Raw genomic sequence first — 72089 nt, 5'->3', positions numbered from 1 at the left:
TACCAAACGACTGCTGTCGAAAAGCTTATCTTAGTTTCTTTTGTTAACGATCAAGCCTTAGCTGTCTGACTCCTGCATCTTTAGGACGTCTGTTAATGCATTTTCTTTTTGATTTCTTCTTTTCTAATGCTGCCCACCGCATTGCTCTTGCAGTCAAACTCCCAACATTGACAATGTTTCGGCATCCAATGACGCCTTCCTCAGGGGACACGACCTATTAATCAAATCATAGAACACTCCTTTTCATTTTACTCTATATTGCTGATAATATTCTACAAACAGCAGGATTTACTTTCTCTTCTCGGCCTTCTCGGCTCAACTTTGCAGCACTCCTTCAAAAATGGCACTTTACATTCAAACAGCTTACAATGGAAGTGTCAGTATTTAAGCTCCCTTTCTTACTCAAACCCTAACCAATCAAAATTACCTCTTCACATGTATACGGACCAATCAGCTTCCTTATTGAGTACCGTCTGCAATTTAAAGATCCACCTTTATTCCCTTTGCAATAACCTCTGGTTAACGTTGCCTCCCCATGCATCCTTTTTGATCACCTCCAATACTGTGCTTTCTAGACTGTCAAAAGTATGACCCTTATCCATACAATGCTGCACAATGGGTACCTCCATTTTCACACATTTTTAAGCGCTTTTATGTTCAATTAAGCAGATCTTCAATTTCCTACTAGGCTTCCCGACATACAATAATTCACATGGGCACTAGATCACATACACAAGTGTATCTGTGTCACAGGTAGTTCTAGAAATGGAATATAATACCTCAATTTTGCCAATGGTAAATTAATATTTGAGTGTGCATAATCACACATCGAACATGAATTACATGGGTAATGACCCACTTCTCCCATTATCGTATCTTCTACTTTCTTAAAGAAAGAATGTACCACATGATCCTTGATATTATTACCCCACTTAAAAGCTATTAGGGGTTGAGATATACCCATGCCAGAAATGATATTCAAAAGGGATGATTCTGAAGAACTGAAACAAATCTCAGTGAACCTGGAAGATCTACTAGGGCAAATTGAAAAAATAAAGAGTAGCAAATCACATAGACCAGATGGTATACATCCAAGAGTGCTGAAAGAACTGAGAACTGAAACTGCGGATTTGCTATTGGAAATTTGTAAACTAATAGTAACATCATCTATGGTATCTGAAGTCTGGAGATTTGTCAATGTAATACCAATTTTTTAAAAAAGGGATCAATAAGTGGTCCAGGAAACTATAGACCAGTAAATCTGACATCTGTGCTAGGGAAAATGGTAGAAGAATCTATAATAAAGAACAAAATTGCTGAACATAGAGATAAGCATAGTTTAATGGGACAAAGTCAACAAGAATTTAGCCAAGGGAAGTCTTGCCTCAAAAATTTACTACATTTTTTGAGAGCATAAATAAACATGTGGATAAAAGGGAACCAGTTGATATGGTGTATCTGGATTTCTAGAAAGCATTTAACAAACTCCCTCAAAGAGACTTCTTAGGAAATTAAAAAATCATAGGATAGGGGGCAGTGGGCAGTGTCCTATTGTGGACGCCAACTGGTTAAAAGATAGAAAACAGAGAGTAGAGCTAAATGGTAAATGTCCCCAATAGAAAAAAGTGAATAGTGGAGTGCCCCAGCACTGGGAACACTGCTTTTTAATATATTTATAAATGACCTGGAAATGAAAACAACAAATAAAGTAATCAAATTTGCAGATGACACAAAATTATTCAAAGTTGTTAAATTGCAAGAGCATTATGAGAAATTGCAAGAGGACATTGCAAAACTGGGAAACTCGGCATGCAAATGGTAAAATAAATTTAATGTAGACAGATGCTTTTTTGGACTTGAGCAGAGAGCGGGGAGATTTTTGGGATCCCCTTCCCCATTGGGATTGCAGAGCTGAGATCTAGCCTGATCCCACTGACTTTTCCTCAAGAGGAGTTCCCCAGAAATAGTCATGAATAAAGGATGAAAGAACCAGTAAGGAAGGAAGGAACAAGAGCAGGAGATCCCATTCAAATCTCCACACACCAAGGGACCAGAGCGGGCTAGGAGGCTGAGGAGATGATCAAAGGTAGGATTTTTGCAGTAAAGTTGGGGACCCCTTCAATAGGATTCCCTTGCAGCTGCTGGGTACACTGCATGCATTAAATATCACCATGGGGCTACCCAGATGCCTGAAAAAAGGACACCTACCTATCCAGAGCCACACATAAACCAGCATTCAGATGTAACTTCAATATTATGGATGAATGGACTTTAATAAATGTCTATTAATCAGTAAACTTTTATTTAACACCCAGACCTGGTCCTGTCTGAGTTATTACAGCCTCTCACATCTTGGAAAGCACAAATAGACTATACACATGTAACAGATACTCAGTTCTGTTACCAGTAAGCCCTGGGTTAGTGTCAGCCAGTTAGTGCAGGATGAAGTACGGGAAGGATCCCTTCAAATAAAGCCCCTCCTTCTGCATTACAAATGCATCCCATGGCCATCCCATTTGTAATACTATATAGCAGCTCCCCAGCTACATCTGGGAGACAGTTCTTTTTGTTTATTACGAAGTACAGAGGAAGAGAGAGATTTCCTTTTTTTTATTTTGCAGGCCCAGTCAGAGGAGCCAAACAAAAAACAACCCTGGTGGTCCTGACCAGGGTCGGGAGGGTCTATCTGTTCCAGTCCACATCCTGGCTGGTTTGGATTGTTCCCTCATGCATTATTATAGCATTTTGATGAATCTAGGGGTAAGTTTGGTTGGGTCAAAGATCTGACCTAAAGTTAGCCAGCTATATTTAATAGTGCACTAGCACTATTGAATAATATACCTCCAAAGTTAGCCAGATAAGTTTATCCAACTGACAGGGAGATTCATTAAACCACGATAGGGTTATAACGCACATTAAACAGTGCATATTGAGCGATATACTCTGTATATCACACAATATAGTCCTATTATGATGATATTGCATGATATTCGCAATATTTTGCATAAATTGGGCAAGATTCCCTTCCCTATACCAATGAGCTGCTTTGCATGGGATTTGCATGCAAGAAGTTTTCAATTCCATGCAAAGCAGCTCATGAATAGGTAATCTGATGTAAATAAAATAACACAGCTGACTTAGAAATTTGCCTGCCACATTATTTTAGCTGTGCCTTTTGGGGAAACATTCATCTAATGCAGGAGCATCGAGACCCTAATACAGATCCCAATGCTCCCGCATGTTTGACTCTGAGAGTCAAATATGAACCCCCCCTCCTCACCCTAGGGCCTCTACTTGAGGTGGCCCCAACAACAAAATTTAATAATAGCAGCAGATGATCGCGTGACAAAGGCCCCTCCAACCCAGTCAGCATATATTCAATAAATGGGATACATTTCCCCTCCACTCTCCATAAAAAAAATAGCTAGCCATTTCACTCCCCATACCTCTTCTCCCCCAAACAACCCCCAAGTTACAAAAAAAAATCATTGGGTATCAATCCCCTCCCCCATAGATCCCACAAATTCATAAAACAATTGTTGGAGGTCTAGTGGGGCATCCCCTCCTGCCCCCATTACCTAAAAATCTCAAAAATCATAATTCATAACATTTTCCTTCATTTGTATTACTAAATCAATAAAAGAAATATTTAAATCAAACATGAACATGGATATCTAATCAGGACATGTATACAGTAAACTCTTTCCTGAGTTGAGGTGACAAATAGACCATCAGTCACCCGTAATAGCACCTGGGGATTATTCTGTCTCACGAATGGTTGCTATATTTATCTAGGTAAATGTCAGTATCTGTCTGTACTACTCTGGTTTCCTCTGTAGGTAACTTTCACTAGGCTTGAAGAAAGAAGATGAATTCTGACAGGTTGTGTGTTACTTGCTTGAGCATTGGTAAGAATTTTCTGTCCTTCAGTTGCATTTTCTAGTTGTTTTTCTCTAGAAACATATTCCAGTGATTCTATTACTGGATTCCCATTTTGTTACAAGAAGTAGATGTCTTCTGTTCCTTTTAAATGCATGCACCATTGTCAGTTCTAACAATGTAAGACCAGTGAATGGCATTGATTTTGTACTATTGCCTGTTCTGAACATCCCACCTGGCCATCAAGTTTTATTCTTACAAACAGGATATAGTTTAGGTAATATCTTCACTCAATGATGTTTGTCAAAATGGAACTTGCTGGCTGCTTTTGCCTTTTTTGCCTGTGGTTTAATAAACTTCTCTTGGGTCAGGCCACTGGCATACTCATTTTCTTCCCAGGTCAGAATTTGTGTTCTTAGTAGAGATGTGCATTCGTTTGAAACAAATAAGGAATCTGAACTAAAAATGGTCATTTTTGCTTTGGTTCTTTTCAAATGAAACAAATTCCAAACAGATCCAAAAAACCCCAAAATTCTCAGGTGTTTTCATTTTGGCAAATAGGGCACACGATTAGCATGCACTGTTTTCCAAGAAATTTAAGCCATGGTCCCCACCACTTTCTGCCACATCCACCATTTCTCATCCTCCAACCCACTCCATCTTCTAACAATATTCCAGAGATGGGGCCAAGGCCTACCCAGTTGGGCTAAGCGTAGCCCAGCTGGGGCCTCCCTGGGCTCCTGTCTCTACTCCCACTTCCATTCCCTGACAATTGAAGTGTGACTGGAGAGCTCATCAGCCCACACCGCTTCCATGGAGGTCTAGCATGAAGAAAAGTGTAGAAGCAATCCCCAATTGCTACTTCCTCACAGGTGCCTTTAAAAATTATGCTGGCCAACCCTGAGATTGGTGCAGTTTTGATATCACTTTGGCATTGGTCTCAGGGCTTTTACTTAAAAACTACCCAGACTGACTGAATACCAATGTTGGCAACCCTAGTTTCTGATGGGTTAAACCTTGTCATTGCAATCTAAAGTACTTTGAAGGATTGCCTTCACTAAGTTAGGGTCCACCATGGTGTGCTTTTCTCTTCTGCATGTTATGTCATGCCATCGTGTTTCTATGTTTCTATAAGAGGATCTCTGAGGGAGTGGTAGGGACTGTAAAACTGAGTAGTTGATGTGGATGGGCAGACTACATAGGCTATAATGGTCTTTTTCTGGCATCATATTTCTATGTTTCTACAAAAGAGGCTTCAATGGTTAATAATTATCTTTGTAACATGATGTTAGAAGTGAAAAACACACCATAGTGGCCCCTGATTTGATTGAAATAATCATACAAAGTTTTTCAGATTAGCTCCAAATTATAAAGTTCCATCCTGGACAACATTTAGAGGAATATGAGTCCCACCTTGTCCATTCAAAGTCATTCCTGGATGTGACATAACTGTCTACGGCAGAGGGAAGTAGCATCCATTTTATGAGTGGCATCTGGATCAGCCAGAATTCTACCCGCACCTAACTCTCCCTGACAGCACACTAGTGACAGGTGATTGAGGTAGGGGCAGACAGAAACTCTAGTGGGAGTGCTCCAGCAAAGTACAGGGAGGCTCTTCTACACACAGAGGTGATGGATAAAAGTCATACATAAGCCCATATCTTAGCAGAAATAGAGAGGATGGTAGAGGACTGGTGGCTACTAGGCTGGAAACACATAACTATTGCTGGATTTTTTGTTATAGATAGTGGCCGCAACATGATCAAGGCAGGGGATTTGATGATTTTCACCCTTGCTTTTCCTGGCACTAAAGGAGGCCCTGGTGGGGGATTCGTTTTAAAGGGTCGGGGTGGGTTTAGGGGTTGTTTTGGTGTGCCGGTTTTCCCGCCCTCCCCCCTCCCCTGATTTACGATTTTTCACGATAAATTGGGGGAATTTCTATTGTATCGTGACTTTAACAATTTTTGACGATTTAAAAAATATAAATAATAATAAAATAAAGAAAAAATTAATCTAACAATCCATACTGCTAAAAAAATTGGGCTAACGCTGCAGCATCAAATATTTACAAAATTTGTAAAATAAAAATGCTTTCAACTGCTTCTGAAATTTTAAAATATCAATATTTTAGTGTTTCCGGAAGAGCATTCCCTAACAATGGTCTGATAATATAGAAAGCTCATTTCCAAGTTTCCATTAATTGGGTCTCTTTAATAGAGGGTACCTGCAGTAATAACTTTCCATGGGTCTATAAATTCCAAGCGGGTGTATATCTTTTGAGAATTGTTGCCAAATAGGATGGACCTTCAACCTTTAGTGCTTTAAAAATAAGCATCAACATTTTGCACTCAACTCGCTCGCTAACAGGTAGCCAGGGGACTTGAATCCACTGGGGTGTTTTGACCCCAAAAACCAAAAGCTTTTTTAAAGCCCTCAATGAAATAATCAGATGGTTTGCATAGAATTTCAGAAACTGAGGATTTGCTTTAAAACTATAAAACATAGTAAGGAAGTGGTCTTGAAATTACATTATTTCTTTTTTTTATTATTTATTTATTTAGTTGCAAGCCGTTAAGCCCGTTAAAACGGGCTACATCCCTCTGTCTCTCACCTCCCCCTCATTCTCTCTCCCCTCACTCTTCACCACCCCCTCTCTCCCTCACCCACTCCTCCCCACCCTCCCTCTCCTCTCACTCAGTCCCTCCCTCCCACTCAGTCTCACTCACTCCCTCCCCCCTCTCTCCCTCCCTCTCACTCACTGTCCCACTCCCTCCCTCTCTCTCCCTCAGTCCCACTCCCTCCCTCCCTCTCTCTCCCTCAGTCCCACTCCCTCCCTCAGTCCCACTCACTCCCTCTCACTCAGTCCCTCCCCCCAGTCCCTCCCCCTCACTCAATCCCTCCCTCTCACTCAGTCACTCCCTCTCACTCAGTCACTCCCTCCCCCCTCTCTCCCTCTCACTCACTCAGTCCCACTCACTCCCTCTCTCTCCCAGTCCCACTCCCTCCCTCAGTCCCACTCACTCCCTCTCACTCAGTCCCCCCTCTCCCTCTCACTCAGTCCCACTCCCTCCCTCTCACTCAGTCCCTCCCCCCCCAGTCCCTCCCCCTCACTCAATCCCTCCCTCCCACTCAGTCACTCCCTCCCACTCTCTCTCTCCGTCCCTCCCTCCCACTCAGTCCGTCCCTCCCTCTCTCTCTCTTCTCCCTCCCTCGCTACTGGCCGCTACCGCCGCCCGCTGCCGTCGCCGCTCGCTACCGCCGTCGCCGCCCGCTGCCAGTACCGCCGCCCGCTGCTGCCACTGGATGCCGCCATTTTTTTTCTTAGCGTCAGACCGACGTGCTCGCCCGCACATGCGCGGTCGAACTGGTCTCTACTGCGCATTTGCGGCACGTCGGTCAAGCTTCGTTTATAGGTATTGATTGAAGTTTTCACATTTACAGACAGCAAAAAGCATGTCCCAGAAAATATCAGGTACATCATGGAAGGAAGCCAATTACTAGGGATGTGCAATCGTTTTTCTCGAATTAGGCAATGTCAACTAAATTGCCTAATTCAGAATGGTTCGGGAGAACCGAAAAATGATTGAATGTTTTCCGAAATTTCAGAAAAATTTCATTTTTGAGTTAGTGCGAGCTAACAGGAGTTAACGCGCACTAACCCAAAAAACAGGGCCCCCGAAAAAAAAAATCTGAACCGCGGGAAAAATGAAATAAACATGGGGGAGCCCCCGAAACGAAGCCCGACACAAAATGTTTACCCGAAGTACATCTCTATCAATTACCATTTTTCATACAACAAATACACCAAATTTTCCCCATGACCTGAAATTACAATAAAGTAGGTGGGGGGAGAACCCTTCAATAGAGCAGTATAACATACAAATGTAAGAAGGAAAGAGGAGAGCATGCAGATCTCTATTTATTCACTGACGATGGAGACATGAGCTACTTCTTGGTTCCACTGATGAGAGTCCAAAAACATCTCTAACTGGGAAGGATCATAAAAAATATATCTTGCACCATTTATCTTCATAACACATTTACATGGGAAATGGATAATGTATTTCTATATATATAATTTAGCTTTGCTTTACTGGACTCTTTATCCCTGGCATAAGGATTTACAGTGTCAGCAGTGGGAGCCAAAATCATAGTATCTCTAGAGGAGGAAATATTGTCCACCTTTCTCTCCTGTCTTAGACTTACCAGATGCCCCCAAGGTTTGGCCTAAGGAGATATATATCATGGTAGCATTTTCTGCTTTGAAATCTTTCAGACAACCGTTTGAGTGGGAGATTTTTTGTTCTTCGCTGTATTTTCAAGAAATGTTTTGGCGTAGTTAAAATTGAGGCCTAATTCTTTATCTTCTATTGAACACCCTAATGTATCTAGGCCTGCTTCCAATCCAATTAAAGAAGATAATAGTTGGAAGTTAGACAGTGTGGAGAAGTAAGGGGAATATTTATAAATCCCTATTAGCTGATAATATTTTAGCTATGGTTAAGCATCAGGATATTGAGCTAATCATTTATATGGTGCTAAGAGGATTGGGAAAAAAATTCTTTCCATTCACTTTTCCATCTCAGCAAAGATTTGTAAGCAACAATTTAAAATTCTTCATAGAAGTTATTTGATCCCATCAAAGCTAAAAAATATTTCTCCTGAGAGTGATGATAGATGCTGCAGGGGATGTGGTGGTTTTGGATCCTTATCCCATACTTTATTTAATTGCCCTATAATTAGTGTTTTCTGGGAGGAAGTCATCATGCAATCCATGAAATTACTCAGTTTACAGTTCACTATTTCACTTGATATGCATCTTTACATTTCGGAGGTGATTCCATCTGATGCTATATGGCATCAAGCTATTTGGTTGATAGAGAATTTGTTGTGTGCCCGCAGATTTTCTTTTAAGGAAATAAAGGTAATGTTGGCTAGAATAAAGGAAGTCAGACTATACAAATCTTTTATTCATTAAGTAGATTCAATTTGAGATTTGTTGCTTCTAGTTTAGGAGGGAAGGTTTATTCTTTCCTTTTTAGTACGGGTATCCTGCCAAAATATTTTGGTTCAATTTGTTTTCATTTTGGCCAGTTTATGGGACTTTCATCCCAAAAATCCTATTTCTATTTTTTTCAGAGGTTATGCATGTAGATGCCATTTTATGTGCATACAATTGAATTTGTTCTACTTAAACTCAACAAACTGAATAAACTGCATAAACTCAACTTTTATGTGTTGTGCCCGCAGGTCGCAGACGGCTGCGACCTTTGCTGCTCACCTCTCTTTTCTCTGCTACAGCGATTCTCAAGGCCATGGCGGCCTCAGCCTGCAAACGCCATCTTCCTTGGCATCCCCGGGACGGCATTGGCGATCCCATCCGCCATCTTGAGTTAGGGATTACTTAGGGCACGCACGCTTGCGCCAGGCCCTCTCTTATTGACATCATGGCGGGAACCTCGGGGGCATTCCCTCTGTATGACGTCACCCGCTTGTTGTATTTAACCCAGCCAGACTAAGCTTCCTACGTGTTAGCAAAGACTTCCTTCCTGCTTACACTCCATTAGGATATGCATCACTTCACTACTTCCTGAACTGAATGCCTTTGGTACCCACTTCTCGGGGGCCTTGTTACGTTCTGGCTATCCACTCCTCAGAGAGCCTTCCTGCCTGGAGATTCCTATTTTCCTGATTCAGGACATCATGAGTTCAGCCTAGTGAATACTACTTCTGCTTCTACCTCCTAGCTGAAGGACCGCAGGCGTACCCCATATGCCTTGGGCCACTACCATGCTCATTCCAGCTACCCTTCCACACTCCGGAGGAAGTACCATCATCTACTTTGCTCTGATGACCTTCTGCACCCCTCTGGACTTCTACCTGCTGATCCTTGGCATATCCCATGCTGCGAGCCACTACCAAATCCCTCCAGAGAGTTACTATCAGGAGAAGACTTCCCTGGCGTACCCTGCTCTGCGAGCCACTACCGGGATATCTGCATTGAGCTGCTTTACTACTTTGGATAGTGTCTTCTCTCCATGCTGTGGGTATTTCCCACGATTAAAGTACAATAAAGTCTATCTCATCTGTGTCCATCTCTACTGAGGCCACACCTACCACAGTGAGTCCCCATAGGGCTCCTCCCTGTGGGTGGAATCAACTCTCACTACGGTCCATGGTCCACAACCGCACCAGATTATAACAGATTGCTAACTCCATGGACCCAGCTCCGGTCTCAGCCCTGCAGGCCATTCCTGGTCTGGCCCAAGGTATTGCTGAACAACAGAGGACCTTAGAGACATTGACAACTGCTTTCAATCAGTTGAGTACACAACTGAATACTTCTACCATGTCTGATAAAGATGCCTCGTCGCAAGTGGTTTCTGTTCGAACTGCTGTACCTCTACCAGCCCCCACTCACTTCTCAGGAGATTCCCTGTTGTGTAGGGGCTTCATCAACCAGTGCTGTATGCACTTCTCTCTACAACATCTTACTTCCTTATTGCATTAGCCAAGACCACATATATCCTGTCACTTCTAGATGGAAGAGCTCTGGCCTGGGTATCATCTACATGGGAACGCAATGATACAATCCTCAGTGACTTGCCAGGGATTTTTTGCTCTCTTCAAGTCAGTATTTGATGATCCAGCTCACAAGACAGTTGCTGGGTCCACTCTTTTGCACCTCCAACAAGGGGCTAAGCCACTTCCGGACTATGTTATTTAATTTAAGACCCCGTCTTCAGAGCTTCATTGGGACCTGGGGTGTCTATGTGCAATTTTCCTAGAGGGTCTTCACTCTCGTATCAAGGATGAATTGACCGCATGTGATTTGCCTGATACCTTGGACACACTCATTGACCTAGCTGGCAGAATTGATCATCGCCTGTATGTGCGTTCAGCTGAGGTAAAGAGTCCTAAGAAACATTCATTAGGGAGCATACGCTCATGACCGACACCTGCTCCGCAGACTCTGCCTCCGCCCATCACTGAAGAAGACGAACCCATGCAACTAGGTTGCAGCCACCTTACTGCCAAAGAGAGATGCTACCGTAAGTGCTTAGGTCTCTTTTGTACTGCGGACAATCTGGCCATGCGGTTCAATTATGCCCCATCTGTCTGGGAAACATGCAGACTTAGGATCCGCGGGAGGACTCTTCCTAGGTCTTACTTCACCATCTCCTCCACTGACTCTCCCAGTCTCAATTATCTCCAGAACTCTCAAATTTCAGACCCTAGCACTCATTGATTCTGGTGCAGGTGGCAATTTTATTCTAAAGAGACTGGTAGAATAATTTCGAATTCCTATCATCCCAACACCAACTCCACTGCTCCTTTCTTCTATACACGGCGAGCCTCTTCCAGGAGAAGTTTCTTACACCACACAACCTATAAACCTGCGCACAGGTTCTCTTCATACTGAGACCATCCCATTTCTGGTTCTTGACAAAGACATTCATCCCATAGTGCTTGGCCTATCCTGGTTGCAAGACCATACACCCCAGTTTGATTGGGGCACCCTGGAACTATCACAACGGGGAGCGGCCTGCCACTATCAATGCCTGAAGAGAGTAACACCTATACCCTGCATGTCTACCTCTACTTGTCTCCCTGGTCTGCCATCACAATACTCATCATTAGCTAGTGTGAAGCAAGATATAACCAGGAGTTGTGTGTGTTTGTTTTAAATAGCTAGTCAGAAGCAGTGCATTTTTTTCTCTCCCTCCCACCCCTAGCTCATACTTTGATTTATAGGCAGGAGACACCTTCAATTAAAATAAAATAATAATCAGCCTTTTAACTTAAATCCAGGATTGCTCCAAGCATTATCAAGAATTTAATTATCCAATTTTAAGTCACTACCAGATAAATAGTGAACTCTAATGCATTTAAAGGACTCTAATTGTACACATGCCAACTCCCATAACAATCTAAACTTAACTAGGAACAAAATTATCATGAAGGCAGCAGTCCAGCAGAAAGGGGGGGGGCCCTTCCATCTTTTGCATCGAGTGTCACAATGAGAGGTTGTATGTGTGCACCTGGTGCAAAGAGCTCCTGGCTCTCAGAGAACAAGTCCGATCTCTGGAGGCTAGAGTGGCAGACCTGGAGGAGCTGAGGCAGACAGAGACGTATATAAATGAGACTTTCCAGAACATAGTAGCCAAGTCCCAACTCCAGTCTGGAAGCCCTGGTGCTGCCTTGCAGGAGGAATGTTTCCTGGTCAGAAAGCTTCAACCTGGTACAGCAGGAAATGATCCTGTAGTAAGCACCTGCTCTCCAGGTGATGCATTGTCCTCTCAACCGAGGCTGTGTCTCCCAGGGCTACTGCCCAGGAGGGAAGGGTTAGGTCAGCAGTCATGGTTGGTGATTTAATTATTAGGAATGTAGATAGCTGGGTTTCTGGTGGACATGTCCCATTCCTGTATCACAACTTTAGCTGCTATTTCATCCAGCTTTAGGGCCCGATTGTCTAGTTTGGTCGACATCCTCGCCATAAGGTCCCAGATCGTATCAAGGGTTACTACCGTCGGTTTAGTAAATTGCAATGGAGGAGGTCTTCTTACCCCAATTTCGGTAGACAAACTACCTTCTCCCGCTGGTATGGGGACGCCAGTTGCTTCCTGCACTTCTCTCCTCTGCAAAGCAGCTGCTGGGGTTTTTGGCTCTCCTCCAGACAAACCGGCGTCTTCTGGGCCATCCAGCCAGGCGCTCCCGATGATGTCATCAGTATGAGCCTCAGCTCCTCCCTCGCCGGAATGTGGCAAGGCTCTCGACGGCATTTTCGAAGCAGGAGGGCTCAACGAAAGCTCCCCAGGGGAATAAGGCTCTCCTCTCGCCTGCTCTCCAGCGGGGATTGAAACCCTCAAAACAGGTACAGTAGAGGCAGATATTAAAAGTTGTCCTGTAGCAATGTCCAGGTCGGGTGGATAAACACGAACTTTGCCATTTCTCTTATGAGGCATCTCTTTGAAGAAAAAATGCTGAAGCTTTAATTCAGAAATCTCTGATAATGGAGCACACGGAGTTGCAACCTCTCAGGACTCCATCTTAGTTTCTCTCCGGGATGCCCTAATTCTAATGCATCATTAGTATCCTTTGAAAATACCTCTCTCCGAACCATGCACTGCTGAGCGACTGTCGGCTTTCCCCTTTGTTCTAGTTTAAAAGCTGCTCTATCTCCTTTTTAAAGGTTAGCGCCAGCAGTATGGTTCCACCCTGGTTAAGGTGGAGCCCATTCCTTCGGAAGAGACTCCCCCTTCCCCAAAAGGTTCCCCAGTTCCTAACAAAACTGACTCCCTCTTTCTTACACCATCGTCTCATTCACGCATTGAGACTCCGGAACTCTGCCTGCCTCTGGGGACCTGCGTGTGGAACAGGGAGAATTTCAGAGAATGCTACCCTGGAGGTTCTGGATTTAAGCTTTCTACCTAAGAGCCTAAATTTGGCTTCCAGAAACTCCCTTCCACATTCTCCTATGTTGTTGGTGCCCACATGTACCATGACAGCCGGCTCCTCCCCAGCACTGTCTAAAATCCTATCTAGGTGACGCGTGAGGTCTGCCACCTTTGCACCAGGTAGGCGTTTTACCAGGCGATACTCACGCCCACCAGCCACCCAGCTGTCTACATTCCTAATAATCGAATCACCAACTATGACGGCCGACTTAACCCTTCCCTCCTGGGCAGTAGGCCTTGGGGAGATATCCTCGGTGCAAAAGGACAATGCATCACTTGGAGAGCAGGTCCTTGCTACAGGATCCTTTCCTGCTGCACCAGGTTGATGCTCTCCAATCATGAGATCTTCTTCCTCCAAGGCAGCACCAGGGCTGCCAGTCTGAAGTTGGAACTTGGTACTATGTCCCTGAAGGTCTCATCTATATACCTCTCTGTCTGCCTCAGCTCTTCCAGGTCTGCCAATCTAGCCTCCAGAGATCGGACTTGTTCTCTGAGAGCCAAGAGCTCTTTGCATCGCATGCATATGTACAATTTCTCACCGGCTAGTAAAAAATCATACATGTGACACTTGATGCAAAAGACTGCTGGACTGCTGCCTTCATCTCAAATTTGTTCAGTTCCTACTTAAGTTTTAGGCTGCTTTGGGAGTAGGAATGTGTCTAATTAATGTCCTTTAAATGTATTAGTAAATTCTCTATGGGGCAGATTTTCAAAGCCTATGCGTGCCGAGCCTATTTTTCATAGGCCCGGCGACGCACGCAAGCTCTAGGACACATGTAAGGTGATCCTCTCCTCTCACTGCTCCCACTGATTGTGGGTTACTGAGCTCTTCCCTTGCAATATATATTGTTCTTCTAAGGTAAATTAGTGCAAAACAATCCCTTTGCAGATTTACACTACAGTTAGTTGTCCTGAGTGTCTCACTGCTGTTCCGATTAACAAATACCTAAACAAATACCTAATCAAATACCTAATCAAATCAAACACATAACCTTAACACTTTAGTTAGTCAGCCAGAGTGACTCACTGCTCTCTTCATTAACAAATGTTGGTACCTAATCAAACTAAATCACACTACCTCAACACCTTTCCAAGGTGAGTAACTGAACTGAACTTTTCAACCTCTTTACTTAGGTATACACTGCTCCTAGCTTATTTCTAGCTTCTGGCTACTTTTTTCTTTTTTTTTAATTTTACTATACACTCTAACTTCTGCTTACTAGCTGCCTTACAGACTATTAAAATAAACACACTAACTACTACTTTCAAGCTGCTTTACTGATTGACTATTTAAAAATACAGTCTAACTTCTGTTTAATCACTGCCTTACTGACTATTAAAAGCACAAAAACACAAACATACTAAATAAAATTCCCAAATAGTTAACTTTGCCCCAATACTTTTAAAAAAGAAAATGTCCCAAGCAAAAACGTACTGATTCTTTTCAGCCACCAACAAGGTAATCTTCTCCTCTCAGTGCTCCCACTGGATTGTGGGTTACTGAGCTCTTCCCTTGCAATATATATTGTGCTTCTAAAGGAAATTAGTACAAAACAATCCCTTTGGAAACACTGAGAGGAGAGGATCACCTTGCTGGTGGCTGAAAGGAATCAGTAAGTTTTTGCTTGGGACATTGACATTGACTTTTTTTAAAAGTATTGGGGCAAAGTTAACTATTTGGGAATATTATTTAGTGTGTTTGTGTGTTTGTGCCTTTAATAGTCAGTCAGTGAATAAAACAAGTTAGACTGTTTGCATTTTTAAATAGTCAGTCAATAAGGTAGCAGTAGGTAAGCAGTAAATACACAAGTTAGACTGTTTGTATTTTTAGTCAGTCAATAAGGTAGCAGTAGGTTGGCAGTGAATAAATAAACAAGTTAGACTGTTTGTATTTAGTCAGTCAATAAGGTAGCAGTAGGTAGTGTGTTTATTTTTTAAAAGTCTGCCTGACTATTAAAGTGTCCTCCAGACTTTTAAAGAGCTAAGTGTTTTATTTAATAAATAACTGAGTGCATTGTATTGAAAAACAAAAAAAAAAACACAAAAAAAAACCCCCCCCCCACAAAAAAGTAGCCAGAAGCTAGAAATAAGCTAGGAGCAGTATATACCAAAGTAAAAAAGTTGAATAGTTCAGCTCAGTTACTCACCTTGGAAAAGTGTTGAGGTAGTGTGATTAGGTTTGAATAGAGAACAACATTTGTTAATCAAGGGAGCTGTGAGTCACTCAGGCTGACTAACTAAAGTTAGACTGTTTGTAATTCCCAACCCTCCCACCCCTCGCCCACCCACCCCAAGCTCATCCCTTAATTTATAGGCAGGTGCCACTTGCACAAAAAAAAAAAACCAAAAAAAAAACCCCATCAACAAAACTTTATTGAGAATTCGATCAGACCCCAGTAGGCCACTACCAGACATATAGTGAATTCACTAATACATTTAAAGGAACTTAGACACATTCCTACTCCCATAGCAACCTAAAACTTAACTAGGAACTGATCAAAATTGAGATGAAGGCAGCAGTCCAGCAGCAAGAGGGGGGCTTCCCAGTCTTTTGCATCGAGTGTCACATGTATGATTTTTTACCCACCGGTGAGAAGTTGTACATGTGCATGCGATGCAAAGAGCTCCTGGCTCTCAGAGAACGAGTCCGATCTCTGGAGGCTAGAGTGGCAGACCGGGAGGAGCTGAGGGAGACAGAGAGGTATATAGATGAGACCTTCAGGGACATAGTAGTCCGGTCCCAACTTCAGACTGGCAGCCCTGGTGCTGCCTTGGAGGAAGAAGGTCTCATAATGGGAGAGCACCAACCAGATGTAGCAGGAAAGGATCCCGTAGCAAGGACCTGCTCTCTAGGTGATGCATTGTCCTTTCGCACTGAGGATATCTCCCCAAGGCCTACTGCCCAGGAGGGAAGGGTTAGGTCGGCCGACATAGTTGGTGATTCGATTATTAGGAATGTAGATAGCTGGGTGGCGGGTGGGCGTGAGGATCGCCTGGTAACATGCCTACCTGGTGCGAAGGTGGCGGACCTCACGCGTCACCTAGATAGGATTTTAGACAGTGTTGGGGAGGAGCCGGCTGTCGTGGTACACGTGGGCACCAACGACATAGGAAAATGTGGGAGGGAGGTTCTGGAAGCCAAATTTAGGCTCTTAGGTAGAAAGATTAAATCCAGAACCTCCAGGGTAGCATTCTCTGAAATGCTCCCTGTTCCACGCGCAGGTCACCAGAGGCAGGCAGAGCTCCGGAGTCTCAATGCGTGGATGAGACGATGGTGCAAGGAAGAGTAATTCAGTTTTGTTAGGAACTGGGGAACCTTTTGGGGAAGGGGGAGTCTCTTCCGAAGGGATGGGCTCCACCTTAACCAGGGTGGAACCAGACTGCTGGAGATAGAGCAGCTTTTAAACTAGAACAAAGGGGAAAGCCGACAGTCGCTCAGCAGCGCATGGTTCGGAGAGATGTATCTTTAAAGGATACTAATGATGCATTAGAATTAGGGCATCCCGACAGTGAGGTTCCAATAATTAGAAAAGTAGTCCAAGTGCCTGTAACTAAAAACTCACCTGAGCTAAAAAATTGTAACTTATCCCTATCAATTAAAAAGCAGAATAAAAATACAATCAAAAAACAAACTTTGAAATGTTTGTATGCTAATGCCAGAAGTCTAAGAAGTAAGATGGGAGAACTAGAATGTATAGCAGTAAATGATGACATAGACTTAATTGGCATCTCAGAGACATGGTGGAAAGAGGATAACCAATGGGACAGTGCTATACCGGGGTACAAATTATATCGCAATGACAGAGAGGAGCAGTCGGGAGGAGGTGTGGCGCTTTATGTCCGGGATGGCATAGAGTCCAACAGGATAAACATCCTGCATGAGACTAAATACAAAATTGAATCTTTATGGGTAGAAATCCCTTGTGTATCAGGGAAGACTACAGTGATAGGGGTATACTACCGTCCACCTGGTCAAGATGGTGAGATGGACAGTGAAATGCTAAGAGAAATTAGGGAAGCTAACCAAATTGGTAGTGCAGTAATAATGGGAGACTTCAATTACCCCAATATAGACTGGGTAAATGTATCATCGGGTCACGCTAGAGAGATAACGTTCCTGGATGGAATAAATGATAGCTTTATGGAGCAATTGGTTCAGAAACCGACGAGAGAGGGAGCAATTTTAGATCTAATTCTCAGTGGAGCACAGGACTTGGTGAGAGAGGTAACGGTGGTGGGGCCACTTGGCAATAGTGATCATAATATGATCAAATTTGATTTAATGACTGGAAAAGGAACAGTGTGCAAATCCAAGGCTCTCGTGCTAAACTTTCAAAAGGGAAACTTTGATAAAATGAGAAAAATTGTTAGAAAAAAACTGAAAGGAGCAGCTACAAAAGTAAAAAATGTCCAAGAGGCGTGGTCATTGTTAAAAAATACCATTCTAGAAGCACAGTCCAGATGTATTCCACACATTAAGAAAGGTGGAAAGAAGGCAAAACGATTACCGGCATGGTTAAAAGGGGAGGTGAAAGAAGCTATTTTAGCCAAAAGATCTTCATTCAAAAATTGGAAGAAGGATCCAACAGAAGAAAATAGGATAAAGCATAAACATTGGCAAGTTAAATGTAAGACATTGATAAGACAGGCTAAGAGAGAATTTGAAAAGAAGTTGGCTGTAGAGGCAAAAACTCACAGTAAAAACTTTTTTAAATATATCCGAAGCAGAAAGCCTGTGAGGGAGTCAGTTGGACCGTTAGATGATCAAGGGGTTAAAGGGGCACTTAGAGAAGATAAGGCCATCGCGGAAAGATTAAATGATTTCTTTGCTTCGGTGTTTACTGAAGAGGATGTTGGGGAGGTACCCGTAATGGAGAAGGTTTTCATGGGTAATGATTCAGATGGACTGAATCAAATCACGGTGAACCTAGAAGATGTGGTAGGCCTGATTGACAAACTGAAGAGTAGTAAATCACCTGGACCGGATGGTATACACCCCAGAGTTCTGAAGGAACTAAAAAATGAAATTTCAGACCTATTAGTAAAAATTTGTAACTTATCATTAAAATCATCCATTGTACCTGAAGACTGGAGGATAGCAAATGTAACCCCAATATTTAAAAAGGGCTCCAGGGGCGATCCGGGAAACTACAGACCGGTTAGCCTGACTTCAGTGCCAGGAAAAATAGTGGAAAGTGTTCTAAACATCAAAATCACAGAACATATAGAAAGACATGGTTTAATGGAACAAAGTCAGCATGGCTTTACCCAGGGCAAGTCTTGCCTCACAAATCTGCTTCACTTTTTTGAAGGAGTTAATAAACATGTGGATAAAGGTGAACCGGTAGATATAGTATACTTGGATTTTCAGAAGGCGTTTGACAAAGTTCCTCATGAGAGGCTTCTAGGAAAAGTAAAAAGTCATGGGATAGGTGGCGATGTCCTTTCGTGGATTGCAAACTGGCTAAAAGACAGGAAACAGAGAGTAGGATTAAATGGGCAATTTTCTCAGTGGAAGGGAGTGGACAGTGGAGTACCTCAGGGTTCTGTGTTGGGACCCTTACTGTTCAATATATTTATAAATGATCTGGAAAGAAATACGACGAGTGAGATAATCAAATTTGCAGATGACACAAAATTGTGCAGAGTAGTTAAATCACAAGCAGATTGTGATAAATTGCAGGAAGACCTTGTGAGACTGGAAAATTGGGCATCCAAATGGCAGATGAAATTTAATGTGGATAAGTGCAAGGTGATGCATATAGGGAAAAATAATCCATGCTATAATTACACGATGTTGGGTTCCATATTAGGTGCTACAACCCAAGAAAGAGATCTAGGTGTCATAGTGGATAACACATTGAAATCGTCGGTTCAGTGTGCTGCGGCAGTCAAAAAAGCAAACAGAATGTTGGGAATTATTAGAAAAGGAATGATGAATAAAACGGAAAATGTCATAATGCCTCTGTATCACTCCATGGTGAGACCGCACCTTGAATACTGTGTACAATTCTGGTCGCCGCATCTCAAAAAAGATATAATTGCGATGGAGAAGGTACAGAGAAGGGCTACCAAAATGATAAGGGGAATGGAACAACTCCCCTATGAGGAAAGACTAAAGAGGTTAGGACTTTTCAGCTTGGAGAAGAGACGACTGAGGGGGGATATGATAGAGGTGTTTAAAATCATGAGAGGTCTAGAACGGGTAGATGTGAATTGGTTATTTACTCTTTCGGATAGTAGAAGGACTAGGGGACACTCCATGAAGTTAGCATGGGGCACATTTAAAACTAATCGGAGAAAGTTCTTTTTTACTCAACGCACAATTAAACTCTGGAATTTGTTGCCAGAGAATGTGGTTCGTGCAGTTAGTATAGCTGTGTTTAAAAAAGGATTGGATAAGTTCTTGGAGGAGAAGTCCATTACCTGCTATTAAGTTCACTTAGAGAATAGCCACTGCCATTAGCAATGGTTACATGGAATAGACTTAGTTTTTGGGTACTTGCCAGGTTCTTATGGCCTGGATTGGCCACTGTTGGAAACAGGATGCTGGGCTTGATGGACCCTTGGTCTGACCCAGTATGGCATTTTCTTATGTTCTTATGTTCTTACACTACAGTTAGTTGTCCTGAGTGACTCACTGCTATTCCGATTAACAAATAATGGTACCTAATCAAATCAAACACACAACCTTAACACTTCAGTTAGTCAGCCAGAGTGACTCACTGCTCTATTAATTAACAAATGTTGGAACCTAATCAAACCAAATCACACTACCTCAACACCTTTCCAAGGTGAGCAACTGAACTGAACTTTTCAACCTTTTTACTTAGGTATACACTGCTCCTAGCTTATTTCTAGCTTCTGGCCACTTTGTTTTGTTTGTTTTTAATATACAAACACTCTAACTTCTGCTTACTAGCTGCCTTACAGACTAGATGAGATAGAGTTAAGCATGGGAGTTAAGTGCTGGCCAGAGGCATGCCCCAAAGGGAACAAATAAGTTTGTATGCCTTTGGGATCTAACCCTCCCCCCCCCCAACCCCAGTAAGGGATTGCACATGGATTAAAAAAAAAACCTCCCTTGTCAGAGTTCTCATTTTTCCCTTGATATGTCTTGAAAGTTTGGTGTAAATAGGACACCAAACAAGGATGCACATTTGTTCAATTTGGTTTTGCAAGTTTGCGAGTGTAAATGTTTCCCGGTATCAGGGTTAGGGCACTGTGTGCAGGAAGATCACAACACTCCCAGTATCAGGGATATGGCACTGCATGCAGGAAGATCACAACACTCCCGGTATCAGGGCTAGGGAACAAGTTCTAGTCACATTGACTGATCACATTACTTTTTTTGTCAAGCTACCAACTGTTTCCATTTCCCATCCCCCCAACCATCACCTCAGTGTGAACCTTGGTAACATCAATAAATAAGAGGGCAGCCAGCCAATAGGAATACATATTCATTCCTAAACTGACCTTAACTGACCTGAAAAGTGTCAATTTGTATCATTTTCTGTTAGTGCGCACTAACAATGGTTAGTGCGCACTAACTCCCGGTTAGTGCGCACTAAACCGATTAACGATTTTTTAACGATAAATCGTTTGAATTCCTATTGTATTGTGTTCTTTAACGATTTAAGACAATTTTAAAATTATCGGACGATAATTTTAATCGTTGAAAAACGATTCACATCCCTAGTATACAGAATTAAATGTTAAGTATTTGCCTTCTGAAATTAATAAGCAGTTTGCTGCACATTTCTCCATGCTTTAAAGAGTCCAACATATACCAGATGAAGTTGAGATTCTGGCTTTTCTGGAACCTTTGGGGCTGCCATGATTAACTGAGGAGGAAGTTGCTGAGATTACAGCCCCATTACGAGAAATGAGTTTCTCCTGGCTATGAAAGCATTGGTAGGCAGCACAAGTCAGGACCCGATGGCTTTCCAGTTGAGTTCTATAAGGCCTTCACAGATTTGGTTGTCCCCCATGTGAGTGCGTTATTTAATCACTTGTGTGGCCCTGGAGTGAAGGTGAGGACTTTGACAGAACATTGTTTTGATATATAAAAAAATCCTAAGGACCCCTTAGAAAGTTCCTCATATAGACCAAAATCATTGATAAATCCTGTTGTGAAATTATTAGCTAAAATTCTTCAGCTTAGGCTGGAAGCTATAATGCCAACTCTTATTCATCTGGATCAGACTAGTTATTTGAATAGGTGTCTGCCAACTAATAATACGCTCAAAGCAATGATCCAAATGTATAGCAAGTGTTAGAAACACAGAATATATAATACTTGCTAGGCAGGATATCTCTATAGAGGAATTAGTCAACCTTCATATGATACCAAATAAATTGGTTATCGGGCTGATAAGCCCTTATGATTAAAAGGCCTTGTAATCATTAGGTGACTTAGTATTGTGTAATTCTTCCAGGAAGGTTATCCTTAAGTAAGGTTATCCTTGCACTTATCTTTAAATCCACTTTTGTTGATTGATACCGCCGTCCGACATCGCGAAGTTTCGGAGCATGTAGCCCCTTCTTCAAGGACACAGCGTTGAGTGTGGTGGTCGGTAGGTGAAAGGTCTACACAATATAGAAGAAATAGGAGAGTCCTTTAAATGTTGTATGAAACATAGAGAGGTGGGGACAGAACTTCGATGTTAAATTACAAAGAACACGCATGGATCTACAAACTTCAATCGTTGGAACCAGCAGGGTTCAATGACAAGATTGAATGGTTTTCTTTAATATAAGAAATTCCCCCTGCATTATAAAGATATCTCAGTAATATCTTTTCACAAACTACAAAGAACACGCATGGATCTTTAAATTTTAATCGTTGGTATTTGTAGGGCTTAATAACAAGATCAAATGTTTTGTTTTTAATATGAGAATTTCTCTCGTATCATGAAGGCATCACAGCAGATTTTTTTACGAATGGCTTTTCCAGCTAGTGACATGCTTTTTACATCACTTCCGGTTGTCAGCCTTGACAGTCAGGGATTCCCTTAAAAGTGGTGCTTTTTTCAGCGTCTCATCGCCAGTACAGGGCTCTGTACCTTCTCTGCACCGCTAGCTGTCGGCACCTTAAATTGTAAGTACTGACAGTGTACTTTTCAAAACAAGTTTCCCTCCCGCTGATGTTAGATGCAAGTTTATACTGCTTTCATCTTGATTTCGTTTTACAGCAGAAGCGATAGCTCTTCGCACCGCTTCACATTGTTTGTCAGCAGACGGCACTCTGTCCCTGGCACCTCAATTCTCGCAAGTATGTGTCTCTCCCATGTCATAATAACCATATTTCTTTAGTTGTTTTATACAACATTTAAAGGACTCTCCTATTTCTTCTATATTGTGTAGTGACCTTTCACCTACCGACCACCACACTCAACGCCATGGGGCTACATGTTCCGAAACAGTGTTGAGTCACTGGAGGCATTTATGTCTTGGATACGAGCTCTATATTCGGGACTGAGAGCTCATGTGGTCTTTTGTGGGGTCTTGTCTGACTCATTCAATATTAACAGGGGAACAAGGCAGCGATGCCTCTTGTCCCCTTATCTATTTAATTTGGTACTGATAGAACCATTAGCTCAGGCTATTCGAGGTCCCAAGACTATTCAGGGAATAAAACTGGGAGGAGGTTATCATTAAGGTTTTTCTATATGTAGATGATGCACTTTTATATTTAACAGACATTCCAAATTCTATTATTACCTTGAGAGAATTGTTGGATTTTTACAGATCTCTTTCCAGATATACTATAAAGTATTCTAAGTCTGAAATAAAGATGGTGGGGGGGGGGGGGGGGTGTGTGAAGAAAAATATAAGCAAGGTGGACATATTCCAAAAAGCACAAAATGGGTTTAAGTACCTAGGATGGGTCATGCAGAAATAAGAGCATATCATCTGTAAATAAACAAACTTTATATTCACTTTTACCCAAAACAAAGCCAGGAATGGAGCTATCTGAACTTATCTTTTATTCCAGGATTTCAATAGTAAGGATATATAATAAGGGTGACAAGGGGCACCCTTGCATGTGCCCCTTGAAGAAAAAACTGGTCAGAAAACACATCATTAGTAAAAAGTTCTGCTGCAGGAGAGATATAAAGTAACCTAATCCACTGAATAAAAGAATCAGGTATCCCATACTTAGTCAAAAGCCAACACATATATTCCCATTGCACATGATCAAAGTTTTTCTCTGCATCTAAACTGATAAGATGTCCCCAGGGATTCCATTGTTCTCCTGATCCAATCGCTTCTAAATATTTGCGAACATTTGTGACTTCTTGTCTCCCCTGTACAAATCCAGTTTGATCATCAGCCACTGTATTAGGAACAGCCCTATTTAAATGGGCCATTAAAATCTTAAGGTCTACATTTATCAAAGATATCAGTCTGTATGAGCCCAGCAAAGTTAAATCTTTTCCTGCCTTAGGAAAGACCAGGGATTTGGGCTGTATTCATGACTTGTGGGAAAGATCCATGCTGCAAACAGTCTTGATACATATGTAATAGTGATTCTGATGTGTCATCCTGCAATAATTTATAAAACGCTGCACCAAACCCATCCATTTCCAGAGCTTTTGCTAAGGGCAAACGCTGTATGCCAGCTCATATTTCAGGGACAGTAATAGGCTTTTGTAGCATCTGTTCCTTCAACACCGATATTCAAGGTAAGGTGAGCTCCTCAAAATACTCCTCACATTGGGAGATAGTCGCCGGTTTCCAGGCATATAATTCCTTGTAATATTGTAGCATAATATTTGTTATACCCGCTGTGATAGTAGATATCTTCCCCTGGTCATCATACAGACCAGTAATATATTGCTTTGGTTTATTATTGTGTACCAAGCGTGCCATGAGCTTACTAGCTTTATTTCCTTGGCGGAACAAGACAGATTTATATCGCAAAATATGTTGCACTTCATGCTGAGAAAGCAAGGCATTTAGTGATCTTCGAATGTTATTTATGGCTGCATAGTGGCTATATGCTGCTTTTTGAGAGTTTGCAATTGTTCTCCCATATGTGCAAACGAGCCACAAACAATATGTGCAAACGAGCCGCAAACGAGCCACAAAACCCGCAAACGAGCCACAACAATAGCGGGCCCTACCCTTTGGAACTCCCTCCCCACCTGTCTCAGAAATGAACCTTCATTGCAAGTCTTCAAAAAACACCTCAAAACATGGCTGTTCTTAAAGGCCTTCCCACCTGACCCTTAACCTGCCCGAACGCAACACACCTCACCCCCTACACAGGCATCTCTCCCCCCTTTCATCCCTCCCTGACACTCCCTTCCTCCCACCCACCCCTCTCTTCCCTCCCTTCCTCCCTCCTCCCAACCCTCCCTGCTATCCTTAATCCTAAATTATTTTATCAACAAGTCATTTATGTACATTTGTTATATACTATAATCTATTGTTCCATGTATTTCTGTTATAATTCTGTATAATTGTTACCATGTTACAATGTAAAATAGGGCCGATCTAGCCCTATTCTTTTAGTTATCTGGAAACCGATGTGATATCTCGATTGAATGTCGGTATATAAAATAAATAAATAAAATAAAATAAATAAATGTAATATCTCTTTACCCCTCTGTTTATTTTTATGCAGTACATATGCTATAATTTGCGTCTAATTATTACTGCTTTCCCAGCATTCCAGAAGGTCTCAGCACTTACATCTGAAAAAGCATTCAACGCTACATATTCATCCCAGGGCTTTTTCAAGTAAGCTTTGAAATCAGGGTTATAATACAAAAATGGTTACATTCTTCAGGCAAAGGTGAAAGGTCATTTATTGGTAATATTCAGTCCCAAATGAATGGATGCATGATCCAATATTGTGAATGCACCAATGCTTGTAAAGCCAACCTTGGGGAACAACACCGAAGATATTAAAAAATAATCTATCCTGGAATAGGAGTCATGAACTGATGAATACAATGTATAGTCTTTCCCTAAAGGGTGTAAAGACCACCAAACATCCATCAGTTGAACATCCATCCTTCATCAAAAAGGGAACCCCTTCTGAGGACTTATGGAGCATTTTAGCTCGTATAGGTTGGTTATCGAGGATATTGACTCAAAAGAATCACTAATTTAGAGAAAAAGGATTGGTTAAACATGTTAGGCGCATAGACATTCCAAATGACCATAGCTCCATTCGCAATTTTGCCTACTAGAATAAGATATGTCCCCAAATTGTCTACAATCTTATGTTTCAAAACAAAGGGACAAGTTTTATGAAATAAAATGGCTACTACCCTTTGCCTCTTAGGAAATGAAGCATAATAGCAATGGCCCACCCAATCCTGTTTGAGTTTTCCGTGTTCTTTGTTATTTAAGTGAGTTTCCTGAAGGAATGCAATTTAAGTTTTCTCTTTTTTACAAAGATTAAGAATCTTTTTATGCCTAATAGAGGAATGAATGCCATCTACATTAAGGGAAATTATGTTTAAATCAGTCATTACACATTCTCCATAAGTCAAAGAATCTCAACACTTCATAACAGTTTTGTTGGGAGGCAATCACCCAGCCTTGATCACCCACCACATAGTCATCCTCATGCAAATATAGTAAAAAAAACAAAAAAACCCTCCTCCAGTCGAGGTCTTCTTTTACGAAGCCTATGGTATATTTAGGCATTCCAGCAGTTGCAAGGCTTGTTCCTTCATGGTAACAATGATAGCTGTACCCTCATGAAACACTTTAAGTTTTTCAGGATACTGTAGCACAAACTTGACTCCCTTCTGGAATAGCTCCAAGCAAACTGGTGTCAATGCCTTCCTACATTCAGTCACTTTAGAGGAATAATTATTGAACAAAAGAATCTTGAAGCTATCATATTGAATCTGGTGGTCCACACCTCACTTTTTAAATGCTGTAAAGATCTTCATTTTATCAGTAAAGTTCAAGATCCATGAGAGCACTGCTCTGGGTCTACCATTTTCATGAGGCGGCTTACCCACTTGGTAGGGCCTTTCTACCATAATGGGCTTTGTCTCCAAAGAAATGCCCAACTGCTCTGGACGCCAAACCTGCACCAAATGAGATAAAGCAGAATCTTGAACTTTTTATGATGTCCCAATTGGGACAGATTTTCAAAAGGTTACGCGTGCCGGGACTATTTTCAAAAGGCCCGGCAACGCGCGTAAAGCCCCAGGACGCGTGTAAGTCCCGGGGCTCGCAAAAAGGGGTGGGGAGGGGGCGGGTGGGGCAGTCCGGGGGTGCAGGACAGGGTCAGAGGCTCCCAGCACAACGGCCATTTTCTGCTGTGCCAGGGATCGCCTGCAAGCAGTTGGCTGGCTCGCGCAACTTACTTCAGCTCCAGGGCTGAAGTAAGTTTTAAAACAAAAGAAAAATGAAGAAAAAGGTAGGGGGGAAAGGGCGGGGGAGGTAGGGGAAGGGAAGGTGGGTGGGAGGGTAAGAAAGTTCCCTCCAAGGCCGCTCCGATTTCAGAGCAGCCTGGGAGGGAACGGTGGAAGGCAGCGCGGCCCTGCACGGGCTCGGCGTACGCAAGGTGCACAATTGTGCACCCCTTTGCGTGTGCCGACTCATGATTTTATAACATGCGTCCACACATGGACACACTTGCGCAAGTTTTAAAATCTACCCCATTATGCACAAATTATTGCATCTTCTTCTGTTTTCTCGATCTTCAATTCGCTCAGCCAAGGACGCATTCTCTTTCTGTAGTGCTACCACTGTGATTCCAATCTGTCCATCATAGTTTCCTGCGTCATAACCCTAGGTCCAATCCCATCCATCCAATTACGATGGAAATCAAGGCTATCTTTAACCTCATCAATAGAAGATTGTAATTTGTTAAGTTTATCATCAAGAGCAGCTGAGCCATTCCTGGCAATTTTTTATTAAATCTGCTTTCAGCTCCTGCATTGCTGCTTCCAGATCCACTGCCATTTTGTTATCCTCGCTCTTGGATTTGTCTCTCAGTGTTTGCAAAGTTTTTGTAGTCATTCCCAAGTGAAAGCTTTCCTCAAGGATTCCAAACTAAAGGGGACAGCATAATAATAGCCTGGTGAAAAAAAACGAGCTCAAAGTCACTGAATAAGCACCGTGTGTAATGTGTCTGGCAAGAACTCAACTTCTCAGTGACTTCCCATCTCCTCAACTGCACCAGAAGTCCTTCCTCTTTTGTCTTAAGGTCAGTTTTTAGAGTCACTTGATTATAGCCCACACTTTAAGAGTCTGGAGGGTACTTCAATGCCTCATGCCAATATCAGAGGGGTCCAGGTCTTACATGACCTCTTTAATGTGAAACCCTCAGATATCCCAATGTACATTCCCTCTTGATATGGAAAGGTGGGCAATGGCAGGGTTAAGATATTTGGGTCAACTGGTGGAGGATGGTAACCTAAAATCATTTATGGATCTGGGGAAGGAGTTCCAGGTCCCTCCCTCCACCAGATATTTACATTTGCAGCTGTGTAGAGATCTCATTAGAACACTACCATTAGATTATGTTCTGGATGAATGTGAGGCAGCAGAGGGGGCATTATGATGTAAGAAGAGAGTGCAGCATCTGATTTTGAAATTATATATATCAATCAAAGCAGGGTGGGGTCAGTTGGAGACTGCCAATGGTTTAATGCAACAATGGAATGTAGACTTACATACAGACGATGATGCTAAAGATTGGAAATCTATCTGGAGAAGGTTAAAATTATGATATGTTATAAAGGGCAAGAGTTGATGTATAAGTTGCTGAATTGACTGTACCGAACTCCTGGGCTTTATTGCTAAATTTGGTATGTCTAGGACAGAGTGTTGGACGGGTTATGGGAGGGAGGGAACACACAAGCACATGTCGTGGGATTGTCAGCTGGTTCAGTCCTTCTGGTCAGAGTTCACAGACTGCATCATGGAAATCTGCTCTGAAAGTGTCAAGCCAAATCCTCCTCTGTATCATTTGGGACAGTGGCTGGATCGGCTTAGTATGTGGGGACATTGCTGGTTGGTGGGCCACTTTCTGCATGCGGCATGGCTTACGGTGGCTCATATGTGGAATTGGTCTCCAGTGCTCACTTGTTGAAAGATCAAGGTGGCAGACATTGCTCAGATGAAGAAATATACACACCGGTTGAGAGATCAAATGGATACCTAGGATAAAGAATGGGGCTTGTATTGGTCATGGTGGGAAAAAGATGTTTTGTCTTGAGGACTGGTATATTCACAGTTTATAGAGGAATAGGGGAGGGAATTGATAGTGGTCAAGATGATACCTTTGTTTCTTCTTGCAATTTACATTGTCCGTATATATTGCTTTTGTTGAAAGTTAACCTATTGTGTTTGGCTGTGGTTTTCAAAAATAAAAATTTAAAAAGAAAAGGTGGCTTCATCAGTTGAGAGAGGACAACATTCAGGTACCATGGAACTGGAGCTTTCTTTATGGGAGTTTTAACATGCCATAAGCCTTTCATGAATCTTGACACCAGTGGATGAGCTAAGATGGGTTTATTGCCAAATGTAACATGGTAAGCTGCTGTGACGCTAAAATGTACTCTTATAGACGATGTAGCAAGGAAAGGAAGAACAAGTAGGTCAGTAATTGGGCTTGCAAGAAAATAGGTCCAACACATTTTGTTGACACCATATGGAAAATCTTTTTCATTTAAAACCATAGGCTTTCCTAGTTGAAATCTTCCTAGCCAAAAATATGATGTCCACTCTCTCTGGGCAAAGAAAAATCAGTGATTACTAAGCATCCAACATCCATGCCAGACAAAATGGTAGGAACTATCATAAAGAACAAAATTGCTGAACATATCTCACACAGAGATCAGCTTAGCTAAGAGGTGTTATCAATCTGCTACCTGATGGGAGGAGCAATCAGATAGGAGTTAGCAATCTGTTCAGGATCTGCTAGGGAATTAGCAATCTCTGTTATAGTTGTGGGTGGATCCTTGGGCCGGTGGCAGATGACCACGACCCCGGGGGAAGATCCTGAGAGGGACCACCGGTCAGGCTCAGAGTTTGGAGACAGACACACACTAGTTCTTTTATTAACAATAAATTGAACTACCAGAGATGGCAGTAGTGAGCTGGAAAGCCCAGCTGGGCTGTAGCCCCTCAGATACTGGAACAGCGATCCCTGGAGGCTGAGCTGTAGAGAAACTGAGATATAGTGAGTAGGCAGGGTATGCAGATGGTAACACTCACACAATGTCCCAATAGAAGCCCAGGAGCTGGAATGTATAGGCCCTCGAGGAGCGAGTACCTGGTTCCAGGGAAAGCTCAGAGAGAACAATGATGTAGCTGATATAGTTGGCAGTGATGACTTCCAAGCAGAAGAGTATATGAAGCAAGTCTGGGAACAAGGGTCCTCGAGGAGCGAGTACCAGTTCCAGACTGTCACCTGAAAAACAAAGGAGAGAGCGAGGCCCCCGAGGAGCGGGTACCTCTGCTATGTCTGAGGAGGCAGAGTTGCTTAGAAAGACAAAGCGAGTCCGTTGACAATCCTTGCTAACTCGATGTGTTAGCAAATATTGAGACCTTAAATATCCATCGTGGGTGACGTCATCTTCAGGGGACGCCCCCGAGGTTCAGTCGGGGCCGTGCCATGCGCACGCCCCTAGGCCTCCAGGAACATGGTGGATAGCAGCGTCGAGCTGGTCCGGGAACGCCCGAAGACTTGCGGCAGAAGGACGCCTCGGCAGCCAATCTTCCCGCGGACGGAGACGGAGGTGCCAGAGAGGTAAGGAGGGCGGAGAGAGGGCGACGGGCACCGACAGACACAACAAGAGGTATGAACAGATCACCAACCCAAGGCAGTGCAAGAGTGGGAGACAATCTCTTGAAGTCTGCCTGGTCCCAAGCAACTGCAGGCCTCATCACTGTCTGTTTTTGGGCAATGGGGAATCTCTATACTCCACACCTCCATGACTCATCTGCAGTTGTCACACAGCAGCCTCTATGAGCTTTTCATAGAGGCTACCTTCTGGGATAACATGGTCTTCTAGCAGGCATCAGGTAGACAGAGGTGCATAATCATTAGGCTGGGTAGTGGACATGTGATGTGGCTACAGTTAGCAGCATAACCTGTCCCCTATAATCAGCAGGATAAAAGTGCATCCTAATCTATGCACCCAAAATGTATGGAGCTTCATAAGGTGAAATCTCTGTAGGCCTAACCAGCCAGTGATAACATTATAGCACAGTAAGCCTCAAGTGATACAGCCTTGTATGGCACGCTCACTGTCTAGTTACCCACTTATCTGTAGAAGATATCTTGGTAAGTAGGCTTCTGTGTAGAAAAAGAGAACATCAAATAGGGGTCCTGGAAGGCCTCTTGCCAACTCCCACCCCAGGTATCATCAGCCCACTAGCCCGGACCCTCCTCCAATCCACTAATCTGGTGAACATGAAAGTACCTGGCCTAACAGCACCATTTGCCCTCCTCCTTCCTCCATCCCTGCATCCCCAAAACAGTTTACATAATCTAAATCTCCCCCCTCCCCCCAACATCTCAACCTCCCCACACAGCTGAAGTTCTTCCAACCAGGTACACTTCCCAATACCAATACCAAAACAAACAGACCTATTCCAGGTACTGGATGGGAGAGCCTCAGGTACTGGGGGGGGGGGGGGAGAGAGAGAGGTGTGCACTACAGGCAGATATCTACTCATCCGGCAAGTGGTACAGCATATCTGAGCTCTGATGCTGCCAAATTTCACCCCCCCCCCCCCGACTGAATGAATGGTGTTAGGCCAAGGTGGAATATTTGGTTACAATGTATGAGGCCATTTTCTCCTTCTACACATTAGCGTAGCTGGAGCATCCATCATAAAAGAGTGGAAGCACAGGATTGCTTGTGTCAAAAGCCAGTGCATGCTCTGGTATATACATTGGTGTGGTAAGGCAGATAACCACAAGCCCAACATCACCCCCAGGCACAGATAACCACAAGCCCAACATCACCCCCAGCACAGAGGCTAACACAGCACATCACTCACACAGACACACACATCAGTTAGGACATTGTTTACAGACTACCTCTAGTACTTAGGTTATAAACTGAGGCCCAATTTTGCTGTCCCTGTCTTGTTCATCATAAAACATCAATGATGTCTGTGCCAAGCTTGTCCCTACCTGCTAATGAAGTAGTCAAAGGCATTAGTCCTCACAGAAGATTGTCTATATCTGGCAGCCTGACAGTCATCTGTCAGAAGCATGTATGCACACCAATTTGTCCTTGTTACAGACATGGGCCCCTCCAGACCTCTGGTGCCCTAAAATGCTTGCCTTTCTACATAACAACACAGAAAGTACAGAAGACATCATGCCTACCACATGATACTCTGGAAGCAGTTGGCCTATATATTTGGCACAGTGCTAGGCATTAGATAAAGGCTTGTTGTTGGCTCATGAGGTAATCGACTGCAACACCTTCTTTAGCCTTATTGCTATGCACAGAGCTGATGAGTGAGAGTCTATCAGCATACTTGTCTTGATCTCCGTATCCACAAAGTAAAAAATGCTCTAACACCAAAGGACACCCATCCTATAGGATAGCAACTCTGCTATGTTGGCCCCAAGTCAGGGCAGCCATGTGGACAAGCAAGGGCCTCAAACCTGAAAAGACCTGAACGGTCATGATTCTGCTTGGAAAATAACAATTCTGCAAGCTCCCTAGAGTCCCCAGCCTATGTTCTTAAAGGGTGGTCACAGATATGATAAAGATTGCAACTGCTTCTAGAAATCAGAACAAACTACTCTTCAGATTTTCTAAGTACCTACATAGAGCAAGACTACATGACTAGCCCTGAGTTGGATAGATAAAGGGCCTTGCTGCACCCTGACATCTCAATATTTCCCAGTGACTACCTGTGACTTGTCAGGCTAGATTAATAGCTTCTAGCACAGTTTAACCTTGGGTTCAGTGAGGTGAACCTGTTGTTATGTGTCATATGGGTACTGTTATAGTCATCACTAAATAAAATCTGACCTATACATTTCAGAGGTGACTTTCAACAACATGTGAAGGCAAGCACCATCCTATTCCCAATCCAGCCTCCAGATAGTCAGACCAGAATCCTTGTCTAGCCTCCTCGAGCAGCTAAGATAACCAATATGACTGCCCAAGGGCCAAGGTCCTCACCATCTGTACATGAGAGATGACTGCTTATCTAAGTGTAGTAGGGCCCAGATGTGCATAGTCATGTGCAAGCCCATTGAGATCTGGTAGCTTGCAATGACCTGTGAAAAGTTTGGGGTTGCCACGATATTTGTCATGTGCTATCCAAAAGGCCTGCTATGTGAGTACTCCAATGTCAACACTGTCACAGAAACAGCTGAGGCATGCTGACATCTGTGTCTGCAGGCCATATGACAAGTGGATATATTCAGATGCACATGGATGTCAGCTAGAGAATCTTGCTGTAACATGTCGAGTGCGTGATTGAGGACTATAACTGTCAACTTGTAGCTTCAGGCTGTGCCTTTAAGCAGCTGAGCTACTTGTGATTTTTATAACTTTTAGAACACTTGGCTCCATGTCCTAGGCCTTGCTGGAATTCCATCATAGCTGTGCATAGCTTTGACCCTGTCCTAACCCTCACCAACATCTGAGGGCTAGGAAAGGGTCAAAGGTGGAGCCAAGGCAAGCAAGAAGGCACAAGCTATGGCAAGCTATGTACACTGTGTTGGCAGTCCTACATGAACGCTATGGTGAGACATGTCTGGTTTGGACTGACAATCAATCTGACTACATTAGGCTAGCCTCATCTCTTTGGTGTTAGGTTTATTTTGTGTCTACTTTGTCTACTACTGTCTATTGCACCTATTGCTCCATTATCACGATGTTGCCTAATTAGGCGTGAGTGGTTTCTGTTACACTGACCCAGACAAAAGACCTGTGAGTAAAAGAAAGATAGAGATGAGACGAGCTAGGCTCTCTTTCATGGAAGGGGAAGAAGTAACTGAGAACTAAAAGGCAAAGTGGCGTTGTATGATGCTTTTCCAAAGCTGGCTGCCAGTCCATGTGGTCTCCTCGGCTTCTGCAGGGAGACACAGTGGATCCTTGGGTAGATCTGAAATGACATCTACTGGGATACCATTCCATAGAACCAGATTAGGGAAATCACAGCAGAGTAGCACTATCTCAGCAATTCTGGGTGGGGCATACATTAAAGCTCTACCCGTTTTATCCAAACAGCAAAATCTACTTTTGAAAACTTTGAAGATATGTTCTGTGACACAGCAGGTAGAACATAAGTCCTCATTGTACTTTGTCACCACTGTCATGTTGGGAATAGCGATGGGCATGAGAAGGTCCTGCAACCATATCCCAAATCTCCTGCAGCAAAGAGAGAATGGCTGTATCACTCACACCACCTTGACTTTGTGATATAACTGCCAACCCACAGCATGTTATTACATACTAGAAACTAAGCTATAGCTTGACATGAGCCATAAAAGGCTATTTCCGAACTCAAAGTCCATGCCATCTTTTACTGTGTCACAATATGTATGCTATAGCACTTGCTTATTCTGTGTCAGATCTTCCTGAATGGAAAAGAGCATCTAAGGTTCCTACACAATGTGTCCATGTCACTCACAACCAAGCTATCGCTATCCATTACTAGCATGCCTCTAACACTGAAGCTGTACATCACAGCTGCCACACATTGATTGCAGAAAGACATTAACCTTGTGATATGATTGTGCATGTCCCTGGCTGTTCTGCAGTATTTCCTCCAGAGATGCACATTTGTCTGACATGACACAGTGACAAGGATTGGGCCAAAATGCACAGCCCCCAGCTTCAACTGAATCCATGTACCCCTGTGATTGTCAAGACAAATGGTGGCTGACATCCTGGCTGACAGAGCACTAACAGGGCAGACATGACCTGGGTGTCCCGGCACTGTGGAGGCAAAAAGGTCTTGGTTGACAAGTGATATTTTAACAGCTCCAAGAGGGAAGATTTGAACAGCCACTTGCTTAAAGCTAACAAGTTGAAAGAATGTAGTGCTTGGTCACATACAGAGCTTTGTGGCAAGTGCATTGTTTGGGCATACAACATTAGCAGGCCTCTACAGCATGGAGATCAAGAGCTGGGCCCTGGTACTCTGGCTTGTAGACCTAACTGTGCATGTCACTTGTCATGTAACCAATGCAGTCATATCCCCAACAGCCCCCCCCCCCCTTCCCCGTGTCAGTGGCATTTGCTGTAAATACATAGCCAGAGAGGGACTATAGAAAATTATCTTCTCAAAATTAACTAAATACCCTAGCCTGCAGACCCTGAACTGTATTTTGTAGTGAGAATTACATTACCTCTCAGGAACTGACTGTGACTAACCAATAGGGATGTGAATCATTTTTCTGACGGATGAAAATATCGTATGATATTTTCTCAACCGTCAGGTATCGGGGGGTCCCCAAAAGCGATATGAAAACCCCATGAAAGCTTTGTGTTGTTTTATTATCGTTTTGGGGGGGGGGGGGCGGGAAGAAAGGGCACACAGAAAAACAACCCCAAACCCACCCCGACCCTTTAAATCAAATTATTTAGAATCCCCCACCCTCCCGAACCCCCCCAAATTTTTCTAAAGTATCCAGTGGTCCAGCGGGGGTCCCGGGAGTGATCTCCTGCTCTTGGGCCGTCGGCTGCCACTAATCAAAATGGCACCGATGGCCCTTTGCCCTTACCATGTGATGGGGCTATCGGTGCCATTGGCCGGCCCCTATCACATGGTAGGAGCAATGGATGGCCCGCGCCATTTTTTAAGATCTCTTGTGAAGATTTGATGACCTTCGGAGTGAGGAAACTCACCAAAGATGAGATTTGTGCAATGTTCTCTCAACCTAGCGTGATATAGCTAGGTTGAGAGAACATTGCACAAATCTCACTTTGAATGTCAAAGTGGCCCCTAACCCCTACACTAATACCTAAATCTCACCTCAAGTGACTAGGTGGGCCTCCCATAGAGATATAAATACCTATCTAGTGTGAAGGTATTATGGCTAGTCTATCTCTCTCTCTCTCTCTCTCTCTCTCTTTCTTTCTCTCTCTCCACAGCATGTGCAAAAAAAGATCACAACCACAATAAAGCCCTACCACATGGCTTTAAACAAATGAAAAAGGTGTAGTTAAAGCCATGCAATACAGCTTCACAAAACTGTGAGCCCAGCCCACTTGGCCAAAATTCCCACCCCAGAATCCTCTCATTTGCATCACACCAAACATTATGATGCGTTAAAGGCGGTTTTTGCATGCGAAAACGCCATATACCACTTTGATAAATGACCCCCTTAGTTTGCTAAAATATAATCTGTTATTTGGCTGCTGAACAGCTGGCTGAAAATGTATCCCTATATTGCTATGACTTTGTTACCTTCCCTAGATCACTGGCAGCTTTGTCAATACCACTGAATAAAAAAAACAAAACAAAACAATGTTCCTTGACGCTAAGTAACATATGGCTGTCCTTACTATTAATAGTCATTCTTTTCTTTTCTATCTTAGCAACAAACACTGAATCTAGATCAGGATCAGATGAGCCAAATGCATTTTTTGCTGCCAGCTTTTGACACAATGAATTCTATTTCTGAAAATAAAAGTATGAGAAAGGGGACAGAAGCAAATCATTCCCAAAATAAAAAGTCTGTGCATAAAGAGTAAGAGTAAAAAAGAGCAATGTAGTTTAGTAGTATTGGGGTTTTTTCCTATAAATGTAGCACTTGCAGACTGGTATATATGATTGTATGGCCATTATCACATTTTAGGGTAACTTAGGGAGCCTGTGCACTAAAGGTTTAGCGTGTGCAGAAAAGAATTTGCCATGCACTATGAGGACTTAATAGGACAAACTGCAGTCTGACAGCCCTGAATCTATAATTAAATTTTCAAAGGGGTTACGTGTGGAAAAGGAGCATATATGCCCATAAGTAGCCTGTATTCATATATATGCTATCTTACAAACATCAAAATATGCGCGTCTTTCGGTTTAGCAGACACATTAACCGGAGCAAAAAAGGGATGGTCTAGGTATGTTCCAGGGCAGGGTCACGGGGTATATGCAAAAATTGCTATTTTATGAGATTTTTGTGAATACATTAGCCAATTTATTTGTGCAATAATATATCTGCTAATTGATTTGGGAAAGTGAAATTGGACTTATCTGTTGTCTGCTAATTTATGGGTGGAACATTTGGGTGAACTTGAGGGAGTTCAAGGTGAAGTACTAGGAGAGTCCTGGGGGAATCCCCCGGAATCCCCCCCCCCCCCCCGAACAGAATTGCCAAATTCTGCGCAGAAAATGGAAATAGTTTGTGGCAAAGATGAAGGCCCCGGCATGCTGTGAATGGAGCGCACACTGTTTGCAACAAAGAAGAAGGCCCTGGCATACTGCGAACGAAGCACACTCTATTCGCGGTGAAGATGAAGGCCCTGGTGAGAGTGAGTGTGTATAGAGAGGTGTATGTTTGTGAGAAGGGTGAGGGGGGTGTGAGTGAGGGGAGTGGGGAGGGAGTGTGAGAGGGGAGAGAGAGCAGGGGAGGGGGTGTGAGAGAGAGCAGGGGGAGGGGATGTGAGAGAGAGAGAGAGCGAGCAGGGGGAGGGGGTGAGATAGAGAGCAGGCAGGGTGAGCAGGAGGGTGTGAGAGAGAGCAGGGGAAGTTAGAGAGACTGGGAGGTAAGCAGGTGGGGTGAGAGAGAGCAGGGGAGATGAGAGTAGAGTGGAAGGGGTTGAGCCTAGAGGTGGAGGGGAGAGATACTGGCAGGTGGAGGAGTTGGGGCCTGAGAGAGCAAAATGGCCAGGGGAGTAGGGAGAGCGAGTGGAAGGGACACTCATACAATGAATTTCTAGGGAAATTCTGCTCAAAATGTTTAAAATTCTGCATCTTTAAGTAATAACTTTTTTCGGTATTACCATAATTTAAAATGTAATTTCTTAAAGACTGTAATGTAAATTGTGTTATTTTGACCAATATAAAATATACAGAATTTTGCAGAATTTTAGGTTTTTGTATGCAGAATTTTCCCAGGAGTAGATGGACTGGGTGAACTGGTGGATGTATCGGCAAAGTGGTGATTTCAGGTACACATGCATATTTTGAAATATACCTGCCTCCGCGTTTAAATCAGAGTTTTACACCTACATGTTTGGTTTTTTTTGCACATAAAATATATGCATGCATATTTAGAAAATAGAGAAACTAAGAGCTTTCATGGCATTTCAAATATTTGCATGTACTGAAACATATGCAAACCACTGCAATTCATGAAATACTAGGAAAAATCTATGCTTGTCCACTTACTCGTGCAAATCCAGTAACACATATAGGGGCGGATTTTCAGAGCCCTGCTCGCGTAAATCCGCCCAAAACCGGGCGGATTTACGCGAGCAGGGCCCTGCGCGCCGGGAAGCCTATTTTACATAGGCCTCCCGGCGCGCGCAGAGCCCCGGGACTCGCGTAAGTCCCGGGGTTCTCCGAGGGGGGGCGTGTCGGGGGCATGTCAGGGGGCGGGCCCGGTCGTCGCGGCGTTTCGGGGGCATGTCGGCAGCGTTTTGGGGGCGGGTACGGAGGGCGTGGCTACGGCCCGGGGCGGTCCGGGGGCGTGGCCGCGCCCTCCGTACCCGCCCCCAGGTCGCGGCCCGGCGCGCAGGAGGCCCGCTGGCGCGCGGGGATTTACGCCTCCCTCCGGGAGGCGTAAATCCCCCGACAAAGGTAAGGGGGGGGTTTAGACAGGGCCGGGCGGGTGGGTTAGGTAGGGGAAGGGAGGGGAAGGTGAGGGGAGGGCAAAGGAAAGTTCCCTCCGAGGCCGCTCCGATTTCGGAGCGGCCTCGGAGGGAACGGGGGTAGGCTGCGCGGCTCGGCGCGCGCCGGCTATACAAAATCCATAGCCTTGCCCGCGCCGATCCAGGTTTTTAGCAGATACGCGCGGCTCCGCGCGTATCTACTAAAATCCTCGGAGGCGAATAGCCTACTTTTGTTTGCGCCTGGAGCGCAAACAAAAGTAGGCTATTCGCGCGCCTTTTAAAATCCGCCCCATAGGTTTGAAAGTTATCCTCCCTACAAGCTAACTTATTATCCAGCTAAAAAGTTGTCTGGATGAGTCTAGGGCAGGGCAGGGGCATTTCGGGATAGGACCAGTTATCCAGCTAAGGGGGTTATTTTCTAACCCTATCGCACGTGAAAAGGGACTTTTTGCGTGCGATAGCTAGATCGGAGCTAGATCGGATCGGAGCGGCGCCGGCCATACAGCGTATGGCCGGCGCCATTTTGTACGGCAAAACGATTCGAGTGCAGGAGGTCGCTCCCGGACCCCCGCTGGACTTTTGGCAAGTCTTGTGGGGGTCAGGAGGCCCCCACAAGCTGGCCAAAAGTCCCTGGGGGTCCAGCGGGGGTCCGGGAGCGATCTCCTATGCTCCTGACTTCGGGGGACAAAAAACAAAATGGCGCCGGCGCTACCTTTGCCCTGACATATGACAGGGCAAAGGTAGCGCCGGCGCCATTTCTACAACGCACCGGAGGCCCGAGAGTAAAAGATCACACCGGGACCCCCCCTCTGGACCCCAGGTAATTTAAGGCATTTTGGGGGGGGGGTTCGGGAGGGTGGGGGATTTATTTTAAAGGGTCGGGGTGGGTTTTAGGGATGTTTTAGTGTGCCGGTTTTCCCGCCCTCCCCCGATTTACGATTTTCACGATATTTAAAAAAACAAAACCGCGACGATCCAATTCCCTCCCCCCCCCAGCCGAAATCGATCGTTAAGACGATCGATCACACGATTCACATCTCTACTGCATACTAATTTCGCCCTACTCTATCTGCAGTGGACTGAAAATAGTTTAATTCCTCTAAATGCAACACAGAGATCTCAGAATTTTCCATCTGCTTGTCCAGAGCATAATAAACCAGTGTAACTGTGCATCACACTGAATAGAACAGGCAGCAGACAGAGTATTTTTAATCACGCTGACAATGTGTGACAAGAGAAAACAGCAGAGCTAGAGCCCACTTCAGTTTTAACTTCTCTTAGTCCCTTTTGTCTCCATCTTTTTGCAACTTTTCGTCAGCTCTCAGAGCTAGAAAAACACAACCTGCCTGTCCTGCAGCCCAAAGACAAGTAAACCAAAACTGGTGCTTGCTCAAACTCTCACTTTCAGCTAAAAATAAAGAGGCAGTCAGTGTCAATCGATGCAGATGCCACCAAGGATAGGGTGGTTAAAAAAATGCTTGATCTCAACTGACCCTGCTTCCTGACTTCTACCCTTTCCCTTCCTGCTTAAACTCTAATCAGTCTAGAGTCAATGTAAGATTTTTAGCTCTTCCAGTATACTTTTCCAGCAAAAAGAAAGCATGTGTGAGTGAGCACAGTATATAGTTTTCCTTTGATAATTGGTGCAAAGCCCCAAGGTAAAACGCTATCTTTGTTCCAATGTGTACAGTTTGGGAAATTAAGAACATAAGAAATTGCCATGCTGGGTCAGACCAAGGGTCCATCAAGCCCAGCATCCTGTTTCCAACAGAGGCCAAACCAGGCCACAAGAACCTGGCAATTACCCAAACACCAAGAAGATCCCATGCTACTGATGCAATTAATAGCAGTGGCTCTAACTGTCCTCTAAATGCTTAAATGTGGACAGTTTGAAATACATTAAACTCCGACTGATACTTTCTCTCAACCAAACTATGCAACTATGTAACTAATGCTAAACTTTCATACTTCAAATAACACATGCATATTTAATATTAGCGCTACAGCTTCTCAGATGACTAGCTGGGAAGTGTTCTATGAACCAGCTTGAAACCAAAAATGATTTAAATTACATAGCTATCCAAAACAAAACAAGATAGTCTGATAAAGGTCATATAGCAGTGGGTGATTTTCAATAGCAAAACCCAACTCTACAATTTCCAGACATTCAAGATATTAGAAATGTACTTAATTATATAACTTGTAGATTAAGGTAGAAAGATGAATGTCAACAAATCCATGCTGTTTCCCCCTTAGAAGTCTTGTGGGAACACATTGTAAAGTCATTTACAGTAATAATACATGCACAACACTTCTCCCATATCATTCTAAAATAGTTCAGACCTGCTCTCTGCCAGTTCCACTGTAGGTCAAACTAGGTCAAACCCTTCCAATAACTGCATGTGTCAGATGATACCATACACTAGAATACATAAATAATCCCAAGATTAAAGAAATATGAGAACAGAATGTTATAACAATAAAGCTCTAGCTTAAAGACTTTGTACCAGTTTGTAGTTTTTAATCAGTACAGACATATCACAATTTTGTGTGGATTAAATATTACAAAATTAAAATACACCAATCTCTTTTCTTTTCATTATGCTCTAACATGGTTGCCATGTTACTTTTCCAACAGTGGACCCCTGAGCAGAGACGAGTGTGGTCCTTACCTGAGAGAGGATCCACCAGGCTCTCATCGTCGGGAGGTGGATCTAGATACCAGTTCGGGGTCAAGATCGGCATCAGACAGCAGAATCCAGTCCAAAGGTCAAGACAGGCAGCTAGTAGCTGAATCCAGTGAACAGTCCAAGGGTCGAGATGGGCAGCAGACAGCAGAATCCAGATACTGGTCCAAAGGTTGAGGACAAGAGTCAGTCCAGAGGGCAAGGAGCAGGACGAGTTCGGAGGAGAGAGTAGGACCAGGAGGCAGGGAACAAGGGCTAAAGGCATGATGAGGAGCAGAACCAAATGCAGCCAGCAGCTTCCAGGAAAACCTGTTGCAGAGGAAAGGCTGGTGAGCAGGGACCAGGTTGAAATAGTCCCTGCTTGATGATGAAAGCAGAGAACCATGGGAATTTTCCCACCGTGGTCCCTTTAAGACCTGACGGGAGGCATGCGCACGCGCTTATGCTGCAGTCAGGTTCGAGGTGCTGGCGGTATTCCTTGTCACCGTGAAGAGTCGCGGCAGCATTTTCTTGCCGTCACTGAAGAGGAAGGATCTGCTCCGGGGCCCTGGTGGGTGAGGGAAGCTGGCTGCATAACTCTGCTGCTGGCAAGCATAACAGTATCCCCTCCCTTACATCCCCTTCCAGGAGGTTTAGGTTTCTTGGGGTAGTGGCATGGAACTGCCTAAGCAATTTCTTATCCAATATGTTTGAGGGTGGTTCCCAAGTATTATCCTCTGGCCTGTATCCCCCCCAAGATTTCAGATATTCCCACCTTCGGTTCCGCCGACGGACATCCAGGACATTCTTGACTTGATAGAGTTGATCCTCGGCTCAAGAAACCCTTGAGGGTTCTGGAATTTTTTTGGTGGGCCAGGATAACACCAAGAGTTTTAGGAGGGAGACGTGAAAGACGTTGTGTGATGGGGGCAAGATGGCGGTGTGAGCAGGTCACGGAAATGCTGAGCTCCTATCGTCTAAGATATTTTGCTAAGTTTTCCCCTCAGTCTCGGAACCTACTGTAACTCAGCGGTTAATAACTTCTTTCGTACCTGCGAAGATGCTGGAAACGGGGGGAGAAGTCCCCACTACCAATCTCATTGGGGGAAATCACTCTCAGCCCCCCAGATCCTCATTTGCCTACAATTGAAGCCTTTCCCGACTACTCTCAGGTGGTTAGGTCGCAGAGCTATTTCATGGCTCAGGCGACATCGACGGGAGGGGGTCAGAGAGCAGGTGAAGCCGCATCGCCAATACAGCCTCTTGAATTCCTGGAGATGTCGGGAGCTGAAGGAGTGACCTCAGCGCCCCCCGTGTCAACACCGACACGGGAGAGGGAGCGGAGGCTTTACAAGGATCCGTGCCTGGAGTGAGGAAAGAGTCGCTGGCTGGAATTTCACCTGTGGTGAAAATGGGTGAGTTTTTCCAGCACCCCCATTTTCAAATGCCTTTAAAGCCAGCTATAGTCACACTGGACGCAATCTGGGACCTAGTGGCAACATTAGGGAACTCAATGGGAGAATTTAAAAATAAATTGGATTCTTTAGATCAAAAAATGGACTCCCATGATGCTCAGATAAGAGAGATAAAACCGCGTTTGGAGACAATGGAAACAGACTTGCAGAGGTCCCAGGACTGTAATGCAAATATGATAAAAGATCTTAATTCTGTCTCGCGCAGGCTGGAACATTTGGAGAACCATTTGAGACATCTGAACTTACGTTTCTTAAATTTCTCCAAGATTGTGGCCGAACTCCCTATGTTACGTTAAAAAAATATTTTTTGGAAATCTTGAAATTTGAGGAGGGAGAAATACCTTGTGTAAATAAGCTTTTTTTATTTACTTGTAACAGCAAAGAATAGAAATATCCTTCAAAATAGTGCAGATAAAGGGAATTTGACCCAATTCTTGGAGGACTCAACTTCTGAGTTCTACGAATGTGCTACTTTAATGGTTTCATTTATTACGGAGAGGGATGTAAGTGAAATAATGAAAAGATATTTTAGGAATATGGAAATGCCATTTCATAGCATACAGATACGTATATATCCTGATTTTGCTCATGTCACGCAGGACAGGAAATGAGATTTCGTAGCACTAAGAGCTCAGATAGTAGCTTTGGGATTCTCATTTGTTTTGAAATATCCTTGCAAGTGCGTTGTGAAATCTGCAACAGAATGTTTTATCTTTTTCTATACCTAACAATTAAAATCTTTCCTTAATGCTAGGAGGGTAGTTATTACCCCCATAAATAATGCTAATGTAGAGGATCATTAAATGTATATGACTGCCTTATTAGTCATGTTAATTGATTTTTACTTGCAATGTTGAGATTACTTACCTGATAATCTCGTTTTCCTTAGTGTAGACAGATGGACTCAGAACAAGTGGGTATAGTGTGCTCGTGCTAGCAGTTGGAGACGGATCTGACGTCAGCACGGGTACATATACCCCCACAGGAAGTGAAGCACTTCAGTAATCTTCCTTGCAAAAGCTGTTATGGATATATGTGTACTGACGATCAATGAAATAGTGAAACAGGATTCCCCTGACCGATTGATATTAGCTGGAGACTGCCAGCATTCCCAACCGGAAGGCGTCGACACCTGGCAAAGTGGACGCTCTTATATAAGCAAATGATATGGCCTACCTTGAATCGGTGAAACCCATGTATACCGGCAGCCGGGCGGGATGCTGAGTCCATCTGTCTACACTAAGGAAAAAGAGATTATCAGGTAAGTAATCTCAACATTTCCTAGCGTATACCCAGATGGACTCAGAACAAGTGGGATGTACAAAAGCTTTAATCCCGGACTGGGCGGGAGGCTGCCTGAGGACCGTGTAAGACTGCCCTCGCAAATGCTGTGTCCTCCCTGACTTGGACATCCAGACAGTAAAACCTGGAGAAGGTATGGAGGGAGGACCACGTCACCGCTTTACATATTTCTGCGGGCGACAGCATCCTAGATTCTGCCCAAGATGCTGCTTGGGCTCTGGTAGAATGAGCCCTGACTTGTAGAGGTGGTGACTTCCCGGCCTCTACGTAAGCCGCTCTGATAACTTCTTTAATCCAGCGGGCGATGGTGGGCCGAGAGGCCGCTTCTCCTTGTTTCTTCCCGCTGTGAAGGATGAACAGATGGTCAGTCTTCCGTACTTCTGCTCTCATGACCATATATCTGGGCAGCAACCTGCCGATGTCGAGATGGCGTAGTGAACGCCCTTCTTCTGATTTCTTCAAACCCGCCGTGGTTGGCAAGGATATGGTTTGATTGAGGTGAAATTTAGATTTAGGTAAGAAGGATGGGACCGTGCGAAGATGGATAGCCTCTGGAGTGATCCTGAGAAAGGGGTCACGGCAGGACAGCGCTTGTAGCTCCGAGATGCGGCGTGCTGAACATACGGCCAGCAAGAACACCATCTTCAAAGTGAGAGAACGAAGAGATAGGCCCCGAAGGGGTCTGAAGGTGGATCCCGCGAGGAAATCCAAAACTATGTTGAGGTTCCACAGAGGCACTGGCCACTTCAGTGGCGGACGAATATGCTTGACTCCTTTCAGGAAGCGAGAAACATCTGGGTGCGTGGCAATGGTCTTGCCGTCCCTCCTGGGACCGTAGCAAGACAGTGCAGCCACCTGAACCTTGATGGAGCTGAGGGAGAGACCCTTCTGAAGTCCATCCTGCAGGAAATCCAAAACGATAGGGATTGTGGTCGCATGTGGATTGGTGCCATGAGTATCGCACCAGGCTTCAAATACTCTCCAGATCCTTACGTAGGTGAGGGAAGTGGAAAACTTGCGAGCTCGGAGGAGGGTATCTATCACCGGCTCCGAGTAACCTCTTTTCTTCAGCCTAGCCTTCTCAATGGCCAGACCGTAAGAGAGAACTGAGCCGGATCCTCGTGGAGGATGCGACCCTGACGCAGCAGGTCCCTGAGAGGAGGCAGGGGAAGGGGCTCCCCTGCCAGTAGTCTTCTCATGTCCGCGTACCAGGGTCTTCTTGGCCAGTCTGGTACCACTAGAAGAACTAGGCCCCGGTGCTTCTGAATCTTGTGGATAAGGGTGCCCAGCAGGGGCCATGGAGGAAAAGCGTATAGCAGGGTCCCTGGAGGCCATGGCTGAACCAGGGCGTCAATCCCGTGAGAGAACGGATCTCGCTTGCGGCTGAAGTATCTGGGTACTTGAGCATTGGACCTGTCCGCTAGTAAGTCCATGTCCGGAATCCCCCAGTGATCCACAACCATCTGGAAGGCTGTGGGCGACAGCTGCCATTCCCCCGGATTTAGGCTTTCTCTGCTGAGGAAGTCTGCCGCGGTGTTGTCCCTTCCGGCAATGTGGACGGCGGAGATGTCCTGGAGATTCGCCTCTGCCCAAGCCATCAGCGGGGCTATCTCTAGGGACCCCTGTCGGCTTCTGGTTCCGCCCTGACGGTTGATATATGCCACCGTGGTGGCGTTGTCGGACATCACTCTGACTGCCCGGTTCCGCAGTCTGTGAGCAAATCGCAGGCAGGCTAACCGGACTGCCCGTGCCTCTAGGCGGTTGATGTTCCACCCCGACTCTTCTCTGTTCCACCGCCCTTGTGCGGTGAGTTTTTCGCAGTGTGCTCCCCATCCGCTCAGGCTGGCATCTGTGGTGAGCAGAATCCACGTGGGGAAGGACATCTTCGACCCCCTGCTCGTGTGGTTGGACTGCAACCACCACCGTAACTGAGTCCGCACTCTGGCTGGCAGAGGTAGATGCACGGAATAATTCCGGAAGCGGGGGCTCCAGTGAGAGAGCAGGGAGCGTTGTAGAGGTCTCATATGGGCCCTTGCCCAGGGTACCACTTCCAGGGTGGATGCCATGAGGCCGAGAACCTGCAGATAATCCCAAGCTATGGGCCGGCTGGCTCCCATCAAGGACCGGAGACGCGTCTGAAGTTTTAACCTTCTCTTGGTAGTGAGACTGACTGTCTGCGTGGGTGTCGAACTGGACTCCCAGGTATTCCAATGATTGGGAAGGCTGTAGGCAACTCTTGTTGAGGTTGACTACCCATCCCAGGCTTTCCAGAAGGGCGATCACTCTGTTGGTTGCCCGATGGCTCTCCTCTCGTGATTTCACCCTGATCAGCCAATCGTCTAGGTAGGGATGTGCAAGGATTCCTTCCCGTCTGAGCGCCGCTGCTACCACTACGATCACCTTGGTGAAGGTCCGCGGCGCCGTGGCTAATCCGAAGGCCAAAGCCCGGAACTGGAAGTGGCGTCCCAGAACCTTGAAGCGTAGGTAGTGCTGATGATCCGGATGGATCAGGATATGCAGGTAGGCTTCTGACAAGTCTAAGGCCATGAGGAATTCTCCTGGCTGTACTGTGGTCTTGACTGAGCGCAGAGTTTCCATGCGAAACCTCGGGACCCTTAAGTATCGATTGACTGACTTGAGGTCCAGTACGGGCCGGAAAGTGCCCTCTTTCTTGGGTACCATGAAATAAATGGAATAATGCCCAGAATCCATTTCCCATGCAGGTACTGGGATTATGGCTTTCAAGGACAGGAGCCTCTCCAGGGTAGCTTCCAATGCTGCCTTCCTGTGGACTGGACACGGAGATTCCACAAACCTGTCCGGAGGGAGATGATGAAAGTCCAGAAAATACCCCTCTCGGATGATGGCGAGGACCCACTGATCCGACGTAATCTCGACCCATCTGGGGTAGAAGAGGATTAACCTGCCCCCTATGGCCCCGTCCCCTGGATGGATCGGCTGATTCTCATTGGGAGGCAAGGCCGGGCCCTGAACCCGAGCCGGCTCCCCTCTTGTGCTGCTTGGTCCAAAACAGTGGCGTAGCCACGGGTGGGCCTGGGTGGGCAGCTGCCCACCCAATTTAGACCCAGGCCCACCCAACTGACACCGGAACTGCAAGGCTGTCGCGGGATCCATCCCCGCGACAGTGAAGAGGAGAACCCACGCCTCGCGCGCCATCACGGCACACGTGGGGAAGCAGTCCTACAACCATATGGCTGACCGATCTTCCTGTTTGGGGGGGGGGGAGGAGAGCGGAAGCACCGCGCACAGCTTCCGCTTCCTCCCCCCAGAGCAGGAAGATCAGCTGCCTCTCCTGCAGCCACTGGCCTCCTGCTATCTTCGGGCCGTATGGCCGACCGATCTTCCTGTTGTGGGGGGGGGGGGGGGTGAAGAAGAGCGGAAGCGCCGCGCACAGCTTCCGCTTCCCCCCCCCCAGCAGGAAGATCGGTCGGCCGTATGGCTCGAAGATAGCAGGAGGCCAGCTGATCTTCCTGCTCTGGGGGGAGGAAGCGGAAGCTGTGCGCGGCGCTTCCGCTCTTCTTCCCCCCCCAACAGGAAGATCGGTCGGCCATACGGCCCGAAGATAGCAGGAGGCCAGTGGCTGCAGGAGAGGCAGCTGATCTTCCTGCTCTGGGGGGAGGAAGCGGAAGCTGTGCGCGGCGCTTCTGCTCTCCTCCCCCCCCCCCCCAAACAGGAAGATCGGTCGGCCATACGGCCCGAAGATAGCAGGAGGCCAGCTGATCTTCCTGCTCTGGGGGGAGGAAGCGGAAACTGTGCACAGGCTTGAATGTGTATGTGAGGATGAGAATGGGAGCCTTGTGTGTGTGTGGGTGAAAATCGGACCCTGGGTGTGTATGGGAGTGAGAATGGAGTCTTGAATGTGTGTGGGCGATAATGGAAGCTTGAATATGTGGGTGAGGATGGAAGCTTGAATATGTGGGTGAGGTTGGAAGCTTGAATGTGTGTATATATGGGTGAGGATGGAAGCTTGAATGTGTGTATATATGGGTGAGAATGGGAGCCTGGGTTTGTGTGTGTGTGTGGGTGAGAATGGAAGCTTGAATATGTGGGTGAGGATGGAAGCTTGAATGTGTATATATATATATGGGTGAGAATGGGAGCCTGGGTTTGTGTGTGTGGGTGAGAATGGAAGCTTGAATATGTGGGTAAGAATGGGTGCTTGAAAGTGTGTATGTGTGGGTGAGAATGGGACCTTAAATGTGTGGGTGAGAATGGGAGAATGGGTTTGTGTGTGTGGATGAGAATGGGTGCCTGGATGTGCGTCTGTGTGTGCATAAGAATATAAGCCTGGGGAGGGGTGAGAAAGTGAGAGCTTGTATGTCTGCAGAGAATGTGAGCTGTGGGGGGGGGGGGGGGAGAGCATTTGAGAGTTAGAGCCTGAGTGTGTGAGGGAGTCTGTGAGAGAAAGCATTTATGTATATATGTGTGTGTGTGTGTGGAAGGGAAGAAGACAGTAGTAGAAAAGACACTGAAGAGGAATTAGGAAATGAGCGACAAGGGAAAAAATGGGAAAGAGAGACCAGGACCAACTGATTAGAAAAATACAAAGATTAGACAACAAAGGTAAAAAAAATATATGTATATATATAGAGAGAGAGAGAGAGAGAGAGATGTTAGCAATTTAAATATGTCATCTTTGGGAATGTGCATTCTTATATTTTTGTATTTTGCTCTTTCTTAAGTATTCCACTGTTCAGACATTTTTAGTTTCTCAGGCTTTCTATTTTGGCTTTATCTATATGTTTCTGTTTCTAATTTATAGTCTCTTATTTCTATATTAGGTAAGGGTCGGTCTCAGTTTTGCCTGTTTGTGACAGAAATGAGTATTTCTAGCATATAGTTTCTCTGTAGTAGTAGTCCAGCCTGTTCTGTTATTCCCGTAGGTGATGTATTAATGTTCTAGGGCCTGGTGTAGTATTTGCATTGCTGCTTTTTTCATAAGGTTGCTGTTTGAATCCTGAGAGTCAGTGCTGTGATTGTTTGGCAAGGTTCCAGATGCCTCTTTCTTTGCAAGAGTTTGTTACTTCACAAAATAGCAGTGGAGGGTTATTTTTTGCTGAGATTACACCAGAATTTGAATTTTTTTTTTCATGTTACTTGTAATGTGAATTGCCGCAGCTTTGCGCTGCACCTGTTCTGATGATTAATTATATTTTATTGTATTTATGAAGATTTCTGGGTTTCGCAAAGATGGTTCATGAAAGAATACATTAATTTTTGTTTTATTATATGATTGAATTTGATTGTTTTCTATACTTGAAATAATTGAAGTAAATTATTTTAAAGTTTCATACATGACACATAATGGCTGTTGCAAACTACTTAGAAAGCCATTCTAGGGTGCAGTATATGGCATTATTTATCAGTAAGAAAACAACTAGTAGACCTGCATGCCTTGTGCCCACCTATGTTAACCTTGTGCCCACCCAAAAAATCAATTCTGGCTACGCCACTGGTCCAAAAGGACTGGTTCCTGGCCTGAGGACGGGGTGCCTGGTAGCGACTCCTATAGGGAGTGAAGCGTTGGGAGCTTCTGCCTCTGGCGCTGGTTCCTCTTGAACCTATCTTCCGGCAGGCGAGTTATTGGAGAGGCACCCATTTGCTGGCCAGTTTATCAAGGTCGCTGCCGAACAGGAGAGAACCCCTAAAGGGCATCCTGGTGAGGCGTGTCTTCGAAGCAGCATCGGCTGACCAATTCCGTATCCAGAGCTGCCTCCTGGCAGCAACAGAGGATGAGACCCCCTTGGCTGTTGTACGGACTAGGTCGGATGCGGCATCCGTGAGGAACAAGAGAGTGGACTCCATGTCCGCTGCTGGAGCATTGTTCCTAACCTGTGACAAACAGGAGTGCGTCACCACTGTGCAGCAGGGTGCGATCCGCAAAGCTAGAGCAGCCACCTCAAAAGTCTGTTTCAGGATGGCATCCAGTCGCCGGTCATGAGGCTCCTTGAGGGCCGCCCCCCCATCAACTGGAATGGTAGTGCGCTTGACCACCGCGCTCACCAAGGCGTCCACCTGAGGGCACGCCAGCATCTCCTTGATTGCCAGGTCCAGGGGGTACATGCCCGTCAGGGCCCGACCCCCTTTGAATGAGGCCGCTGGTGCAGCCCATTCCAAATCAATCAGTTGCTGTGCTGCTTGCAAGAAAGGAAAATGGCAGGCTGTAGGACGAAGACCTTCCAGCAGAGGGTTCTGCGTAGATGGCACCGTAGCACTGGGGCCTGTAATAGCCAACTCCGCCAGGCACTGAGATACCAGGTCGGAGAGATCTTCCTTGGGAAAGAACCACCTCATGGTATGATATGGCTCAATCCCCGAGGGAAGTTCCCCCTCCTCGGGGGGTTCGGACTCGTCCTCCAAGACATTAGGGTCCGTCTGAGCCGGACTGCCCAGAGGCGGGTGCCCACGATAAGGGCGCGAAGGTCCAGGGGCAGGATCCGCTGGAGCAGCAACAGCAGCAGCAGCAGGGCCTGGACGGGAAGCTGATTGCATCTGTACAAAGGCATGGATCCCCTTAAAGAGATCCACCCAGGAAATGGAAGCGGTCTCTAGCCGTCGGGGTACCAGGTCCCCCGGGATCCCAGGTTGTTCGAGACTGCCCGCTAGATCCGGGGTGGCCCCTGGGGAACTGTCAGCAAACCTCGGTTGAGACTGGTCCTGGCCTGAGGCTCCCACTGCCTCCTCACATTGGGCACAAAGGGAGTATGGCTCCTCACTGTGCGTGGCTCTAAGCTGGCATGCTGAGCAGAGGCCGAGAGCTTTCACGCCGGAATCAGAAGGCGCCGCCGCAGGAGACGCCGGGGCATTCGAATGTTCCATCGCGGCTTGCAAAGAATATACGCTTAATATAATATGCGCTCAATAATATGCGGCAGCAATATACGCTTAATACAATACGCGCTCAATAATATGCGCTCAATAATATGCGGCAGCAATATACGCTTAATACAATATGCGCTCAATAATATGCGCTCAATGATATGCGGCAGCAATATACGCTGAATACAATATGCGCTCAATAATATGCGGCAGCAATAAACGCTTAATACAATATGCGCTCAATAATAAGCGGCTGCAATATAAGCTTAATACAATATGTGCTCAATAATAAGCGGCAGCAATATACGCTTAATACAATATGCGCTCAATAATATGCGGTCAGTAATATACGCTGAAAGGATATACAATATACGCACAATAATATGCGGTCAGTAATATACGCTCAAAGGATATACAATATACGCACAATAATATGCGGCCAGCAATATACGCTCAATAGTATACAGGCGCCTATCATGGGCGCTCAATACCTGAACAAGGCCGACAAAATGGCGACCTCCACGGCGTGCCGCATACAGGCAACGCCGCCGATCCTCGGACCTCGGAGACCAAATATAAGAGATGTACGCCTTACCTGATCCTCGGTGCTTCCCGGCTGGAACCCGAGCGGTCTCCGGCTGCGGGGGGAGAGGGGAAATACCTTCACCGCCGCTTCTGAGGAAATGCACCCGCTGCCTCTAGGTCCACGCCGGGACTGAGGCACCTCTTAGCCCGACCCAAGCCCTTCACGCTCGGGGGCTAGATCCCTGCCGCGATTCAGCCACCGGACCAAGGCCTAGACCTCCGAGGGATCACGGAAATCACCCCGGGAAAACTCAACTGGGGGAGGGACCCGAGGGTATCACCGCAGGAGTGCGGGGCTCGATGTTCCTGTAGAAATTTAGTAAGTAGAATATAGAAAGTAGAAAATAGAAAAGTAGTATTGGAAAACACGCTCAGCGAGCGTGCAGGCTCTCCAAACTGCTTTGGAGACGGAAATTACTGAAGTGCTTCACTTCCTGTGGGGGTATATGTACCCGTGCTGACGTCAGATCCGTCTTCAACTGCTAGCACGAGCTCACTATACCCACTTGTTCTGAGTCCATCTGGCTACACGCTAGGAAATGCTGTTTTTTCTTTAATGTCTTCCCTTGATTTCGCCCCCTGCTATTGCTTTCTTTAATGGGAATAGCATGGTTCTGGAGAAAAAAGTATGTCATAATGTAATTATGTGATTTTCAATGTATTGAACTGCTTTTGTGTTTTCATTAAGTGAGATGTATCTTGCTGTATATTGTTAAAGTGATAAAAATAAAATAAAAAAAAAAACCAAAAGAAAGACATTATGGTATGTGACGGGTCCTATCTGACGGATAATGAGAAATGGCCCAATATAACAAGGGGCTAGTTTCATAGAAGGTACCCCCTGAGTCTGATGTATTGGGTACTTAGCCAAACTTTGTCCCCACACTTGAGCTGCAGACCTGATCAATGATGCTTATCCATATTTTTCTTAGCTCTATGGGCAGCTTTTTGTATCATGGACTCAGTGCGGGCCCATAGATTCTGAAGTTCCTGAGTCATCAGCTGGGCTGCAGGAAAGGCTACTGATAAAGGCAGGGGTAGCGGAGGGTTAGGCTGTCATCCGTAGACTATTTGGAATCGGAAGGTCCCAGTGGCAGTATTGAAGTGGAAATTATGGGAGAATTCAGCCCAGGGTAACAAAGCAGCTCAATTGTTCTGACGTTCATTGACAAACATTCACAGAAATGTCTTTAGAGTTCAATTCGTGTGTTCTGTTTGACCGTTGGCCTGAGGGTGGTAAGCCATAGTAAAATCCAATGTAATGTTATATTTTTAGCAGAGTGATCGCCAATATTTTGCAGTAAATTGAGTACCTCTGTCTGAGATGATGTGTTGTGGTAGTCCATGTAAATGGAAAATGTGTGATTTAAACAGCTTGGCTAGTTCTAGGGAAGTATGAAGTCCAGGAAGGGCCACAAAATGGGTCATCTTGGAGAAGCAATCGACAGCCTCCCAGATGACCCAACAACCTTCAGAAGGGGGAAGATCGACCATGAAATCTGTGCATAAATGAGTCCATGGCTCCTGGGGCACAGGTAGAGGCTGTAACAGACTATAGGGTCAACCCACCAGGGGTTTTTGTTGAGCACAAATGGGGCAGGAGTCCACGTAATTCCTGATGTCCTTCTTCACTTGGGTCAAGAAAATCTCCGCTAAAGGTGAGATAAAAATCCAATAAATAATCCCCAAAATTACCCCACTCTCCAATAATAATTTTTTTCTTAGTTTACTTGGTTGTTTTTCTTAAAATAATTTTTTATGTGAGATGAGGTAAGTTTCATACTTATTCTGTTGCATGCCTCCACAGCCTGGCTACAGTATTGAAGTTGTAATCATAAACTTACCTCCCTCCCACTCTCAATTTGAAGTTTTTATTAAATTTTTTTTTGTGTATATTATTTTATTGTTTTAATAATAAATGTATTATAAAACTCATTATGTTTTCCACATGTTAGCATAAAATTAACTTAGCGCTCAATGCTGATATATCCTATTATATAAAGCGTATATGTGAATTTGCTCGCAAACAAAATAGAAAATCTTTCAAACCCGGTCTCCCTCTAGACTCTGTTATAAATTGTTCATTCCGTGTTCAGTGTTCACCACATGCTGTCAAAATGTCTCTATCTTTATCTTGGTGTTACAACTGAGAGTTGACTATTCAATATTAGAGACTTTATTTAAATCAACTGAGCACATCAAGAGAATGTTTAGCTTTTTCAGCTTTTTAATCTTTTGCTGGCAATTTATTTAAATCACTGTTCTACTTATGCTTTACGGGAAACATGAGTGATTTCTTGTTAATGTTTACAGGAAGGGGGGGTGGAATTTGGAAGGGGGGGGGATTTGAGGGTTAATCTCTAGAGTTATGTTGTGGCTGGCCTGGGAAGGGTGAAGTGACCAACCCTCCCGGGATGTTTTGTAACAAGTTTTTTTTTTTAAACGTATTAATAAAAAATTGTTTATAACTAAATCACTACAATCAGCTGGAGGCACTGTTCAAAATTTTTCAAAATGACATTCTCTTGATATGCTCAGTTGATTTAAATAAAGTCTCTAATATTGAATAGTCAACTCTCATTTGTAACACCAAGACAAAAAATAGAGACATTTTGACAGCATGTGGTGAACACTGAACACGGAATGAACAATTTATAACAGAGTCTAGAGGGAGACCGGGTTTGAAAGATTTTCTATTTTGTTTGCGAGCAAATTCACATATACGATTTATATAATAGGATATATCAGCATTGAGCGCTAAGTTAATTTTATGCTAACGTGGAAAACATAATGAGTTTTATAATACATTTATTATTAAAGCAATAAAATAATATACACAAAAAAAAATTAATAAAAACTTCAAATTGAGAGTGGGAGGGAGGTAAGTTTATGATTACAACTTCAATACTGTAGCCAGGTCGTGGAGGCATGCAACAGAATAAGTATGAAACTTACCTCATCTCACATCAAAAATTATTTTAAGAAAAACAACCAAGTAAACTAAGAAAAAAATTATTATTGGAGGGTGGGGTAATTTTGGGGATTACTTCTTTACTTGGAGCCAACAATAAAGGTGCTGAAATAGGTTTAAGGTCTGTACTCGGCTGGGATGACCTGCAATGTGAGAGTCGTGTGCCCAGTCAAGTACTTTCTGATGGAGACAACGTGGGACTACTGTCTTTCCAGGTGGGATGGGCATGGAAGCAGACAGGAAAATTTGGGCAGGATCAAAAATGTGGCTTAGGGGTTCCAGAGTATCTTCCACTCCAAACGATTGGGAGAGGGCATCTGCCCGGATGTTTTTATGAGCTGGTCTATATTTCACTTCAAAGTCAAAGTGGGTGAAAAATAATGACCATCGAGTCTGACGGGTATTTAAGCGCTTCGCATTATGGAGATGTTTTAGATTTTTATGGTCCGTATATACAGTAATTCAGTGTTGCACCCCTTCTATCCAATGCCACCATTCTTCTAAAGCCAGTTTTATGGCTAACAGTTCTTTGTCCCCAATTCCGTAATTTTGTTCCGCTGGAGAGAATTTTTTGAGAAAAATGAACAGGGTCGGAGACTCCCCCTGTCTAAGAGTTGATTTAAAACAGCTCCTACTCCTTCCGAGGAAGCTTCAACCTGGATGATAGAGGGGCACATTAGGTCTGGGTGACAAAGACATGGTTCTTCAAGGAAGACTTGTTTTAGATTAGAGAAGGTCATGACTACTTCCGGAGGCCAGTTCTTGGTATTGGCCCCCTTCTGGGTAAGTGCCGTGAGGCGGGCTACTATCTGCAAGTAGTTGGGAATAAAATGGCAAATCCTAGAAATCTTTGCAACCGGCGAAGACCAGAGGGTTGAGGCCAATTTAAAATACATTTCATCTTCTCGGGGTCCATGCAGAAACCCTTGCTGGAGATTATATATCCTAGGAAGGGCAGGTTTTCTCTTTCAGATAGGCAGTTTTCCAATTTAGCCTCTACGATGAGAAGATAAATCTTTAATTAAAAAAGACGAGAATGTCGCCAGGTAGACCACCACACAGGTGCTCAGGAGGTCTCTGAAGATTTCGTTCATCATGACTTGAAAAACTGCTGGAGCATTACAAAGGCTAAAAGGCATAACCAGGTATTCATAGTGTCCATCTCACGTATTTAATGTGGAGATTACTTACCTGATAATCTCGTTTTCCTTAGTGTAGACAGATGGACTCAGAACAAGTGGGTATAGTGTGCTCGTGCTAGCAGTTGGAGACGGATCTGACGTCAGCACGGGTACATATACCCCCACAGGAAGTGAAGCACTTTAGTAATCTTCCTTGCAAAAGCTGTTATGGATATATGTGTACTGACGATCAATGAAATAGTGAAACAGGATTCCCCTGACCGATTGATAGTAGCTGGAGACCGCCAGCATTCCCAACCGGAAGGCGTCGACACCTGGCAAAGCGGACGCTCTCACGTAAACAAAGGACATGGCCTACCTTGAATCGGTGAAACCCATGTATACTGGCAGCTGGGCGGGATGCTGAGTCCATCTGTCTACACTAAGGAAAACGAGATTATCAGGTAAGTAATCTCCACATTTCCTGTCGTGTAGCCAGATGGACTCAGAACAAGTGGGATGTACAAAAGCTTTACTCCCGGACTGGGCGGGAGGCTGCCTGAGGACCGTGTAAGACCGCCCTCGCAAATGCTGTGTCCTCCCTGGCCTGGACATCCAGACGGTAAAACCTGGAGAAGGTATGGAGGGAGGACCACGTCACAGCTTTACATATTTCTGCAGGCGACAGCATCATAGATTCCGCCCAAGACGCTGCTTGGGCTCTGGTAGAATGAGCCTTGACTTGTAGAGGTGGTGACTTCCCGGCCTCTACGTAAGCCGCTCTGATAACTTCTTTAATCCAGCGGGCGATGGTGGGCCGAGAGGCCGCTTCTCCTTGTCCTTTCCCGCTGTGAAGGACGAACAGATGGTCCGTCTTTCGTATGGCTTCTGTCATTTCCAGATATCTGGGCAGTAATCTGCCGATGTCGAGATGGCGTAGTAAACGCCCTTCTTCTGATTTCTTCAAACCTGCCGTGGTTGGCAAGGATATGGTTTGGTTGAGGTGAAATTGTGAGATGACTTTAGGTAAGAAGGATGGAACCGTGCGAAGATGGATAGCCTCCGGAGTGATTATTAAAGCAATAAAATCTGTGAAACCTTTTGAGGCTGAAAAGGAGCCTGTGATCCCTGAAAGGGTGGGAACCTCCTGTTCATCCAACTGGATTCCAGCTTCCTTTAATTCTGCCATGACCTTTTCATGCACTCTCAAATTTCTTACCCATTAAATATAAAGGGCCAGATTTTATAACATGCGCGCGGGCATAGATTTGTTCGCGCAACCCGGCGCAAACAAATCTATGCCCGATTTTATAACATGCGCGCGTGCAGGGGGGTGCACAATTGTGCAACCTGTGCGCGCCGAACCAAGCAGCCTTCCTCCCTTCCCTCCGCCCCCCCCCCCCCCGCACCTTCCCCTATCTAATCCACCCCCCCAGCCCTAACTAACCCCCCACCCGACCTTTATTGATGAAGTTACGCCTGACTCCGGGCAGGCGTAACTTGCACAAGCCGGCTCTCTATCCCCCGGCCCGGTGACTGTTCCAGTGGCCTCGGTCCCGCCCCTGGAACGCCCCCAGGCCAGCATCCCGCCCATGGCGCCGCCCCCGGAACGCCCATTTTTTCAAGCCCGGGACTTACGCGCATCCTGGGGCTTGCGAGCGCCACCGAACCTATGCAAGATGGGCTCAGCATGCGCAGGGGGAGGCAGGAGTAGGTTTTCAGGGGTTTCTTGTGTATCTTATGCGCGCAGCCCTTTGAAAATCTACCCCAATGTGAACTCTTCAAAAACCATCCACTTGCAGGTGTCTACTTTACAGATATTTTTGTAATATTTGTCTTTGTCCACACATAGGAAGAAAACCAGTGCTGCCATTTTTTTTCCAGGTCTTCAGCGTTCACTTGAAATTCAGGTAGATCATGGCTGAAACTGATGGGACTATTGGGCATCACAAAGAGGGAGGCTCTTCTTCAACCCGGTCACACTGGGAGGTGGTGCCGGCTCTCCCTAGTGTGGGTCTGGCCATGGTGTCCTTCAGGCAGTGGCAACTATGGACACATGGCCACATTAGCCATAGGCTAGTTATGCCTCTGTCTCTCATAGTGAAATGGAGGAGGACCCATCAGGGGTAGAGTCTCCTCCTCCCAGTATTGGTCTCAGAGGACGAATTGCTGGTGGTGAATGGAGGTAATGACAAATGTAGTGGACCTGTCTACCATTTCACTTTCTCGGTCAGCCACTGATCATGTGTATGTGATGCCTTCATGTTTATATTGCATCCAGTAGGGGAGTGCATATAAAAAAAAAAAATACTCATGTCATTATGTCATTTAATTTTGGTTTTATTTCACTGACACTCTTTTGTTTTCTCAAGTATAGTGTTTGTTTTGTTTTAGCATGTGCTATATTTTTACATTATGTGCACCTTACTAAGGTTTGCAAATAGTGCGAACTAAAATGAGCACCCTGAAAAGCTTTAACACTATGAAATGACATTTCGTCAGATTTTTGTGACATTTGGATGGGAAACAACACAAAACAATATAAGTAAATTTGCTGATATTGTCCTGTTGTTTCAAAATTACAGCATATATGTAATATCCAGTGCTACCACATTACTAGCATTTAAAGGGCTGCCAAGGCACAGCTGAGAGGCATCCTGTGCTTTTTGGTAATTCTAAACAGCAGGATGAGCATGAACAGTGAGTGGCAACAGTTACTGTTTGCTCTTGATATGTGTACATTTGTTTATACATGTCATGACTACGCTTCTATGTGTACTATATGCATCCCTGTTCAGAGAAGTAACAGTAGAATATATGCAGGAAATCCTAGTCTAGAAGGCTCAGTGTTGGTGAATATGAATAATGGCTGTGTTTTAGAAGGTGACATGGTGCTTGCAGGGGTAGGATGTATGAAAGTAGAACCCATCTAATATGGCATAGTTTTTGGGGATACACCGTATGATATGCAGTGACGGAGTCTTTGAATGTGGTAGATGAGGTACTTATGGCCAGTGCCTCTGGCCTTGCTAGCCTGTGCACTAGATTATAGGACACCATGGCCAGACCCACACTAGGGGGAGCCGGTACAACCTCCCAGTGTGACCGGATTGAAGAAGAGCCTCCCTCCTTGTGATGCCCAATAGTCCCATCAGTTTCAGCCATCAGCTACCTGAATTTCAAGTGAGCGCTGAAGACCTGGAAAAAAAATGGCAGCACTGGTTTTCTTCCTATGTGTGGACAAAAATAAATATTAGAAAAATATCTGTGAAGTAGAGTAGCCACCTGCAAGTTGATGGTTTTTGAAGAGTTCACAACGAAATTGTCTAATTCGTCCTGGTTCGTGGGCACCGAAAAACGAATGGAATTTTTCCTAAATTTCGGAAAAATTTGTAGTTTGTGTTAGTGCACGCTAACGGGAATTAGCTTGCATTAACTTTAAAATGTTAGTGTGCGCTAACTATGGTTAGCACTCACTAATACAAAAATCGGGACCCGCAAAAAAAAAAAATGAACTGAGGGAAAAATGAAATTTTCCGCGGGGGCCTGAAAACGAAGTCCGAACCAATAGAGGTAAACAATGCACATCTCTACTAGATTATGAGACAATGGCAGGGGTTTAGGACTGCAGGATCTGTGTAATGGAAAAGTATGTGGCTAGTGCCCTGTGAAGGCTTGTTCTTCATGGAGAGGACAGACGTGAGAGAAGGATGCATAATATTTTCTATGTGAGCATAAGTTTAGGGATTTCATTAGGATACATGCTGGTTTTGCATGCTTGCAATTCCTCATGCTCTGCAGCTTGCTAAGACATTGGTGGTTTATTTCCTTTCTGTAATAAGTATTTTATCCATGCAAGTACTAGCCTTTCCCCATTTCTTCCTATGGGACAAAGGCTTGAAAATATCTTTCAGAGTTTATAAATGAGGCAGTATGGAGACAGAAATGTGGGCAGATTTTTTTGACTGGTCTCCCTTAGATTGTGCTGACATCATAGCACAAGAATGCTTGGTTTGCTCTCCCCACTGATTTCTTTAGGGGACTGACATCACCAGAGTAACTTTATGAGGTTCATACTGAAAGGGGTTTCAAAAATCTCGCAGGCTTCACTGGCCCTATATTACCTGGCTACTTGGTTGGATGACATGGGGGCATTTCAGGGCGGAGAAGAATTATCCAATTGATTTTTGATAAATGGGTATGTTCAGTAATGCAGTTGTGCCATTGAATATCCGATATAAGTTAGCCAGATAAGTTTATATCTGGCTAACTTAGCCAAACCCCCTGTGGTTTATATCTACTTCTTAACGTCCAAAAAAGGATAATCAGGCTCATACATTACTAAATTTAGCAAGTAACATGTTTTGTGGCTCTGAGCAAGGAAGTCCCAAAATGCTTCATACTATGCCCATTTTCTGCCTTTCTCCATCCTCTTTCTCCCTTGCAGTTATGCTTCCTGTACAGTCTTCTGCTTCTGCTTTGAATAGCAAATATTTTTATTCATTGGCCTTCCAAAATAACTATTCACCTCTGACTCCTTTGTATTTATTGCAACAACCAGTTCCTCCAAAATATACACTTGCTTGCATATACCACAAAATATGAACAAGCACTCCCAAAATGTTAGAAAAACTTTGAAATATTTTACAAAGAAATCCTTGGCCATTCGTAGGAACAAAATAATCTTTCTTATTCAAAGAGCTCATTGTGTACTGCAAGAGCCCTATTATGTCAGGCTTAGAATACTTTTGAACGTTTTCAAATCTACCTCACTGAGAGCTAAATCAGCCAATGTAAACATGATGGATTGAAAATGAGGAGCAGATTCTCCTATCTGCCTACAGCAAAGAACATTAATGACCTCGTAAATGCTTACTACTATAAACAAACTTTAATAGTCACATCAACACATGCATTAATGGCATTCGACACTTCATCACACACTACCACATTTCCAGCTTGAGCAGATGCTTAAGAATTTGTATTCCATCCCCAAGTCTGCAGGAATATGTCTTGCCACCCAAGGTACCCACCCATGGAATATAATCATTTTGATTTTTATAGTAAAAGAGGATGCCAATGTAAGTAACAACTCTACTGTGTTCAGAATCGTACATTTATCTAAGCTCTGCAATGGAATGACCTGGCAGCACATTTATGACACGTGTATGGACATATTTCAAAAAGGAGAAAAAAAAAGGAGGGTGAACAGCACATGCCAGTCATACTCATTTTCTGTGGTGGTAAATTAATGTAATCACAACCAATGGAAATGATAATGCATTATTTTGAATCCATCAACTTACAGGATTCAAGGCAAAATGGTTATGTCAGAAGAAGATGATGTCAAACAAATCTGAAAAATCTCTATGACTAGATGATCAATGAATTAGATCAGGGGCTAGAGCTGGTGCTATATTTATAATCCCTATGAAATGTATCTATTTATTTATTTCAATACTTTTATTTATATCTTGCTCCTTCCCAAAGGACCAAGGTGGGTTCCATAATATAAATACATTCCAAAGAAATGCATACCAGAAATGTAAAAGAAATATAAAATAAACATGTATAACTAAGTCCGCATAGAGCAAATTGTGTGCAATTTTGGTCACCCCATCTCAAAAAAAGATATAGTAGAATTAGAAAAAGTACAGTAAAGGGGCAACCAAAATGATAAAGGGCTTGAATGGCTCCCTGTGAGGAAAGGCTCAACAGGTTGGGCTCTTCAGCCTGGAGAATATAAGATAGAGGTCTAAAGAATTATGAGTGGAGGGGGAGAGGGAACAGGTAAATAATGAATGGTTATTTACCCTTATATGTTTGTATGTAGTTTTATGTATGTTTGTCTGTTATTCTTATATTATATTTTTGTTACATTTATATAGTATGTGTACTGTAATTAATTTATTTGTTTAATTAATTTTTGCACTATTATATTACAGATTTTTATTATTAACCAAATATTTCATGTGATATTGTATTTATATTTTGTTTCGCTTGTGCTTTGCACTTACCCTTTTTGTATAATATACTATTTACCCTTTCTAGAAGTATTAGGACAAGAAGACACTCCATGAAGGTAATAGACAGCACATTTAAAACAAATTGGAATTTTTTCTCTCAGGACACAATTAAACAATGGAATTTGTTACCAGAGGATGTGGTGAAAGCAATTAGTGTAGCTGGGTTTAAAAAGTTCCTGGAGGAAAAGTCCATAAACTATTATTAGTCATGTGACAGGGGAAAGCTACAGTTTATCCCTGGTTCAGGAACGGATTTAGGATTTGCTGCACCAAGGCCCCACCTTCAGTAAAGGGCTATTATAGGGTAGCAGAGGGCTGTTCTCTGCTGAATGAGATTCAGCAGATCTGGAACGCAGCATATCTTAGCCATCCTGCTGCCCCTAAATATTTGCTTCACCTGCCTCCACCTCTTAGTTATGATGGTGATCCCACCAAATGAAAATGCTTCCTGAATCAGTGCTGGATGCAATTTGAATTGCAGACACTGCTCTTCCCATCTGATCACATCAAGATTACCTTCATCCTGTCCTTGTTGGGTAGCTCAGCCCTAGCCTGGGCCTTGCCACTCTGGGAGAGAGATGACCCACTTCTGGGAAATCTGAACAACTTTCTGAGAGAATTCCACATGATCTTTGATGAACCCAATCATACTTCGTCCATGACTACTGAGTTTCTTCAGATCAGGCAAGGCTCCTGCTCCATTGGAGAGTATGTGGTAGAGATGTGAATCAGAACCGGAATTGGTTCGGATTCCGGTTCCGATTCACATTGTGGGTTTTTTTTCGTCCGGCCCAATCGCGGATTTGTTTATCAGCTGCGCCCAAGCCGATAAACAAAAAACCCACCCCGACCCTTTAAAACTAATCTCTTAGCTTCCCCCACCTTCCCAAACCCCCCCCCCCTGAAAACATTTTACAGGTACCTGATGGTCCAGTGGGGGTCCCGGGAGCGATCTCCCGCTCTCGGGCCGTTGGCTGCCACTAATAAAAATGGCGCTGATGGCCTTTGCCCTTACCATGTGACAGTGTTATCCGGCCATTGGCCGGCCCCTGTCCACATGGTAGGAGCACTGGATGGCCCTTGCCAATTTTAAAGATGGCGCCGGCCATCCAGTGCTCCCTCCATGTGACAGGGGCCGGCCAATGGCACGGATACCCTGTCACATGGTAAGGGCAAAGGGCCATCGGCGCCATTTTGATTAGTGGCAGCCGACGGCACGGGAGCGGGAGATCACTCCCGGGACCCCCACTGGACCAACAGGTACCTGTAAAATGTTTTTTTGGGGGGTCGGGAGGGTGGGGGAAGCTAAGGGATTAGTTTTAAAGGGTCGGGGTGGGTTTAGGGGTTATTTTTGTGTACCATTTTTCCTGCCCTCCCCCAAAATGATAAGAGAACCCCCATGAACAATATCGTGGGGTTTTCCTATCGTTTTGGGGGGAGCCCCCGATTTCTGACGATTTTGAAAATATCGTACGATATTTTCAATCGTCCGAAGCCTGATTCACATCCCTAGTATGCGGTTCATTTTCTTACACTGGCATCTGAACTGTAATGGGGCAGTGATAGCCTCAAACCTATTTTCTGGCATGGATTTGCAGAACATATCAAAGATGAGCTGGCTAGCCAGGACCTAATCAGTTTGGTTATATGCCTGGATCTTAGATTTCAAGAAAGGGCTTGAGAGAGAGAGACCTAGCCCAGCGTCCCATCTGTCCTGCCCCCAGGTTTCCATACCCAGAGGTTTCCAGGTCACCTGAGTTGAGGCCAGTTCAAAGAGATCACATGAGCCCATGCAAAGAGATCACATGAGCCCATGCAAAGAGATCACATCAAGTTGTCTATGGAGGAGAAACAGAGACAGGCCCACCCTCAACCAGTGCCTATATTGTGCGGCATCAGGACATTTCACAAGTTGTTGCCTGGCCAGCCAGGAAATTCCAGGACCTAGGTATGGTGGGAGAGGGCCACCCTAGGTCACCAAGTACCTCTCCATAAATTCTATTACCAGTATGTCTCTCATTTGGCGAAACTCTTGTTGATACCCAAGCAGTTCTTGATACAGGGCTGGAGGCAGCTTCATTCACAAGTTCTTGGTTCTTCACTAGGGGATCCTGACAATTCCCTTGAACAATCCACTCACAATCTCATCAGTTCATGGAGAACCCTTGCTGGGATGTGTCACAGGGGCCCACTGTTCTGTTCACTATCCAGACAGGTATCCTGGATGGAGAGCAGTTCAATTTATATCTCTTGTCCAAGGCGGTCAATGTAGTCATTTAGGCCTAACTTTGTTCATGTGTATCAACCCCACATCACTGGGGCAATGTACAAGTTGCCAAATGGAGCTCCTGCTACCACGAGCAATGTCTCGTTAAGATCTTGGCCCATTGTGCACCTTGCCCAGGACAGTTATCCTGGAGCTTCCAGGTCTTCCACCACAGTAAGTAAGAGTATGCGGATGTCTTTAGCAAACAGCACTGCCACTACATCGCTCCTATGACTGTTCCATTGATTTGGTCCCAGGGAAAGTACCACCCAGGGGTAGAGTTTGCCCACTCTCTGTGGCCCACAACAGAGGCAATGTCCAAATATATCAAAGAAAAATCTGGATAGAGGATTCATTCACCCTTCTTCATCACACGCCAGAGACGGGTTCTTTTTTGTGGGGAAAAAAGGTGGTTTGCTTGCATTGACTACTGAGACTCAATGCAATTACCAAGAAGGACCAATCTCCGCTCCCACTGATCACAGAATTCTGACTGCCTCAGAGGGGCACAAATCTTTACCAAGCTTGATCTGCGGGGGACATACAATCTGATTAGGATTTGTGAGGGAAACGAATGGAAGACCGCTTTTAACACCAGAGATGGGTACTTTGACTATCTGGTGATACCCTTCGCATAATGCAACGACCCTGCGGTCTTTCAGTTTATGGTTAATGAGATATATTGGGACCTGCTCTTCTCTCATGTGTTGGTGATGTATTTGGATGATATCCTAGTATTGTCAAAATCCTTGCAAGAACATCAAGGTCATGTAACACAAGTTCCCAGAGGCCCCGTGAGCACCACCTATATGCAAAATTGGAAAAATGTACTTTTGAATAGAAGGAACTCCTGTTCTTTGGCTACATCATTTCTCGGCAAGGCCTATGCATGAACCCAGACAAACTGAAAGCCATCCTAAATTGGTCCCAGCTTGTGAGTTTCAAAGCTTAGCAGCACTTCTCTGGATTTGTAAGCCAATACCGACAATTCATTCACGGCTACTCTACACTGGCTGCACCTCTCACTGATCTTGCTAAAAAGGAGTCTTTCAATACCTCAAGGGGGAGTTCACCCTTGACCCCTGCCTACATCATCCAGACCCCTCCAAGCCATTCATTCTGGAGGTAGACCCTTCTACCTCGAGGTTGGGGCTGTCCTCCTACAGCACAACCACCATGGCACTCTTATGACCTGCTCCTATTTCTCTAAAAAATGTACTCCTGCAGAGAGAAATTACACTATTGGAGATTGTGTGCTGCTAGCTTTAGTCAAATGGCAACATTTGTTAGAAGGGGCCAGACACATTGTGATCATTTACACAGACCTCAAAAAATCTGGAACACCTGGCTCAAGCACAATGATTATAAGCACACTGGTCACTATTCTTCAACTTGTTTAACTTTGAATTGTGATACCAACCAGATGAAAAGAATTGACAGGCAGATGGCCTCTCATGCTCCCTTGACCTGAGGACTTCCTAGAGCCACTACAGCATTTCATTGATCCTGCAAGAATTGTGGTTGCTGCCACAGTAACCGTGCCAGCTGGGAAAATCATTGTTCCTCAACGGTTATGACAGAAAGTTCTTCACTGGACTCATGACTTCATTTGGTGGGTCACCCAGGCATGACCTGAACCCTGAAGTTAATCTTACATCCCTACTGGTGGCCTCAGATGAAGACTGATGTGAAGCTATATGTAGAGGCCTGCCCCACATGTGTGTTCTTAATGTACCTCGCCCTGAACGAAGGAAGGATGGGTAATAAATATTTTGAAATAAATAAATGTGCCATGAATAAGAGTTCTCAAGCTCGACTTTAGGGATATTACAGCCACTGGCAGCCCCCATGGAACCCTGGACCCACTTGGTCACTGACTTTGTCACTGATCTTCCCCTCTCAAGTGGCAACAACACTATATGGGTGGTGGTAGATCACTTTTCAAAGATGGCCAAATTCATACATCTCCCTGATCTTCCTTTGGCAACTGAATTGGCCAATTTCTTTGTCCAGCATATGTTCCATCTGCATGGCCTTCCTCTCCACAGTAAAGTTTACAGCTTGCTTCTGGAAAAGCCTGTGCAGGAAGTGTGAGATTACCTTGGACTTTACTTTGACTTATCACCCCAGAGCAATAGGCAAACTGAGCAAACAAATCAGACTTTCAAAGCCTTCTTAAGAGCATATGTAAACCAACACCAGGACAACTGGGCATCCTTACTCCCATGGGTGGAATTCTGCCACAATAATCATTTGAGCAGCTTAACCAAGTCACACCTTTTTATGTGGTGTTTGACTGTCATCCTCATACACCCAATCCTGTGCCAGTCTCCATCGCTTATCCTGCAGCCAACTTAAAGGGGCGCAAACTCCAAGATCTCTGACGGAAAACACACCATCTCTTGGAACAAGTGGCAGAATGTTCTACAAAGCAGGTGGACAAGAGATGCTGCTCAGCACCACCACTCCAATATGGGAGATTGGTTTGGCTTAGTACAAAGAACTTATGTCTTAAAATGCCTTCGCTGAAGTTTGCCCCAAGATTTATGGGACCATTCCCCGTGGTTCGGCAAGTGTGGCCAGTTGCCTACAAACTTAAGTTACCGGATTCATGATGTGTTCTGTCTATCCCTGCTGAAACCAGTAATATTATCTTGGCCATCTAGACCACCTCTCAGTGCAGTTTCAGCAGAAAAAGACAACCAATATGAAGTTGAGGAGATTCTGGACTCCTGAAGGGTCAGAAACCAAATCTAGTACCTCATCACATGGAAGAAGTTTGGACTGGAAGAAAATTCCTGGGAATCTGCCTCAAACCTCCAAGCCCCCCAATTGGTATGGAATTTCCCCAGATGCTTCCCCAGGAAGCCCAAGCACAGAAATCTGGGGAGAGGGCTTTGGTTGGGGGATACTGTTATGTTCACCAGTCATGGGGCCCACCTGTGACTGATATTACTCGCCCTGATACTACCAATGCTGCCAGAGGCTTTCTCTTGTGGTGGAATGCCGCCATCACCACTCACACCACCACTCCTGCAAGACTGCTGACTTTCCATAGATGCGTGCACATTGGCACACCTAATATAGGCCCCATAGCAGGATTCACTGATTGGTGCCTTCTGATGTCAGGCCCATTGATCTACTTAAGCAAAGGCCCTGCGGCATTCTGATGCCTCAGCAATGGGTCTCCTACTGTGAAATAGTGCGTGTTGCTCCTGTGTTCCTGTGTATCATTCCTGTGTCTTGTCTTCTCCAGCCTTGCTCATCCAGCCTTGCCCAGCTTTGCTGTCTTGTCCAGTTTTCTGTTTGTGTCCCCATCCAACCTTGTCTTGATTTCCTATTACTGACCTCTTGCTTGGACCTGATCCTGTTTGCCTGCCGCCTGCCTCAACCCTTAGTATGTCCCTATGTCTCCAGCTTTCTGGCTGGCCTGACCCTGGCATGCCCTTTGGACTCTTTCTTTCTCCACCACCCAAGGGGCCCCACCTAAGTCCTGCCGCCACCAGAACCCATGGGCTCAACCTGCGGGGAAGGCAGCTGGTATAGGCGAAACTCCAGTCTGTCCCTCTACAGGGCACGTTTGCCAGCTACGGGGTAGGCCTCATAGGTTTGCTTATGAGGCTGTGTCAATTATGCCACAGCATAAAGGGCTCACACCCATATGAATCATTATATTTATGCCCTCAAAAAAATGTAACAGATTGGTAACTTCCCTTGGTTCCCATGTTGGCTTTGTTCCATTAAACTATGCTTATCTATATGTTCAGCAATTTTGTTCTTTATAATTGTTTCTACCAATTTGCCTGGTTTGTAATTTCCTGGATCATTCCTTGATCCCTTTTTAAAAATTGGGACCTGGGCCACAATAGCATGCAGGTTCATACAGATTCTCTATATGTGGTGTAAAGAGGAAAAAAAAAGGCTACATCATTTTTTTGTTAACATTTTATTCCTATACCAAACCAGATGAGCTCAATGACTGGTTCTGAATAAACATGCTGTGCTACTATGTGCTACTTCATATTGTCCATTTCCATTGGAAGGACATTCTATAAGTCTTTATACACAAGTGAAAGTCTATAAATAAAACCATATGATAAAATGAAGCATTGTTGCAATAATAAACTTGCAGCGTAATTACATTTCATTTCAGGAATATTACAATTATTATAGTTTGATAATTATAGCCAGAGTTCACTTTTGCCTTGAAGAGGTCAACTAGAGTTATTCATTTATAGAAAATGCATCCACAAGAGCTTGAGTGTTTATTCCATTTAGGTATACTTTATAATTAAAGTTTTTGTGTACCTATAATATAGAAACTTCTACAAAAGCAACATAGAGGAGCTTTTACCTTTATTTGTACAAGTGATTTTATATATGTTATTTCATTACCATAGAACATAAAATGATGTGAGTTTTCACTTTTATAGGAAGGGTCCATCTCCCAAATTTATTTAGTGGGTTCTAATTAATGGGCATGGAGATTGTAGCGTGGACCCATATGGAGAAGGCAGGGGTGGGAAATCATTCTCTGGACTAGACAGAGACTCACTATCTGTTATGACTTGTAGGTGTGTGGGCCCTGGGCCGAGGTGAGAGATGGTACCACCCATAGGGAGGAGCCCTGTGAGCCTCACCATCGGGAGGCGCGATCTCAGCGGACGTCAGACACAGCTGTGGAATAGAGTCTTTATTAAAGAGGTAGAAAGGCACAGCCCGCGGAGTGGGGAGTGCAGGAGAAAGAAATAAGGTCTGAGCAGAGGGGTATATCCAAAGGGAATACCTCAGACATGGAGATCCGGTAATGGTCCGCAGAGCGGGGTACACCGAAGAAGTCTCTCCGTGGAGATGATGTAGTAGTGGCCTGCAGCACAGAGACCACCGAAGGAATCCTCACTCAGAGATGATATGGTAGTGGCCCGAGGTATGGGGTACACCAGTGAGGGTCCTGTAGCGATGATGGGGTAATGGCCTGCAGTGCAGGGTACACTGAAGCAATTCCTCACTTAGAGATGACAGGGTAGTGGCCCGAGGCGCGGGGTACACCAGAAGGATCCCACAGAGGCTGGTATAGTGGTGGTCCGTGGAGTCAAGGTACTCAAAGAGTAGTAGTTCCAGAAGAGGTCCCGGGAACGAGAACAGACCACAGTCCAAGGCAGAAGGCCCTTCGAGGAGCGGATAGCCAGAGACGAGGAAGGGCCCCCGAGGAGCAGTTACCCAGAGCATCTCATGCCGAAGTGCAGGAACTGGAACAGGAAATCGGAAAGAGTGACGCAGATTCAGCAATGAGGGAACTCCTTGCTAACTCGTCAATAGGCAGGGCCAGCCAGCTTAAGTACAGGAGAGTGTAGATGTCATCTGGAGGGGATGTCCCCGAGGTTCCCACCATGACATGCTTAAAACTGGCCCACGCACGCGCCTAAGTGATCCCATGAGCAAGATGGCAGTTGGGGCGCTGCGCCCATGCTGTCTCGGGAATGCCAGGGAGGTAGGCGGTAGCTGGCGGAGGCCGCCACTTTCCCCAGTGGTGTCAAGGCAGCAAAGAAAGAGGTGAGCATTAGTGGTTGCAGCTGTCTGGACCGACAGGCATAACAGTACCCCCCTTCTTAGGGCCCCTCCCCAGAGGTTTTAGTTTCCTAGGATGAGAAGTGAGGAACTGTTTGATCAGTTTCTTGTCGTGGACGTTGGCTGCGGGCCCCCAACTATTCTCCTCAGGATCAAATCCTTCCCATGAGATGAGATATTCCCAATGCTTTCCATGCTTCCTAATGTCCAAGATGTCTTCAACCTGATAGGTGATATTCTCTTCAGCTGTGAGATGTTGGAATTCAGGTGGTTTCCTTGAGAACTCAGACAGGATGAGCGGCTTTAAAAGAGAGATATGGAAGGCTTTGTGGATCTTGAGTGAAGTGGGTAACTGCAGGCTGTAAGTAATTGGACCCAGGCGGCGAAGTACTGCAAAAGGCCCAATGTATCTGGGCGCAAAGTGAGCTGAAGGCAGTTTTAGGCGGATGAAGCAGGTACTGAGCCACACTTTGTCTCTAGGATGCAACTCTGGAGCTGCCCAGTGATGGGCATTGAGAACTTCTTAGCCTTTTGACCAGCTTGTTGGAGAAGTTGTTTGGTGGGCTCCCAGAGTTGGTGTAGTTCTTGTGCCGAGGCCTGTGCTGCGGGAAATGACACAGACAGAGGCACTGGAAGAGGAGGCAGAGGTTGGCATCCGTAGACAATTTGGAAGGGCGAAGATCCAGTAGAAGCAGACAGGTGGGAATTTAAAGCAAACTCAGCCCAGGGAAGCAAATTGGACCAGTCTCTCTGCCTAAAGTTTACATATGCCCGGAGAAACTGTTTTAGAGTACGGTTCATCCTCTCTGTCTATCCATTGGCCTGCAGATGGTAGGCTGATGTGAGGTCCAGGGATAAGTAAAATTTTCTGCATAAAGACCTCCAGAAATTTGCCGTAAATTGCACTCCTCAATCAGATAGGATGTGTCTTGGGAGGCCATGGAGGTGAAAAATGTGGCGCCAATTCTGGAGCCGAAGGTAGACCAGGTAATGCCACGAAATGAGCCATCTTTGAAAAGCGGTCCACGGAGACCCAGATGGTGTTGTTGCCACTGGATAGAGGTAAGTCAATGATGAAATCCGTGGCTATATGTGTCCAGAGCTCGCTAGGTGCAGAAAGTGGTTGAAGAAGCCCCCAAGGGCAACCCGCCGGCGGGTTTTGACAGGCACAAGTAGGACATGATTCTACATATGCATGGACATCTTTTCTCATGGTTGGCCACCAGTAGATCCTTTGCAGAGTAGAACGTGTTCTAGCTTGTTCAGGATGGCCTGCGAGCAGAGAGTCATGCACCCATCTGAGGATCTTCCTTCTGAGTGGTTGGGAAACCACCATCTTCCCAGCTTGAACCGTGTGTGTAGCGGAGAGGAGCACCTTCATAGGGTCGATGATGTGCCGCAGAGTATCTGGAACATCTTCTGTGGTAAATGAATGGGAGAGTGCATTGGCTCGGGTGTTTATATCAGCTGGTCGGTATCGCAAGAGGAAATTGAATTGTTTAAAAAATAGAGACCAGCGGGCCTGCCTGTGATTCAGATGTTGAGCATGATGTAAGTACTCAAGGTTCTTGTAGGAAGGTACAGAGAAGGGCTACCAAAATGATAAGGGGAATGGAACAGCTCCCCTTTGAGGAAAGACTAAAGAGGTTAGGACTTTTCAGCTTGGAGAAGAGACGGCTGAGGGGGGATATGATAGAGATGTTTAAAATCATGGGAGGTCTAGAACGGGTAGATGTGAATAGGTTATTTACTCTTTCGGATAGTAGAAAGACTAGGGGGCACTCCATGAAGTTAGCATGGGGCACATTTAAAACTAATCGGAGAAAGTACTTCTTCACTCAACGCACAATTAAACTCTAGAATTTGTTGCCAGAGGATGTGGTTAGTAGAGTTAGTATAGCTGTGTTTAAAAAAGGATTGGATAAGTTCTTGGAGGAGAATTCCATTACCTGCTATTAAGTTCACTTAGAGAATAGCCACTGCCATTAGCAATGGTAACATAGAATAGACTTAGTTTTTGGGTACTTGCCAGGTTCTTATGGCCTGGATTGGCCACTGTTGGAAACAGGATGCTGGGCTTGATGGACCCTTGGTCTGACCCAGTATGGCATTTTCTTATGTCCTTGAGTTCTTGGAAAGCAGACACGGCTTCCGGAGACCACTGAGAGGGCTTGGCTCCCTTTCGAGTCATGGCTGTAGGAGCGCTCAGTGTTGAATAATGGTGGATGAATGACCTGTAGTAGTTAGTGAAACCCAAGAATCTTCACAGTGCCTTAAAACCAGTGGGTTGCAGCCAATCCTGAATGCTCTTGGTCTTTTGTGGATCCATCTGGAACCCCTGGCTAGAGACCACATAGCCTAAAAAGGGAACAGACTCCTGATGAAAGGAGCATTTTTCCTGTTTGGAATATAACTGGTTGTCCCTCAATCTTTGTAAGACATTGACGACATCCAAATGATGCCTCTGAAGGTCTTGCGAGAAAACCAGAATGTCATCCAGGTATACCACTACACAGCTGTAAAGCATGTCCCCGAAGATTTCGTTCATCATATTTTGAAATACTGCTGGGGCATTGCAGAGGCCAAATGGCATTACTAAATATTCAAAATGGCCATCGCAAGTGTTAAATGCGTTTTTCCATTCATCGCCCCGGCGTATCCTGACCAAGTTATTTGCTTCTCTGAGGTCCAATTTAGTGAATATTTTGGCCCCTTGGAGCCTGTCAAAAAGTTCAGAGATTAATGGCAAAGGGTAGCAGCCTTCAGGGTGATCTCATTTAAGCCATGGTAATCTATTCACGGGCGAAGGGAACCGTCCTTCTTTCCCACAAAAAAGAACCTGGCTCTAGCGGGAGATTTAGAAGGCCGGATGAAGCCTTTCGCCAAATTCTCTTGTATATATTCGGCATCTGGAGGGTACGCCCCGAGGTTCCCACCATGACGTGCTTAAGACTGGCCCATGCGCATGCCTAAGTGATCCCATGAGCAAGATGGCAGTTGGCAGCACCCACGCTGTCCCGGGAATGCCAGGGAGGTCGGCGGTAGCTGACAGAGGCCACCACTTTCCCCAATGGAGTCAAGGCAGCAAAGAAAGAGGTGAGCATTAGTGGTCACAGCCATCTGCGACCGACGGGTGTAACACTATCTTCCTCTCCTCCCCATGAACCTTGGTCCATTCAGCTATCC

The sequence above is a fragment of the Rhinatrema bivittatum genome, chromosome 1 (assembly GCF_901001135.1).
Source record: "Rhinatrema bivittatum chromosome 1, aRhiBiv1.1, whole genome shotgun sequence".
Lineage (NCBI taxonomy): Eukaryota > Metazoa > Chordata > Amphibia > Gymnophiona > Rhinatrematidae > Rhinatrema > Rhinatrema bivittatum.
Note: the sequence above shows the minus strand (reverse complement) of the source record.